This window comes from Arvicola amphibius, chromosome 5, assembly GCF_903992535.2.
Source record: "Arvicola amphibius chromosome 5, mArvAmp1.2, whole genome shotgun sequence".
NCBI classification, from domain to species: domain Eukaryota; kingdom Metazoa; phylum Chordata; class Mammalia; order Rodentia; family Cricetidae; genus Arvicola; species Arvicola amphibius.
The window spans coordinates 46,093,417-46,164,423 of record NC_052051.1 but is presented as its reverse complement, the minus strand read 5'-3'; the positions used below and the strand labels follow the sequence as shown (position 1 = coordinate 46,164,423).

Sequence of the window (71,007 nt, the reverse complement as noted above, 5' to 3'; positions counted from 1 at the left end):
GGTCTCTAAGAACCACACAGTTAGGGGAGAAGTGCCCACTTTCTGGGTGATTGATACCATACCTACCAGATACAGGTTCAGGGCCTTAAAGATACACTATTTCAGTTGGAGTTTGGCACTGTGGAATCCCAGGACAGTCACTTCCAGAGAGTCAATTTCACCCCCACATACATAGAAACCTTTCGGAGCTCCCCATGATGTGTTTCCATACATACCTACTGATAGGAAATTTTGGAGTAGAGGCTCAGTGGGACACAAGGACGAAGTGTCAGGATGCCCATTTGAAATGCATTTGACCCCAGACCCAAACTGGATCCCCACTCGGAGGTTTCCTAGAGGCAGGGATCTCCTACCTCTGCCTCTGAGCAGTGGAATCAAAATCGGATGTAATTATGTGGCAATTAAACATGCCAATGGCTGTGCTCAGTGAACCTCAACCCCATGGACCCGGGTGCTTCCTCTCTGTCTCTGTGTGAGATCTGGGTCACTCCTTACCCATCTTTGTGTGGCAGTGCGCCTCTGACCCCTCCCTCACTTCCCAGCCCCAGCCATCCTGCAGAAGGGATGGGGGAGGGGTGAGGAAGATGAGGAGGTGGAGGTGAGAGAAAGGAGGGGCCCAACCCCTGCTGGAACCTCGAGGAAGAGCAGGAGAACCTGGGACTAGTTTGCAATATCAGTTGTTGAGCTAGCCTAGCAACAGAAGGTATTACTACCAGATAGCAGGTAAAGTGCTTTGTTATTTCATTAACTGTGTCAAAGACAGCCTCTGACAGTGGCCCAGGGCTTTCAGAAGCTCACATCCTTCATAGGAGCTGATAATAGCAAGAGTAGCTGCCATGGGACAGAGAGGGGTGACGCTGATGTGGGGCTCCATCCTAGACTCTCAGGCCCAGCCCGAGGACAGGGACCCAAGATGTATATTCAGGGATCACACGTGCTAGTGCCAGCATGTCCCCCAGTGAAGATGTCTAAAATTAATTATTAGATTTTAATATATATATATATATATATATTACAATTATATACCTATGTGTAATGAGTCACGATCACATTCACCTTCACTACCCCGCCTGCTCCCGCTGACCCTTTCTCTTCCTAACTGGTTCCCTCCTACTCTCCTGTCTTTCTTGTTGTGTGCAGGTTTTGTGGTGGTGACCAGAGCTGCTGTGTGTTCCGGACTGCAATGGCTCTGTTATACCCAGAAGATAGCACTCCACTGAATACTTGCCATTCTCCGGGTTTTATAATCCTCCTGCTCCCGCTTCCATGATGTTACCTCGGCTTGGGTGGGGGTGATACGAAGAGATGAATCACGGTTCGGGCACTGAGCCACACAGACAAGGACTGGAGATGACATCATTCTTTTTGAGGTGGTAAGTTACACTTCGCTTTGCCAGACTTTCTGTAAATTGGGATAATCCCATATCATCTATTCCTAGGCCACATTCACAGTCCTTTAACAAACTCCATACGCTCACTGCAATGTGCCAGGCACTTTCTAGGTCCTGAGGATCCAACAGCAAACATTGTGACCTGAAGTTCCAATCTAAGTGATGTTTACATGGGGTTGGCACATACATAAACAAACAAACAAACAAACAGAAAGAAAATTATCAGAAGGTGACAGGAGCTATAAAATTTGGAGCCAGAAAAGAAGCTGGATTCCAGGAAGGGGTGTTTTACAGAATCAGGATGGACTTTGGAACAGAGGCTCAAGGAACCTGCAGTAGTCACCGAAAGGCCCTAGGTTGGCCTCCACAGGCTCATTTGAGGAGGGAAGACCAATGTGGCTGAAGCAAATTGGGAATGGAAGATTATACAATCCAGTTGAGGATGGAGGAGGGGGGCCTTTGAAGCACTGTTGGCTGTGGAATCTGGACTTAATTATAAATGGTTCAAAGCAGGGGAAGGACAAGATATGATCACTTGTTCTAAGCCCTCCTGGCTGCTGGTGAAGGATGGGCTGGAGGGGTCAGGATAGAGGCAGAAGAGCTGGGAAGAAGCCAGTGGTGGTTGAGGAAGGTGGCTTAGGGGGAGGTGTGAATGGTGCCTGGTGCCGGAGCAGGGCAGCATCCTAAAGGCACCACCCACATCTGGGAATGGCGCCAGAATGAGAGAAAAGGAGGGGCTAGGATGGCCGAGAGTTTAGGAGATATGTGTGTGTTCCCTTGCTTACCTAGCTTGCACCTTATGTATTGAAAGTGTTTGGTAAGTATCACCCATCCCTGGTGTTTACAGGCACCACCCTGTAAAGACACCAACCCTGCAGCTCGCCAAAAGTGCATTTCTGCACCCTACCAAGATACAGGTTCTGAAATCTGTTGGACCAGTTGACCTATAAATGGGGAACAGAAGCAAACAGAGGAGTTTGTCGGAGAGGGCTGGTCCGCGAGGCTGCCTGATGCCCAGAAGCAGCCTGAGGGCCAGGGAGTTTCCCCAGACTAGTGGGCTCCTGCAGAGAGAGCAAGAAGCAGGAACTGAGCCTGTGAAGTTCTCCCTGGGATAAGGGGAGCTGTGTTCCCAGGGGTGAATTCCAACAGCACCTCCTTCCATATCCGCTGAGAAGTCTGTTTCCTGACCCTGTGGACCCCTGGGGGACAATAGCAGAGACTGATGTTCTTACTTCCTGAACCTTCCCAACACGACACAGGTCATCTGGACCCTCTCCATCTTGACCTAACAAATTCTGCAGAGTTTAGACTGCTGAGCTGACTCCAGCATTCCCAAGCCTCGTGGGTGTGGGTGTTGTGGTGGGGGGGGGGGGGGGGGAAGGGTGGCTTGGTCATCAAAGAGCATTACCGCGGCCTTTGTCCTTCTGTGGAAGAATCCACAGCTCTATGCCAGGGTAAGCTGGCATGGCAACCTGAACCCAACTCCTCCATGGCATTGATGGATCCACACAAACAAGTTCTGGCTACTGGTGGCCAAGCCACACAGGACAGAACCACCTTTCCTGTTGGGAAATAGCCCAGGCGGGATCCCCCTTACCCCCTTATCCACTTAGGATATGAGTCAGGGAAGGTCCCATTAGCGCTTTTCCTCTTTTCTCCTCCCTGCCCAAATGAACCTGTGGCACAAGCGGAGAGGCGGGGCCATCTGGAGCTGCCCCCCCCCACCAGCCTGTAAAGTCACCCAGGACCATTGAGCCCATAGGCAATCCTCTACCAGCACCTAATGGTCTAGGCCTATGCTGGCGCCAGACATAGGATACTGACTTTATGCTTAATCTCAAAGCAGTTCAGGCCTTACTTAAAGCCAAGTTCAGATAAAAGGTAATCAGGTTCTTAAATGGCTTCCAGCGAAGGCCAGCTGTCTGCTTATTAAATATTAAGCAGTGAGAACCTGGGAACATGCAATTGCAAGTTAGACTCTGAAGCAGATGTTGCCAAATGGGTTGGCCTGGCACTCACAGTTGAGACCAACAGGGGACTACAAGTCACCATGCTGAGCTGCTGGCAATTGCCTGCATTTCCTCGGTGCCAGACTCTGGGTGACCTTACCAGATAAAGAAATGAGGGGCAGCCCTAACTGGATGCCACAGGTAGGAAGATTGATCTGTCCAGGGTCAGCCACATGGTCTTCATGCCTGCCAAGATTCCCACCCACAGATGCTCCTAGGGACAGGGTGACCTGGGAAAACACCTGCAAGGGCTTATGGGACTGAGATTGCAAAGGAAAAATGAAGAGAATCTAATGGACACAATCAATCAGTCATTCAACAAACATTTATTCAATGCCTCCTGTGTAGCAAATGTTGAAAACTCTGGGAAATTACAAATTAAATACGTTGAACTCTTTGTCTCGTGGTACTTAGAATTAACTGGGAGCTTTCATCCCCGCTAATGAATAAGGGTTTGCAGCATGAAAAGACAACAGGCAAAGGAAGGACTGGACACGGTGGTGGAAGCTAGCAGCCAGAGTCCAATGGGCCACTGAACTAAAGGACATGGGTAAGTCCTGGGGATTTCAGAGGCTGGAGCAGTGACTGGTCTCAGGGATGATTCCCAGGATCCCAGGGGAAGGACACAGTCTGGTTCTGTAAGCTGTCGTCTGCCATCAGGAGAAACAGTAAGGAAGGAAGATCTTGGGATGCGGCTCAGTTGGTGGAATATTTACCTATCATGCAAAAGGCCCTGGGGTCTATCTTTAGCAACACATAAAACCTGGTGTCGTGATGCACACCTGTAATCCCAGTTCCTGGGAGGTGGCGGCAGGAGAATTAAAGTGCAAGATCATTCTTGGTTCTGTGATGAGTTTGAAGTTAGCCTAAGCTACATGAGACTGTTTTTCAATAAAAGGAGAAGGAGGGAGGGACAGAGGGATGGAGGGAGAGATGGAGGGAAAGAGAGAGAGAGAGAAAGAGAGAGAGAGAGAGAGAGAGAGAGAGAGAGAGAGAGAGAGAGAGAGCCTCCCCTACTGGATATTCTGGTGAATGTGTCTGCCTGCTTAGCTGGCCCTCGGCCCTCAGGTTGGGTTACTCAGCCTCAGCCTCCATTATGGATGGATCTCTCCTCCTCTATTGTCTATACACCTGCAGCGGCTAAGCCACTGCAAACATATTCTGGAAACGCAAGCACCCTCATGCTGGCTGGAAGCACAGTCTGTGACTATGAGTCGGCAGACCATCCAGGTGAGAAGCCGAATTCAGTGCAGAAGGACTCCAGTCTGCCAGCCGCAAAAATGTGCCAGCCAGCTGAACTTCTCCAAAGCCTTGTGTGAGCCAGGAGCCGAGCCTCGTGAACCCCCGAGGTCACTCCCTGACCACTTGCATTCAAAGAAAGACTGAACCAAGAAGGAAGGGAAGAATGCAGCCGAAGATGCCACCAATTGCGTAAGAGTTCCATCCTTGTATGTGGTTCTGGAAATCTAGAATCACACTGGCCCAAGCTGCTACAATTCCACAGGCCTAAAATGCCTTACCAGTCTATAACCCTGTGGTGCCAAAACGTCATATAATTAGGGAAAGGAAAATACCATAGCTATTCCTTCACCTTGGTAAAAGCCACCTTTCAGGAAAAAAAACCCTGTACCCACAGTACCCAAAAGCAAGCAGGCCTATTCTACTTCTAAATTTACTTTCTCCCCCCACCTCCCTCTCTCTCTCTCTCTCTCTCTCTCTCTCTCTCTCTCTCTCTCTCTCTCTCTCTCTCTCTCTCTCTCTCTTCCTGCCTCTTCTCTCTCTCTCCCTCCCTTCCTCTCTTTCTCCCTTCCTCTGCTCCCCTCTCTCCCTACTCCCTCCCTCTCCCTCCCCTTCCTCTCTAGCTTTGTGTCTTTGTGTATATGTGTTTGCTCATCTGCACACCCCCTCCACCATCCCTCCTCTAGGCCTGGCAGCCACACATTTGCCATCTGTATATAACCCAGTGATTAGCACCTCTAGCTGGAGGGGAGGGGTGTGGAACCCTTCTTCCTGCCTGCCAGGTAACCCTAAATCAGAATATGCTAAAAGGATACTCCAGCTCCCCCAGGAGAGGCCAGGATGGGGAAGAAGGCAGAAGCACACATAGCAAGATACATCAAAGAATACCCCAGACATGCAGATACTCAGACACAGAAAGGCATGCATGCGGCACACAGATGTCACAGACAGCATAAATGTATATGTGCACAGTCCTCACACATCCGCAAACAATCACATACGACACACAACCCACAGTGACATGCAAAGACAGAGACAAGCGCAGCATATTTGGATATTTGCAAATAGATATATGTGTCCACACCCATGGGCAAACACATAACTGCACACTCAGAATCACACACACACACACACACACACACACACACACACTGTCCACAAGTCCTCTAGATGGTGGCAGATGGCAAAAGAGCCACTCTTTTCATCCGCAAGCCCCACTTATTCACAAGACATTATTTTACAACCACCATGCGCACCGCCTGACACCGGACCCTCGGGAGACTACAGGGTGGTGACATAGTGGTGGAGAGGTGGGGAGCAGTCTCAGGTCTCAGTCAGGCCCTGGGAACGCAGAAGTAGCTGGAACACAGGCAGGCCTAGGATTTCTTAGAGCTATGAAAATGGATTGCCCCATGCTAGGTGGTAGCATACACCTTTAATCCCAGCACTCAGAGGCAGAGGCAGGCAGATCTCTGTGAGTTCGAGTCCAGGCTCATCTACAGAGCTAGTTCTAGGACAGCCAAGGCAGACTTTGGGGGTGAGGGAAGGACCGCCCTTGAACAGGTAGTGAGGTCTTTATCGGAGCAGCTCAGCCTCCCCCACTGTCCTGGTAAGGACAGCCCCTACTTTCTTTGTGGTGAGCACAGCAAAGGGGTTGGAGGTGGTGTGGTGGAATCTCAGGTGTGATGGCCAGCTGGGGGTGGGAGGTTAAGAGTGGAGAGTCTAGTAGGAATGAGAGGCAGAGACCATGCCCAAAAGATCATGGTCTGGTTTTAATGCCAGCCCAGTGGGATGTCCGGGGCAGCCTGGCTCCTCACGCAGCCTGTTACTCAGTGAGCAGTGAAGGTTCCAGTTAATATACATATTTGGAGAGACTTTCGGCTCCCAGAGCAATGGCACTATACAGGCCTGGTGTGGCTCTTGTTCCTCAAAAGCCATCAGAAACTAAGCAGAGGAAGTGGTGTTTTGTCAGGCTTTCCTTCACACTCCAGCAGGCCCCGTAGAAGGGATGATACTCTATCCATAAAACAGGAATGATGCCAGAGGGAGGGGGACTCCCTGTCTGGGGAGGCAGCAGGAGCCGGGCAAAAACACCTGTTCCTTGAGACAAGCCAGGCCAAACCAGGCCCTCCACATAGAGCAACCTCAGCCCCTCTGAGAAGCTGCCAGCGCCCTTACAGGCAGAGCTTCCTGCTTCCTGTCCTCAGTTACTTCTTGAGGCCTTACTGTGTACAGGCTCAGCTCAGGCACTTGGGAATAAAGTCTCCATGGAGCCCCCAAATGAGTGGAGAGTCGACCCAGCCCATAATATGGAACATTTACAAGCCATCAGGAAACATCAGTGTACTCAAGAAAAAAAAAAAAGAAAAGAAAAGAGGAAGGAGGTGGTGGAAAGCAAGAGCCCAGTTATAGACAGTGTGGTGAGGCAGCTTTCCTTCCTGAGGGGACCGCATTCGAATAGAGCAGGGAGAATTGGAACAAACAAGGCAGGTAACTGGGGAAGGAGGGTTGCCATCGTAGCCAACAGCTTGTGCAAAGGCCCCGAGGCAGGGACTCACCGAGCGTGTTCAAGGGACACTAAGAAGACGAGCATGGTTGGAATGGGGTGAATCATGCAGAAGCATGACTGGCCCTGTGAGGCCTTTGGAGCTACTTGAGAATTTTTGATCTCATTTCAAAACCAATGGGGAAGGCTTCTGGGGAGGTTTGAATGAATGAAGAACAGGGTGGAAAAGTCCAAGGAGAAAGGAGCCAGAGAGAATGTGAGAAGAGCAGGGGCCAGAGCAGGGCCGGATGCAGGTAGCGTGGTCTTTGGTTTATTAGAAAGAGAGAGCCAAGAAGATTGGCTAATGGGGCTATGTGTAGGGAGGAAGAAAAAGAGATGTGTAAAGGGAACCCCCAAGACACTATGCCGGAGGTATCCCACCAGCAGAATCAAAATGGAGAAGGGGCCTATTCACACTTTAGGGAGTTCAGTCATCTACCTCCTTCCCTCCCTCCCTTCCTTATTCCCTCCTTCCCTCCCCCCTCCCCACACCCAATAATCCCGATATCAATGTGGTTTACAGACACACAGCAAGGGCTGGCAGACCCTGGAAAAAACCAGGTCTCTCAGCCCCTGAGCTATGCGAGCCATCAATGGAGTTAAAGCTCTGTGACTGTCAATTCACTGGTCAGAGCCCATGTGTCCTGACCTATCAGTTATTGTCTCAGTGGTGAGCGGACCCAGAGAGGGTCCCATGGAGTGTCCCAAGCTCTGGACAAGGCAAAAGCCAGTGTGTGAAGAGGAGGGGCAGTCTCACTATTCACTGTCATTTTAAAGCCTGCTTCTGGAGCCTTCAACTTTTGTGCCTTGGACAAGAACCTTACATTCTGCCTCAGTTTTCCTCACCTTTGGAGTGGGGATAAGATTGTATCCAGGGATCCAGGGAAGAGAGTCACAGTGAGGATTCAGAGACAGTGGACTCTTTCAGGACTGGGGCTTACAAGGGCTTACCCGTTGGCATTGGCGCTGATTAGCAGTTTTACCAGACACTCAGTCCTAGAACCCAGGTCTTTTGATATTCATAGATGTAATCAACATTCTGCCTGGGCACGCAGTGGGGAAGGCTCAGCTCAGCACAGCTGGGCTGGCTCTGGGTAGAAGCAGATCCCCAGAGCTGGAGAACAGTGTTGAGGGCCTGACAGTGCACCCCACCCCCTATGAGCTTAGTCTGGAGAATAGCAAGCTGGCTGGCTAGCTAGCTGTCTGCTCATTGCCTGCTTGCTTGCCTGCTGAGTGGTTCAGTCTCTTATTTTCCTGGGAAAGCACTAATTACCACAAGGCTCGGGGCGGGGGGGGGGGGGGGGTTGTGAAAGATCTGTCTTAGGCCCTCCCCACTTGGGAGCACTGTTGCCATCTCAGAGAAGGTGCTGTCCCGACCTCTGCCTCCCCCACCGCCCCCCCCCCAAGAATTCAGAGGGCTAGAGCAAACTGACCATCAACAGGGAAGCTGGGGCTGGGCTCACAAACCATTCTCTGTCTTAGCTCACAGTGTGGTCCCCAGACCAGTGGCATCAGCTTCCTGGGGCCTTTGCTAAACATGCAGATTCTCAGACTTTACCTGACACCTACTGAATTTGGGATGGGGTTTTGGAACCTTTGTTTAACCATCTTTCCAGGGGATCTGAAGTCACCCACACTGGTAAAATCACAGCTGTGGGGGGATGTGGTTGAAGAGGGGTTGACAAGTGTGGTTGCAGCACAGGCTGGTAGAGAGAGACCTGCCTTCAGATGTGGGCTCTTGTGACTCCTCACTCGGCCAGCTGGGATAGATCACGTCATACACTTAATAGATACTAATTTACATCCCACTGTTCAGTGTTCAAAGTCCTGAGGCTGTAGTTCCAGGGGAAACAATTGTAATATGAACTTATTTAACCCTTACAAGAAACATTTTGGGTAGGGCCCCTTCACTGCCCTTATCGGCACAGGCGAGACCATGAAGGTAACTTGCTCCGTGGCTAAACTTTGAGCCATTGGGTCGGTCCCCAGATACAACCACTGAACCTTTAGGCTGAGTCACCTGTAGGGAGGCAGATGAAATGCAAAAAGGGTCACCATAATGGCACACATCAACACATGCTGATAAATACATGAATAAGTAGGGAAGAGGATAGGGCATAGTGTGGTGGGGGAGGGGCATGACCAACAGCGATCCCTGGCAAGACCATGCTGAGAGAGGACTAGTAGGAGGGGTGCTTTCAACTTTTGCCTTTCTTTGCTGTAAAATGAAGTAGTGACCAGCACCCCTACCAGGTGTGGCATGACTATGTCACAAGTACAAGGCTGCAAAGCATAGTAGATGCTGAAAAAAAAATATAAGTATTATTATTGTTATGTTGAGAGCTGAATTCAAATCTCGACTACTTGAGAGCCTAACGGCTGTGTGTCCTAGGTAAGTCACGACACCACTCAGAGCCTCCGTTTCTATAGCCACAAAATGGGAATGACAGCAGCTACCCCCAGAAAGGGCGGCTGCCAGGCTCCAAGTGGCCCACCTGAGGGTCAGGAAACACATGGGAGCTAGTCGATCACCTCACTCCGCGCTTCCAGCCCGTTCAGCAGCTTCCTTCCAGTACAGCTGGCCCGTGCTCCCAGCTGCCCAGGGGTGTGTGATACTTATTTTTAATTGTTGTGGCTTCAGAGTTGAGGCCTCTAACTCTAAATGGCTCCTGTTGCCCTGCAAAAATAGGTCGTTGGCAGCTTGAGCCTCCTGACAGGTCCCACACAAAGGCAGCCAGGCCTGCCTGCTGATGCCAGCCCAGGGCTACAGGAATCAAGAGCAAGCATGAGCAAGGCTGTGTCAGCAGTGCTGAGTCTCTGCAGGCCCCAGCATGCCTGGCAGAATGGCCCTGGTCAAGTCAATGTCTGTCTGGCCTTGCTCCTTTCATCTAGAGATACAAAGAGGTGGCGGGGGCCTCAATGAGAGAACACGGATCTTTGGGCCTGGCGCACAAGGGGATGCTTTTGTTGCTCTTACAGAGGCCAGAACCTCCTGAGATTGTATTCACATCCTGGCCACTCGTAGCCGTTCATATTAAAGTTGTCTTTCTTAGTCCTTTTGCATGGACTGGGGGAAAAAAGCCCTTGTTACTTAAGTGAAATCCCTTGTGTCTTAGCTTTGAAGTCCCCAGATTCTTCCCCTCCTCCTGCTCATTCAAGTCTCCTCTCTGGTACTCCCGCAACACCTACACCACAACACACACACACACACACACACACACACACACACACACGGGAAGGGATGAAATTAAACCTTTACTGTACAGCCTCATAGAAAAGGATTGTTTGGCTGCCAGGAATGGACAGGAGAGAGGGAAGAAATGGGCACGGGTGAGAGGAGACACAGCCTCCCCATCTTGCCTTTGGGAACTGCACTGCCCCTCTTCATGGGTACCCTTGCCCCTTCTCTGTGTATTCCTCCGTGGACTATGGATGCTGACCTGACATGGGAAGCAGTACAGGTTAATCCATCAGCTCCCTGAGCACACGGTCTTGTGCCTGGTCTGTTCCTCCCAACCGCCACATCTCTATCCCCCAGCGCACCATCAAGCACATAGTAGACAATGCACCCGGCAAGCGCATGAATGAATAACATCTGAATTACAGCACCCAGTCTGCTGCTATGATAACTGGCCCGTATCAATTATCTGTCATAATCTCTGTGACCCCAGGAAGGTTGTACCGAAGCCCACTTAACTTACACGTTTGTCCACGAACCTCAGTGGATGCACAGTACATGACGGGTGAGCACAAGTGACTTTTATGTGGACAAATGTCAACTCCCCCACACTTGGATGTGAGAGTGAAGGGGGTAGCTGGGAAGCTCTGCTGAGCGCCTTTGCCAGAGATGCTATATATAAATAGCAGGTGGTACAACGCTGCTTATTCTTCCTAATCCCCCGGTTGATAATCCCAGGCAGCTCTGTGTCTAGGAGTGTGTGCCTGCCCCAGAACTATGTTTCAGCAGCATAGGGCCGGAGGCCACATCATCTCTGACTCCAGCCCCCTGCTACCCCAGGCAGATTTTGGAGAGTCTACTGGACACCTCCATGGTCCTGCCTGACATCATCCAAAGAACTGGAGACTCCCTGCAGCCTACTTTGGATGCTAGAACCAGGTTCTTTCTTGCCTAGTCCCCTGACTCCACACTCTCCTCCCCCCAGCCCTCTCTATTCCAAGTATAGTGGCCTCCTGAGCATATAAATCAAACATGGTAGTCCCTACTTGATCCTGCCTGAGCGGTTCCCATGCACAGAGTCAATTCTCTTAGTCTTCTGGACTACTCTCCAGACATGCTGGCTACACACCGGTGTCCTTAGCTAAATAAGTGAACGCACACGTGCACACATACACTCCTTACCAGACCTTCTCTGTTCATTCTCTCAGCTTGCATGTACCTGCATCTTCTACTAGACTGTGGGCGGGTTCTTGTTGTAATCCCCTAGGCCCAAAGATAGACAACTGATCTTCCTGCTAGGGTTGCCCTGTGGTCCCGCCAGGACTGCTGCCAAACACTTCTCAAACACTGTCCTTGCCCTTGGTACATGGTAAGCTCTTCTTAAAATGCAGTGCAAATATCAACTCATGTAACCCTCCCAGTGGCAGTTCTGGGTCGCTGCTCACACGGGCCAGGCTGCTTAAAGGAAGCCAAGACACAGAAACAAGGTCTTTCTCCAAGTCTGCAGCTTATGAGCTGGGGAGAAAGGATCTAAATCTTGGATGCTGGTCCCTCTGCCCAACAGCTGCACCTTGCTTGCCTCTCTGGAAGCAAAAACATAGAACCAGGCTTTTGGCCAGAGGTGCAGAGGACAGAGGGGTGCCAATGCATAAGGGGCTTTCTGCCAGAGGGCTGGCCTTAGGCAATCACCCTCCCTGTTTGAGCCTCAACATCTTCTTTATTAAGAGACCCAGCCAGCAGGGCCCGCTTTGCTTCATTATGTCCCTCAACTGCCATCATAGGAAGCAAAATTGGCTATCTCTGAACTTCCTTCAACTTGGAAATTCTCCAATCAGTAGAGGGTCTAGATGCCTCTTCCACCTTGGTGCCCAGCCTTCTGCAGATGACCAACCACTCGAGTTCTTCTGGTGTTCCCCCAAGAAAAGGCGGAGCTAGGGTGCATTTTGCATCCAGAGGCTCCTTTGGGATTATTAGTTCTCCTTTCTCCCATCTTCCTCATTAGGGTCACTGTTTTGCAGCCCAGACCTCTCCCAGCACAGTTCTGTCTGTGCTCTCTTCAACCTCTATCTATTCTCCCTGATGAGAAGGCCTCTGGTCAGTCTCCTCCCTAAGGCCCAGCCCTACCCTTCTCCTTTCGCTGCCACCCCTTTCTTCCTGCTCCTCTCCCCCAGTGCGTCTTTACCAAGAGGCACTGAAGTCCTTCCTACACACACGCTATTTTTGTACCATCACTCTCTCCTTCCTCTCCCCCTTCCCCCTGCATTTACTTCCTGCTTTTGCTTTACCTCGGGCCAGCTTGGAAAGATTTGGGCTCCTAGGACCCACACCCTCCGGGAGGCCGACCTTCTGCTTTGGGACACATAGACAGGGCCTCTTGGGGAGGGGCAGAAAGCAAGCCTCCCCGCCTCCTCCGTTCTCTACCCTTGGCCAACGCGTCGCGGGCAGCCTCTTGCCCACCGGAGGAGAGAACTGGCCAGGGTGAGAGGCCGAGGCCAGTGGCAATCGGCCGCCACTTCCCCAGTCCACCTTAAGAGGACGGAGTAGCCAGCCCGCGGCGCCGACCTCAGAAAAACAAGTTTGCGCAAAGTGCTGCGCGGCCAGCCTCTGGGCAGCGGGAGCGGTGCTTCCACCGCCTGGCAGCCCTGCGCGCGGCGGCGCAGGTCCGAGCGGCTGGCGGGGACCCGCACGGGCAGAGCGGGCTCGCGCAGAGCCGAGGCGGGCGGCGCAGCTCGCGGGGCGCACTGGGGCGCGGGCGGGAAGGTGCGGGCGCCGGGCGGGGGCGCTCGGCCGGGCCGCCCTCGCGCTGGCCTCGCGACGGCTCCGCGCAGCCCGCACTCGCTCTGCGAGCTGTCTCTGCTCGCGCTCGCTCTCGGTGCTCGGTCCCCGCTCCCTCTCCCTCTTCCTCTCCCCCTCTCTCCCTCTCCCTCGCTATCCGCTCCCCCGCCCCCGTGCCTCTGGCTCTGCGCCTGGCTCCCTCGGGTCCGCTCCCCTTTCCCGCCGGCCTGGCCCGGCGTCACGCTCCCGGAGTCTCCCCGCTCGGCGTCTCATTGTAGGAGGGGGTCAGATCACCCCGCCGGGCGGTGGCGCTGGGGGGCAGCGGAGGGGGAGGGGCCTTAGTCGTTCGCCCGCGCCGCCCGCCCGCCTGCCGAGCGCGCTCACCGCCGCTCTCCCTCCTTGCTCTGCAGCCGCGGCCCATGGAGCCCGCCGGCCCGGCCCCTGGCCGCCTAGGGCCGCTGCTGCTCTGCCTGCTGCTCTTCGTGTCCTGTTCCTGTTCAGGTAAGCACCCTCAGCTCCCCACTGCCACCCTCCCCAAGCTGCGGCTCAGGCCCCGCACACTGCCGCTCAGCTCATGTCGACGGATGCCTGTAACCGGGGTTACAGATGCAAAATTGAGGCCCAGAGAGGGTCAGCCACTTGCCCAAGGTCACATAGCCAAGGCTAGAAGCCAGAATAGAACTCTTCTTTTACTGATCTGCCCTGTGGACTGTGACTGGGTAGCCCTGCGCTGAGCAGCAAGGTATAGGAATGAGTTGGTTTTTACCGTACCCCTTGCCCAACCCGAATGAGGAGGCAGGCTGGCAATTGCTTTCGGCAGTAGGGCGTCAGGCTTCCCCAGTAGCTCCCTTGCTAGACTTGATTGGAGAGAGGGTGGGGGGCAGAGGTCCTCCCGCGCTGCTGGACTGTTGGGATGAGGGAAGAGTGAGCTCTCTCCCTAGTACCAGAGCAAGCCTGTTATTGTATGGAGGTGTGTGTGTGAGGGGAGAGAGGCCTGGGTAATCAGCAGACCCTTGGGAGACACAGTGGGTTTACCTGTGGTGTCACAGCCTCTCCCTGGATGATCTCCTCCCGCTACCCTCCTGCCTTCCTTAGGCAGGCTTCCAGAAGCTCCTGCAGTTCCCGCATGTACCTGTGGCTCTGAGCTTGTCTTCTTTGTTGGTCTACATCAAACACCTGGCTGTCTCCAGCAGGAGGGCTCTGAAGGCCGGTTGGCTAAGGAGTGAGGTCACCATTCAGGAGTCCTGCATCTTAAAAGGGTTTTGCAAAAATCCTGGGTCTCTCCAGGAAGGATAGGAAGGTCAGAGACATAGCTGGGGAGGAAGGGAAGGGGGCCTTGTTTAGTGTCTTCTTGGATCGGTGTTATGAGCATAGGTGTTATGAGCATCTGTACCACCACCCTGCTTTTGCAGGGAGGTAAAGATGTTCTCGGCGTTCCCTCCTCACCAACGTTTGCCTAGAGCCTGGCATCAGATAGCAGCAGCGTAGAAAGAGGGGCGAGAGAGCCAGCCCCAAGGAAGAGAGAACTGGCAAGCTGGAAGAAGTAAGGGAGGCAGCCAGGAGGTTTCCCCTGATCCCCGGGAACCCACCAAGTGCCCCTCCCCATTCATAGTTTTCAGTCACTGTTGGGTCCTTTCAGGGCCAACTAATGCATTTCGCCTCTCTCCTCTGAGTAGTGCTGGGGTCTGATCTGCTTACTCCTGCCTTGCCAATGTCCTAGCCTTGCCCTGCCATCCTCCAGGATTCGGGAGCCCACAGGCATCTCTCTGAAGTCCAAAAAGCTGGGCCCAGATTAATATCTAAATGCTTACCCTAAACCTCTTTCTGACCAGGCCCCTATGGTTCAGTCCCTGGCAAATGGGTAGTGACTGACAAGTGTTCAACCCAGCAGCCTGTCCTTTCTGGGCTCTGGCTGGGGAATGACAGCACCTTTCTTAGGAGCATATCTATCCCCTCTTCCCACCCTGACTTTTAAAAACTATCTATAAAATAGTAAAGCTGGACCTCTAGTTCCAACCCATTCAGCATCAGTAACCTGAAAAAGTGGGAGCGGTGGAGGGCCATAGGTTAACTTCATAGTGTTAAGTCTTGGGAGGTGAGAATGAGATTCTCAGTGAGGAAGGGACCGGGTGTATGGCCATTGAGCTGCAGCCTCCCAGCAACCTGCACCCTTAGTCCACTGGGGCGTCAAGCTCACATCTTTCCTATGGGAGGGGACTTCAGCCACTACTGGACTCAGTTTCCCTTATTCAGGGTGTGGTATTTACAGCAAAGGAGAAGTCAGCTAGAAGGACAGGCAGGTAGAAGGCAGTTGTCCAGTTTTCTAGGAACATGGATTTGTTTGAGCAAGGAACCCAGATGTCAGCTTAGAGAAGACAGCTTTGGAAGAATGACTGCTGTCTCTCTCCGGCAGAACTGCCATCCTGGGAGGTGTCATGTGATTGCTGGGCTTCACAAGATCACTGCTTGGGTGAAGGGAGCTGGTCATGTGAATTATTGCCTCTGGGAGGCAGGAGAGGAAGTTTCTAAAGATTGCGCTTGACACAGATGATGCCAAAGGAAAATTCTAAAAAGACTCCGGTGAAGTCACCACCGTGGGTTCTTGCAGCCGGTGTAGGGACCAAGTCTGCCATTGCCAATGAGATGGGGACAGGCTTTACAGTCGACTACAGGATACTTACCTGGCCCTGGCTGGGACTCTTCTGCTCCAGTAGGAGGTGGCCGAGGGAAGTCGAGGTTCCAGCTTTGAGGGCCAGTGGCCCCTCCAATGAACTTGTGACCCTTGGGTAGATGATAACATGCTGGTGGCTCCTCTGTGCTTTCCTAAGCCCTGTAGCTGTTCTCACTTCCTCTTTCATAGGAAAAAAAGGGGGCGCAGTGGGGGCTAGCTGCGGATTTTGGAAGGTTCATTGAAGGCTTGGTGTTCTCTGGCTACTTTGTGGCCATTAATTTTCCCTGCCCCTATGTCATAGGGACACATGGGCTGATTTTTTTTTTTTTTTTTTTTTTTGCTTGCACTCAGTCTGTAAGAAGTCCTGATTCAAACTGTGTGTTGCGGGAGGGAAGAGAACCCATGTTTATTACGTAGCTCACTGCGTTCCAGGCCTGGTACTTTGTCTACACAGCCCCATTTACCAGCAGTGTGCCATTTGGCTCTTCTTACCAGTGATATACAGATGAGGAAAACTGAGTCCAAAACTTGTCTCAGGAGTAAGTGGTAAAGGAGCCAGAATTCCGGATTCAGCTTCTGGTGAGAGGAATAAATAAATGGCTTGGGAGTATGCAGTCCACATTGTTGGGGTAAGAAGAGCCACCTGAGGCTTAGCTGGAGGGTTATGGGGAGGCTCCTGTGAGCAAAGGCTTTTGGTTGAGTCTCACTGCAGCCCACTGAGCCGGGAGTGATGTGGCCCGAACAGAGGCCCCATCTGGGCTGGTGAGCTCTGGATTACCCAGCACTGGAATGCTCCTCCCTGCGTCTTGCCCTTTGCAACAGATGGCGCGCAGTGGGCGAAGGGAAGGGAGTCTAAAAGTGCTGAGTGGCTCCCACATGCACCCCCTCGCTGCTTGCAGTGCTTGCGTGTGACAGGTTATTTCTTATTTGTCATCATGGGCTCCTTAACTGTGCTCAGACTCCTGTGCACAGCTGTGCAGACTGCTCTGACCATGTCGTCATGTCAAGCCCCAGCTCCACCACTCCCGAACTAAATCCACCACATCTTTGAACTAAATTTTCTGGAAGAAAATAAAAAAGTAACATCAGGGCCTGGTGTCCCCCCACCAGCCCTCAGTTCCAACATGTTTTCCAACAGGCATACGTGTTCATATGCTATGAGCTCACAGGGCTTCTCCACTGCAGACTGAAGTCTGAATGACCACTCACACACCTCCCAAAGGCCAGAGGAATGCCACATGGGAGACCCCACCACCACCGCATGGACAAGAGGCATTTGATTTGTACTATCTCTGTTAATGTGTAACCTAATCCAGTTTCGCTCTTGGACAATTCCGTGTGCCTGGCTAGCTTCTTATCTCTCTACTTTTGCTTCTGCTGTTCCATCAGAAATGACCTTTCCTGCACATCCTTGCCTCCCTTTGTCTTAACCCTCATCCTCCCAGGTTCACTCTACATGCCTCCCGCTCCAAGGAGCTGATTCCTCTGACCCTCTCCCATGACTTTATCTGTTAGTCTCTGGGGCTACTTACTGTATCTTCTTTGTTTGGTGCCTGTGTATTGCGTGTTTAACTCTCAGATCTGCTTCTGCAGCCTCACTGCCTATTAGCCCCACCGTGTACACACAACAGTGCCAGGACCCCCCGGGGAGTCAGGTCTGGTCCTGCCACCTACTTGAACAATTTGCTGAACTTCTCTCTGGGTCTCCTTTTTTTCTCTAGAAATGAGGGATGCCATTAACAGCTCTTTCTCAGGGAATAAGTCAATTAATGCAAATTCAGAGGGTGCTTGAAGCATGCTTGGTGTCTGTAAGCTATCATGCAATCGCTGCTTTATGCTTTTTGACTTGCCCATCCTGGTACCTGTTAGCTCTAATGCAGCCAATGTTTCTTCCTGTTTGACTTGCTCATATATAACACTGGGATGAATTTTTATAAAGCAATCCATTTAGCATGGCTCCTGCACATAGTGGGCACTCAAAAGACAAGGACCACAAGTAAGTAAATGTCAGTATGGCTCAGTGATCTCTTTTCCCCTGAAGCTTTCTCCCGGGGGATGGACAGGTTGTGAGGAAACCAGCACTGTGATCTAATTGCCTTGTTAGTGCCAATGAACTCTGGACCCAACCTGACTCTAGGTGTCTCCCTCTGGACTCAGTGTCTGGAATTGTGGCTTCCCAACCCTGGAAAGCTGGAGGGGCTGGGAGCTGCTCCCCGTGCAGTGGGATAGAGGGCCGACTGAGCTTAGCACGGGTCTCCAGATACAGTCAGTTCAGGCCAGGCCCAGGAGGGAGATGCCAGGCCTCCTACGACACAAGCCAACACTTTTTAAAACGGGGCTGGGCATTTCCACTGTGAAAGCCAGAGTCCTGGCAAGATCCTGGATTCTGTGAGAAAATGCTAAAAATAATCATCATAATCCTGGCCTCCGTGCTACTGTGTGTGATGCTAGTGGGTCTCAGAGCTACCCCGGGGGAGGCACCATTGATGATTGATCATCTAGCCCACTTGACCAGCGAGGGGATGATGGCTCGGCAAGGTGTCTGCATCGGATGGCCACCCAGATCAATCAGCCTGGGCTTCAAAGCCTGGGCTCCACCAGGCTTTAGACATCTCCTTGCTTTGTTTGACAAGTAGGGAGGCCAATGACCAGGGCTTCCGGCACCCTGCTCTCTTGAGAGAGCTCATACAGTTTTATCGATCAGTGTATCCTCCAGGAGATGAGGACAGCAGATGTTTTCAAAATGTGCTCCCACCCACATGCTGGAGACGGAGGTCTATTATGATGGCCGATGCCGTTTTCCTGTTCATACGGGGTTCCTGGAACCCTGGCAGGATGGGTCTTCCCTGTCAAGTGCCTTGCCAAGCTTTTGGTCCAGGAAGATGTGGAACAGCAGAGGCAGAAGTAGATCCTCAGTGCCAGAAGGATTTCCTGGCACATCCATTTGGGGCTCTGAAGCTTCAGCTCAGTTTAGTAGCCGAGGACATGCGGTGCTGGGGTCGGAGGAGATGGGACACTGGAGTGAGCAGCTGCTGGGGAAAGTGGCTAGAATAGATGATGGCCATACCAGCCCATACAGACATTGCCCCATTCTCCAAGCCAGCCAGCCATACCTTCCAGAAACAGAAGCATAAGGTGGCAGAGAATACTCAGTGTACCTGTCCCTGGCACAAAACACATGTTGTCTTCCCATATTCTTCCATTTTGGGGGGAAACTTCAGACATGTGCAGAATAAGAAGAAATGATAAAATGGCCCAGCTTCAATACCAAACGACTTTCTGTCTTTCTGGTTTCTCCTTGCTTTCCTGGGTCATGTGAACAGGCACAAGGAGTCTTGCACAGCACATCGGACACAGCCATTCCTCATGGATGCTCAGATTACATGTCTTCCTTTGCGCTGTTTTCCGATCTTCACAGAGAACGAAAAGTATGGATTTTACCCACTTAATAGATAAAGAGACCGAGGCTCCCAGAAGCCAACCAAGACTCCTTTCAAGCCACTCAGCCAGCTAGAACCCAAGCTTACTTTTGGGTTCTGCTTACTCTTGATTGCTGTGCTGTCCACATCAGGGTAATTTCAGTTATAGTTGTGTAGTGTTTTTGAGCATGTGCTAGGTGCCACTGGACTGAGCAGCTGCTTCAGGTTCAGGTCCCTGGAGCTTTGGCTGTGAATAAGGTAGACACATCCCCTCCTCTCATGAGCTGGCATTCTAATGAGAGAGCAAAAACAAACCCGAGTAAACAAATGATAGGTTGTCGCCAGCCGTTTCTATCTATGCTTGCTTGTTTCTTGTTTGTTTCTTTCAGCCCAGTCTCCCCAGCTAGGATACAGGCTATGTGAGGGGAGAGACGGTGACGCCGGGCCTACGGGGACCTTAGCCCAGGTCCTGGCCCACAGTGGGTGGGTCAGCCTACGTTAGTGGACTAGAGGAACAACATGCATATGAAAACCCCCTTTTTAAAGAGAAGGCCTGCGAGCCATGAGGTTGCATGGGCAGAGACTGCTTCCCCAGATGCCACAAAGTCCTCCTCCAGGGCGCAGGCCATGACTATGCTACAAATCTCTCCCAATGCGCTGCAATCCCAGGAAGCACACGCCAGTGCCTGATACGGAGGCAGCGGAGCAGCCCCAGCATGGGTGTGTAAATCCCACTGTACACGCCCTCCCGCTTCAGACTCCATGGTGATAGTCACCTCATAGGTGCTGATGCTGGCGTGGGAAGTGCTGTGTGGTCTGGGCCAGGCGTTGTGAGGAGGACCCCACCTCTGTGACTCCGCCTAGGCATCCACTTAGGCAGTGTGGTGAGAGACGGTGAAGACATCCAGGGAGGTGTGAGTGAGGCCCCCCCAACCACCCTGTGGCCTTGACCCCATGGTACTCCAGAGTCAGACGGTGGTGGTCCTGTCCTGTCAGGTCCCTGCAGAGGCTTCATACATGAGGCCTGCTCTGTTCTGTTCGGCGTTGGTGGTCTTTAGGAGTCTTTATGGTCCTGTATGTCCTAGCCTTACCCTATGTGGACTCCAGAGGGCAGATAGAGTCCCCAACCTCACTGAATTTTCCTTCTAAAAGGGAGGCTTCAACAGGTCTCTCCAGCTGTGGTACCCTGGCCGGCTTCTTTGGCACAAGAGACCATACGGCAGGCATCCTCTGTGCGCTCACATTCCTGGCTGGCACTGGGATACCCGTCTTCTTTCTGCTCTGTGCACCCTGGCTCCCCCATCTGCAATCTGGAACCCATTCTCACCGTTCTTGCCTGCACAGAGGCCGTGAAGGGTTAAGGGAACTAATAGCTGAGCTGGAAAAGCTCTACGAAAGGAATCAGTGAATCACGTCAGCTTAGCTGGGGAGAGAGCCCACCCGGAGACTGTCTTCCGCTGGCTTGGGGCACGGTAACCGTGGTGGATGATGTTTAATAGGTGTTGTTGCCTTTAGTAAAGCCTTATGCCTGACCAGGAGAATGCATACAGACCCGTAACAGCCTAAGGATGTAGAACCCTGAGCGGGAGGCCCCATCTTGAGAGAAGCACCCTCATAGGGTGGTGCCAGGTCTCGGGCTTGAGGGCTCCAGGCCTCATTTGGAGGAAGGGCTGGTAGCAGCAGCTGTCGCCTTAATGGGGCTGTCTGGTCTGTCCATTGCCCTAGGAGGCAATGGACATTGCTGGGCAGCATGGTGCTTCTTCCAGAGTAAGTCAGGACTGGAAGTTGGGAGGCAGCCAACGGGTTCCTAACCTCCACCCTCACTTCCGGGAGGGAAGAAGGCTCTTAGGTTTCTGAGACACCACTCCAGTGACTGTGACAGTAATGACTTCAACCTCTCTCAGCAACTTCTGGTCCCCAGAGGTCCATTACAGTTCAAAGGGCATTCGCAGTACACATATGTTTGCAGTTTTTGTGGTTTTTTTTTTCTTTTCTTTTTTCCCAGCCATTGGGCAAACGTGGCCAGGCCACAAGCATGGCTTTGTCACCTTCAGGGTCTGTCTGACCCGGCTGCTGCTCATCAAGCCACTGGCCCGTGTCAGTCTGCGCAGGGTGGTTTTGTGTATTTTAGGACAGAGAGACCCCGAAGCCCCTCCAGCTGAAGGACACAGCCGTCTGCTTTCTCCTCCTTTAAACACACACACACACACACACACACACACACACACACGGGAGTCGCTGCCTGCACTGAGCACTTGCCCACCTGGGTCCGGCGCTGAGCTCCTTAAGTGTGCTGGCCCCTTCCACCTGTGGCGTAAACCTAATAGCAACACCGTCCTCCTTTGACAGCGAAGCCAGAGGTCCACAGTGCTTAGGATGCTAACTGGACTCTCACTGGGAGGAGGATGAGAATCCAAACCAAAACATAACTTTTAGCAAACGCCGGCTGCTGCTCTCAACCCGAGGAGTGAAACCGGGGCCCTGTTCTCAGAGTGCTTACGAGTCAGTCCAAGGTGCAGTGTGTTACGCAGTAGGTGATACATGGAAAACTCAAACAGAGCAAAGCGTGGGGCGTACCGTTTCATGCAGGTGGCAGGGAATGTTCTATCTGGAACATAGACTTGCGTGAGGGGACATGCCATGTATGTGAACATCTAAGGAATGGATCAATGGGCAGATGGGATGGCACATGCCGAGGCTCTGGCGTGGTCAGGGAATCTGATATGATTGTAAGAAAGCAAGGACACAGGATCCTGTTGGGGGGGCACTGTAAGGATCCTGGGTCTCGGTGTAGTTGGGGGCCTCAGCAAAGAACAGAGGGGAGATGCCCCTGGTTCAAGCCTTGACTACGAGGGAGCATGGCTTGTGGAGAGATGAGGTGGAGTCAGGGAGGCCACTGGGGCGGAGTGCAGTGGAGGGGGGAGCCGGATAGGGAGATGGAGTTCATCCATAGCTTGGGATTCAAGCCAGTAGGATTCTCTAATGGGTGGAGTGTGCAGCCTGGGAGAGAGGAATGAGAGGCCACGTGGCTCTCCACGGAGCTCTCCACCGCTGAACATATGTTTTCAAGTAGGGGCAGGGCTGGATCCCTGCTTACAGATGAGGGAGCTGCTTTGCCAAGTCACCCCTCTGGGGATAAGACATGCAGGCCTCTAACCCCAAGCCAGAGCTCGGCACTGTCTGGGTACCTTAGGAGTTTACTGCCTCACAGAGAAGCCACCAGGGACATGGCACCATGCCCAGCCCTCGGAGTTGCCTGCAGTGGAGATAAAGTGGAGGCTCTTCCTGTTGACCAGGCCTCCTGTCTCTGACTCGGATGCTTTAGGGTGGGTGGTAGCGCCTACTGCACCATCTGGACGTGTCTACTTGGTGGTCTGTCCAGCGGTGTCAGCAGAAGGTCCAGGGATGGTCTGCCCCCCAAATGTGCATTGGAAGCTAGTCTCCCAAATACTAGGTTGGCCCAGCTCTAGGCCAGCCCCATCCCAGTTTGTTGCTGAATTTCCACAGACTCTGCTCTGGTCCCTGCCTGCGAGGCCCTTGCCTCACCTCACCTCTTTGTCTTTACTCATGGTTTCTCCTGCTTTCGCCTGGTCTCTGCCAGCTTCAAGACCTGGCTCAGGGACCACCACCGTCAGGAGGTCTTCCTGGAGTCAGCCCCTTGCCAAGACCTGCCCCGCCCCCGCCAAGGTTCCTTTCATGATACTTAGTAACTGATATGTAGCTATGACTTGTTTTATGGGTGCCCCCAAAGTAAGCTATTGAAGGATAAGGCCCAACTTGCTCATTTTCCTGTGGCGTCTAGGACAGGCCCTGCCAGTGGAGGAAGCTTTGTAGGCGGGAATAGATGAATCATTCGGAGGAAAACCACTGACCAGCCACAGATGTCAGAGCCCTAAGCTCCCAACTTGGGAACCACAGAGTCCATGCAACTGTACACTGGGGCATCCCCCTCTAGAATCCAGTGTCAGGGATCTCTTGCCTCTATTCTGGGGCCAGCACAGAGCGCAAGCGGTCTTGGGAAGTTAGTACCGCCTCGCCAGGGCAGGAACACAGGGTTAGCACCGTGCAGGCTTTGCCCGCTGGGAGTTGATGGTGATGATGACAGTCCCCCTCCTGTCCCTCCCTCCTCTGACTGTGCTCTGTGCAGAATCTTATTTCACAACTTCTGAGTCAGGCATGTTCCCATCTGGCCACACTGGTAAACATGAGTACATGGGTACACAGCATGTTCATAAACAGCGACCCTATGTGCCTCCCTGCTTATGTATAGTGCACACACACTCTAACCTGCACACGTGCCCACCTCTGCATACACATGAATACACACACACACACCTCTGTGTACACACCATACATACATGTTCTTGAGGTTACCTTCCCCATGTACATACTCATTCACCCGCATACATTCCCCCACAGGCAGCACAGTCCAGACAGTCGCCCCATTATCGACTCGCTCACCCCACTCCTTCTGAACACCCTCCAGTGGTGCACTCCCCAAAGTCTCTGCACACATAATCAAATTTTCGCATATGGCACCCTGCTGTGTTTCTCCCCAGAACCCTATATACCCACCCAGTAAATATGTAGATGTTTGTGCTCTGCACACTTATGTGTGTTCACACATGCATCTGCCCTCAGCCTATACGTACTCTTATAGACACTCAGCATGCTTGTGTTCACATGTTGTGTGTCTGTGTGTGGTGTTGGGCGTTAAATTCAGGACTTTACATGCTGTGAAGCATTCCTCTCCCCCCTTCATATCTCATTGTACAAGTACTGGCACAATGGGCTTTTCTACCCAGCCACCAAGTCACAACCGGAAGGTATGGGCAATAGCACCGATGATGTGTGTGCTGATTGAGTTTGCACTGCAGAATATCCGAGAACAACATAAAGGAGGAAGAGTTATTTTAACCAATGGTGCCAAAGAATTGGGTCCATGGTCACGTGGCCCCGTGCGCTTGGCAGAGCTTTTCGGCAGCCGGTGTGTGTGACGGAGGAACTGGTGTGTTGGTAGACAGAAGCAAAGGGATGCTGGCTCCTGCCTGGGTCTGTCCCCACCCCACCCCCACTCCCACTTCATTCCTTTGGAGTTTCTACCCCGTGACGTAGTCCACCCACACCCTGGGTTAGTCTTGCTGCTCAGTGAATCCTGCCTGGAAATGTCCTCACAAACGCATCTGGCGGTCTGCCTTCCGACTCTCCTAATCCATTCTGAATCTAGCCGAGTAAATAGTGAAGGTGGACCAGCGTGAAGTCCTAGTGTGCTGGTGACGGGGTGTCCTGCTGTGTGCTGAGGGTTAGGGGTGCTGGGCTTCTTGGCACCTGGAGCTCTGGGCTGTGGCTGTGGAGCCTTCCAGGGATGAGGCTTTGGGGAACTTGCATCCCAGGGTGGCTAGGCCCCTCCCTCCAACTTAGCTTCACTTCTACATTGGTGTGGTTTCCTCGTTAGAAAGAGCACAGTTTCTTTTATTCACTTCTTACGAAGCCATTTTTCTTCATCTTCAAAGCTGCGTGCGAATATTACTGTGTTTTAAAGTGGAGTATGTGTTTCTAAGCCCACCAGTCTGTTCTCAGCCCTGCCTTACTGCAGAACACTCAGCATACTGGTTAAGCATTTGCCATTTTGGCCAATAGAAGAAAAAAAAAGATTCCAGGTGATGGGGCAGTGATCACTGGGGGTGAGGTGGGGTAGACGGTGTAATCAGAGTAGCCATCGGGAGCTGTTTTTCCTATGGATCGGAGTTCTTCTGAACGTAGAAGTCACTTACATGACTTCCTCAAAATCTGACTTCATAATTAGTGTGCCAGAGACAGCACGCAGCCCTCAGTCCATGAGGATCCCATGATTCATCACTGCCTTCCACGGCAACAAGCTCACAGGGCAGTTACCCCTCCCTAGAAACACACTCGTGTGTTTTTGTATCTTTTCCCAGAGCATTAAACATTAGCTACAGAAAGAAAAACTAATGTATCGAATGTAGAACTTACTGTTAAGCGGTAGGAAAGCGGTATTCCCCACCCTCCCCCACTCCCACATGGAACTAGCCCTAGCACACAGAGGTGCTGATTTTACTGATCCAGGCCTCTTCCTCCAGACAATGTGGCTTCTCAGTCCACCACAGATGTGTGCTGAGCATGTGCTCTGTCACAGGTACAAGTGTCAGGAGTCGGAGACACAGCAGTAAGCAAAATGGACCCAATTGTGAAATAGAAGCTCATTCAAACAGCAGACACGTGTGGAACATGCATGTTAAAAGTATAGCTTTCTTCAAACACAGGGAGACCCTGTATGCATTCCTGTGGTATTGTGGGGCCAGTGCTGGGCCTCATGCATGTAGGCAAGTGCCCTTCCACAGAGTTATACCTCACACAGCTGTATGCGTTCCTAAATGTTCATCCAGAAAAATATCCCAGGTAGAAATTTAAACCCCAGAGGCAGCTTTATCAGTTTTAGGTCCACAGTCCAAAGACAATTCTAAATTTCGATAGCTCCTTGGGTTTCCTCATGAATGGTGACACTCCACAGAACCACGGCCACACCGAAAATACAGGTTTCCTTAGACTATTTCACATAGGAGCACAAAAAGGCCCAAAACAGAAGCAAACCCCATGGAAACTGCCACTCAGAAGGAATCTCTGACAGCCCTTCACTCTTTTAATAACCTGTTTTCCCTTGAAACTCAAGATTTAGGATCAAGCCAAATGTCACTCGATAGCCCTGACAGTCAGCATATTTTGTTGTGCTCGTATACAGCCTTTCATGGCCGTGGATTTAGCCATCAGATGGCTCCACAGTGGGATCAGAGGTCTCCTTTCCTTGGATACAATATCCTCCGGTTCCCATTGCCCTCATGATGCCTAAGCGAGCTCAGTGTTTGCCCAGCTCTTGGTTTTCGGAAGGTAGGATTTCATGGCGCTTTTATTTGCTGATTTTCACTACAGCTCGTCAAACTGTTGGCAGCAATGATTGTTGATGGTATTATGTGAGACTTTTCAAACGATTTATTTCATTTTAAGCGATGTGTGTGTGAGGGGAGGGTATGTGAATGTGATTGCAAGTCCCAGAAGGAGGCATCGGATCCCTCTGGAGTTACAGGGGATTGTGAGCCTCCGTGTGGGTGCTGGGAACCAAATCCAGGTCCTCTGAAACATCAGAACCTGCTCAACCTCCGATCTGTCTCTCTAGCCCCGATATTGTTTGGTTTTTAGACTTTTTGTTTCTTTTAAATACTTTGCAAAAGTTTGGCGGTTTGTTTTTGCTGTTTTTTTTTTTTTTTTGGTTTTTTTTTGTTTGTTTGTTTGTTTTTTTTTTGCTTTTTTCGAGACAGGGTTTCCCTGAAGTTTTGGAGCCTGTCCTGGAACTAGCTCTTGTAGACCAGGCTGGCCTCGATGTTGTTTGTTTGTTTTTGCGTAGCCACCCTGTTATTTTAAACTGTGTCACGGAAAATGTTACATTATCACAGTTTGCTATGACTGCCTATAATTCACGTGTGGGTAAGCTGCATCCACTTTCTCGTTCCTGTCCCTTATCCTTTGGGTTGTTTCCCCATATCTTCATGGTCTTTATGGGGAGGCCTACAGGTGTCTGTGATTGGGTCCTCAAGGAAGTGCCTAGCACACACTGATGAGCACGGTCACGCTGCTGGTCCACCCTGCTGTCCACCCTGCTGTCCACCCTGCGGTCCACCCTGCGGTCTACCCTGCGGTCCACCCTGTAGTCCACCCTGCCGTCCACCCTGCTGGTCCACCCTGCTGGTCCACCCTGCTGCCCACCCTGCGGTCCACCCTGCTGTCCACCCTGCCAACTGCTCCCCACCGCCACCAGCAGTGTGTGACACCGACAGGGATGATGTCTGGTTTAGGCCCCAGCATGGTGGTGCTGCTCTCTGCCCAGGCCAGAGAGAGCAGGAAATGGTTTCATTGGCAATGTCAGCCTGATGACCCCAGGCCCAGCCCTCAGGAGTGTGTTTTAACAAACGCAGTTATCAGAACAGAACCTGCAGAGTGAAAGAAAAGCAAGCAAGCAAAAATAAAATAAAATTTAAAAAAAACAACAGAAAAAACCCTGTTGGAAAATACACAGAGAGATTAAAATAATGTTTGGCACTTACATCACACTTTTAAAATTCTTCAAATGCTTTAGAAACACTAGCTAATTAATTAAGCTGCGGAAATCTGCTTGCAGTTGGTCGAGAGCTCCAGAGGAGCTAAAGAAAGAGGGGGCTGAGGGGAGGAGCCAGCTCTCCCCAGCCCCAGATTTTATTGTCACCTGCCTGGGGTGTGATTACAGGCCTCTGGCTGCACCACAAGAATAGCCCTGCTCCAACTTGTCGTTCGCCCTGAGCATAGCTCCCTCACCAACCGCTTACTCAGTTCTGTGCTCTGTTGGGGATGAGGATAATGATAACGGAGCATCCGCATCCACGGAACAGATGAAGGAAGAGGCTCGGGGCTTTGCCAGGGTCACAGAGCAAATAAAACCTCTACTTTCTCAGTTCATCAGTGTGTTCCTTCAGCAGATATGTGTTTGGGGGGACCGGGTCTCCCTGGCTGGGCTGGAAATCACAGAGATCCATTTGTCTCCTGGTCCTTTTGCTATTGAGGACACAGTATATACCAGGCAGGAGGCTAGACAGTACTTCCCCGTAGATCTGCCATCCTAGTGGTGGGGAAACAGTCAACAGCCGTTTAGATATATAAAGAATACAGCAGTGTGATGATAGGCTCAGAACTAGGATTTAACCAGCACGTGTACGGCCGGAGTTTATCTATAACTCTGGAATAATGACGAAGCAGAGGGCAGGTACAGTTCCCTGCTTATGTCTGATTGAATGGGAGTCCACTCATGAATACTGAGCTGGCAAAGAGGGCCTGTTCTTGCCCAGGCCTGTCTTCATGCACGTGGTGGTTCCAGTTCGACCAGTCTCCCCTAGTTAACTGTAGACCCACTGGAACGTTCATGGCTCCCTGCTATTGGCAGTAGCTGCTGATGTCATTGACGTCTTTCCTGTCTCTTCAAGCTTGTTTCCGCCTTGTGTCTGTCACTTGCCTGGCCACCAGCCCTACCGCTCCTAGGCTCGCTGATGCTGCCTGAGTCCCTGCTTTCTACAGTTCTCTCTTCCCCTGTGGTGTGAGAATCAGTCTGTGCCCAGGCTGGTACTTGTGGATTCTATTTATACCTGCCATGAAAAGTGAACCTCAAGGGGAGCCCGGGCTGGGGAAGAGGACGAAGCAGGACACTGAGCAACTGATGACGGACCTATCCCAGGGCCCTGAGTGCCTGCAGTGAGAGCAGAACTGATCCATGAACCTCTCTTTTCTTGGGCTCTCTCCCCTTGTCAGTGCAGTAATATCAGGCCACGGACTGGTGGGCAAACACACAGTGTCTCTTACCCAGCCAGTAAGAGAGGCTGCCCAAGGATTCCGCTGCAGTGCTGTCTGATAGACAGGATCACAATAGAAGCCAGTAGAGAGTCCAGCTGGGTACCAAGATCACCTGACTCAGTTCCTGTCCTGCCACTCCTGCTGTTGTCATCCTCTCTCTCCTGTCCTCATCCTGTCTTCCTCTCCGGGTCACTGAGTCTCTGACGTCTGTGTGTCCAAATGCTCGTGTCCCATAGGTTCAGCAAACCATGGTTCAGGGAGGTAGTTGGCCACTGTGCTTGGATGGCAAGGACTTTATCCACTGAGCTGACCCCGCAGCCCCCACATGCTGTCTTTAACATGCTCACTGGCCTCAGATTGTTCCTATCAGAAGTGCATCAAGATGGGCTCATGGTAACATTTTACAGATGAAGAAGTGAAGGCTAGGGACCATAAAAAGCCCAAGCTGAAGCCACACTCACGTCCCTGGAGCTCTTGGCAGTGAGTGAGCGCCTGGCCTTCTCTTAGGATGCACTGATGGCCCCCAGTGATGTAGCCCCATGCTACAGAGCCACGCCAAGGGCCCGGGTTCTCAGCTCTCCTATCACTGCTGAGAGCAACTTCTCTACCAGAACTTGTTTTCCTGCGTAGACTCTACCTCTTTGAAAAGTACCACATATATTGAGGTCTCTTATTTCTGCATTTCTGCTGAGTTTTGTTTCCTCGGTGGGGAATCTAGGTTCCCGTTCTAACTGGCAAACTCAGATTTAAATTCCAGAGTCCAGCTCAGACATGACACCTCCACAAAGGGCTTGGGACCTCTACTACTCTAAGCTAGATGACTTAGCACTCTGTGCCTTGTTTTCCTGCTTATTAACCTTGAGTTCCAGGCCCACATGTGGATTAAACATGTTACCATATGCAGTGTGCTGAACTCAATACCATTGTGTGGGCTCAGTGGAAATCACTGATGAACTTGAACTTGCAGGATCCTTTAAGGTGAATCATAGCTGCCATCTGTCTTTTCAGGAGCTGCAGGGGAAAACCTGAAGGTGATTCAGCCTGAGAAGTCAGTGTCTGTTGCTGCTGGGGATGCGACCATTCTGAACTGCACTGTGACCTCCCTGAAACCCTTGGGACCCATTTTGTGGTTCAGAGGAACAGGACAAAGCCGACAACTAATCTACAATTTCAGAGGAGAAAAGTTTCCTCGAGTTACAAATGTTACAGATGCAACCAAGAGAGACAACTTTGACTTTTCCATCCGCATCAGTAACGTCACCCCAGCAGACGCCGGCACCTACTACTGTGTGAAGTTCCAGAAGGAGGCAGAGTCTGACAAGGAATTTCTCTCTGGAGGGGGAACAGTGGTATATGTGCTTGGTAAGTAAGCCTGTGCCTTCTTCATCCCCTGATGTGTAGCAACAGGTCAGAGAACAGCATCCCCCGTCCGTCCTGTGAGTGTGGCTCACAGCAGGTGCTATGGGAGAGCGTGGTCACGATCTGACCTCAGCCTTGAGCAGATCAGGGAAGCCAAGGCCAGTTGTTTGCTCAAGGCTCAGTGCCAGCAAGTAAGAGGACATCTGCACCCCTCGTCTGCCTGTCTCACACCCCTCATTTTCCCTTCCACATGGGTTATGCTACCAGTGAGTGCCAGAGGCAGACCAGAATACAGATCCCGGCCAGGCTCCTTGCTGCCCAGGCGCTAAGCATCTCCACAGGTGAGCCAGGTACACAGCGGGTACCAAGGAAGTGCTGAGCTTTAGGAAAGCCGGTCTTTGCGTGTGTCACTTTCACAAAGATCCAGGATGCCCCTTCCGTTCAGAACCTGAGGCCTGTTAGTGACAGCAAAGCCTCTCCCAAATGTCAGTCAGGTTCTTATTCTACATCAGGACACAAAAGGCATTTGTGTAAAAGGCTGTCTTTTACTCCAGCATCCAGAAATTCCACAATTTATTGTAGTCTTCTGTTGGTAGATAGTTCACTTCTTCCTAACTGTGGGCTTTGAAAACAGTGCTGGATGGCTCATCCCACCTGTCTAGGACAGAGATACCCATTACAAGAGGCCTACTACGACACAGAGTGTGTTCATTTTAACCTGTGTGGATGTTACCAGTTTCCCCTCTAGGTAGCAGCCAACTCTCCTTGCCATCCACCCCTGCACAGAAGCAGGCCAGGTAGCTTGTCCTGACTTTGCAAGTATGACAGACACTGAAGTTCTCAGGTAGTGTGTCACTTTCTAGGCAACAGCTAACAAGTGGCTTCCTGCCTCATTCCACATCTTTATCATAGCATTTTCTCCTTAAACCAGAGCTGTGGGTGTCCAGGGTGTGTTAGGACACTGGCCCTTTAGGAAGCCATGGGGAATTGCCCAAGACCTTGAAGTTTGGAGCAAGGTTTGGCTTCTGTCAAGTCCTCAGTTTCTCTTTCTGTAAATAACAACAATAATGGTCCCCATTCTTGGTTCTATGAGCATCAAGATGTTAACAAAGCCCTAGATGGGATGGGTGTCGGGGTCATTACTGCATATCAGAAGTGCAGTGACTAGAAGAACAGAGTTTATCTGGAACCATATCCCAGATGAGTCACTCCCTTGCCTGTGTCCTGGACAAACCCCTCCACATAGCACCTTAGTGGCCTCACCTGCCCATGACACTCCCACAGAGTATGTGGTCAGGACTGAAGCAGTGACATCATGTCAAACACTGTAGAATAGTGCCTGGCCTGTAGGAACTATAACTGTCCCATCAGTGTTGAGCTGTGTCCATGTGGCCTTGGATGGCCACTTTCCCTTCCCAGGTCTCAAGTGTTAGTGGGGTTGGGATGAGTTGGTGGCTTTCCATATGTCTGCTTGTGTGACTCATCTAAGAAACTGAAAAACATCATACATCCCGTACCTACTGAAGAAATTCTTCTGTAATTGACTAGACATGGACCTGAAGTGCCTGTGCGTGTATGCTTGTGTGTGTGTGTGTGTGTGCGTGCGTGCATGTGTGTTGTCATATCTTCATGTGCGTGAGAAGAGGACCAAGAAGAACAAGAAGAATGTTTAGTGTCCTGTTATATTTACTTCCTGCCTTGTTCCCTTGAAATGGGGTCTCTCACAGATCCTGGCCCTAGACTGGTGGCCAGCAGAGCCCCGGGATCCTTCTGTGTCCGCGCCACTCCCACAGCACTGGGGTTATAGGCACATGCCATGGTGTCCAGCCTTTTTAAACATGGATTCTAACTCAGGTCCTCATGCTTGCTCAGCAGGTTCTCTTACCTTGAGATCCATCTCTACAGCTTGTAGCTGAAGTTTCTCACCACAGCCAGGCTGAGATACGTGTCCTGAAACCACAGAAGAAAAACTGTGGCTTTTATTTTTTTCCCCTGGCAAAGTTGGTTCCCATGAAGCTGGTGATCAAAAACCTTTTATGCCTTAGAACAGCATGGGCTCTGGGTCCCAGTGATGAGCAGAATCATGTCCAGGAGCTGGCCCCAGAGGACTGGAGATGCAGCCCACAAAGCCCTGCCAGCCATGCTCAGATCCCTAGGAGAGGGACCTGCCTGACTTACACACATCTGTGTCTGAACAGAACCAAACAAATCTCCCATCTTCAGCTCAGACCCTCTCTGCCTCGATGACCCCCCAATACACAGACTCTTTGTCAGTGCTCCGTGCTTCCTAAATGACTTATCTGAATGAAACACCTGGGACCCCACTGGGGTTCTGAGGCTGCTGGCCTAACTCAGGTCCTGAGGGGGATTACTACAAAAGAGGAAAGAGCCACAATGTGGTGGCTTTCTTGTGCCTTCTGACTGCCAAAGAATAAATGTGTAGTTTCAGAACTAAAGGTAGCAGTCATAGCTGCTACTTATTAAGCACCTATTATATGCCAGAAGTCATGTTTACATCACCTTCCCAGGGTGATGTTTTTGTCCACTTTGTGCAGAGGAAACACAGATGCTCAGAGGATTTGTTAAAAAAAAAAAAAACTAAACTAAACTAATCATCTGAATGGAAGAGTTGAGTCTCACTCATGTCTTTGGCTAGTCTCATTATTCAGAGCCTTGCCCTACAGAAGGAGTTCATCCTAGACACACCTTTATGGGCTGGAGAGCGCAGAGGGAGCAACCAGTGTCAGGCTCCCAAGAACTCAATAGATGGCAGCTTCTCTCAGTACTCATGGGGTACCCAAATTAAAAAATGTTCAAGGCCCTCGTCCAAGATGGGGGAGACTTGCGTGTAGCCTACACACATCCTGCTGTCTATTTTAAGTCATCTCTGCATTTCTTATAATACCCGATATGATGCAAATGCTATGTAAATAGTTGTTTAGGGAATAGTGACAAGAAAAAAAAATCTGTCACTAGTATAGATGCAGCTTTTTCGACAATATTTTACATTGTGGTTCGTTAGCTTTAAGCACAGGGAGCCCCTGGAGTTGGGAGGATGGCGCTGCAGCCCTTCACCTCTCAAGGATCTTAAAGCTGCTGCTGTCTTGATGATATGACTTCTTCAAGTGACACCTTCCTTTCTGTGCCCTCAACATAGTAGGTGGATATTAGGGAGCAAGTTATGTGTTCACACATGGAACAGTGGCATTTGCTGTCTGGAAATGGTGCTGAGGGATAATGAGCAATTTGGATTAGTACCCAAAGGACACCACCTCCCTCCTAGTCACTCATGTGGGCTTTCAGGACCAAAGTCCTTCTGCTTGCTTGGTGGGGCTGCTCGCTGTCTGTCTGGTAGCTGTCTGTCTCTTTAATAATTAGTTAGAAATCAAGGAACCACCTTTGACTTTTTTAACACACAGGTGATCTTTTTTTCCAACCATAAACAAAAGCCCTCCAGATTTAAAAAAAAAAAACCAACAAAATCTTTAGCCTCTCTCCCTTTCAAACGTGAGACTTGGCATGGGTGAGACCTACTAGGATGTGTAGAGAGAAAAAAAAAAACGCCATTGCGTGAACCCCTAAGTTCTTACGGGGGAGCATAAGAATGAAGTCTAGGGCTGGAGAGATACTTGGTAGTTAAAGAGTCTGTACCACTCTTACCAAGGCCCTCGTTCAGTTGCTGGCAACCACACAGTGACTCACAACCAACTGTGACGCCAGCTCCAGGGATTCCAGTGTCCTCCTCTGGCCTCTGCAGGAACCCGCTCACATACACACCCATTGAAAACAATTTTAACTTTTTAATAAAAATTTGGGTCAAGGACAGATCCATGTGTCGTGTTTGAGAAGCATCTCTGTGTGTCTGTCACCCAAAGCAGAAAGCTCCCAGGTCCTCGCTTCATCCTCACTGCATCCAGAAAGGAGAAACTTTGCCACCCGTTTCTCAGGTGTGGCTCTGGGAGGGGCTCGCATCTCAGAGCAGCCACTGGGTTCCACCTACGTGGCCATCCTACGGTGCCATTTGTTTCCTGTGCTTCCGTCTGCAAACACTTTCTCTGGATTGGCCAAGTTTCTAGGAATGCAGTTAGGAGTAGTTAAAGCAAAGGATGAGGTAGGTCAGCCATCCCGTGTGTGTCCAGATCGTGGTAACCCTCAATGCAGAGAAGACTTAGCTCTCGGGCCTGGACTCCTGGCCTTGTCTTACTGTCTGCCTTGCTCATTTCATGGAACCTTTGCTAAGGACAGGGCCATTCCAGCTTTACTGGGGTGAAGATTAATGACTAGTGTCACCAGGCTGGAGGTACAGTTTAATGTTAGAACATGTACTTAGTGTACAAAAGCCTGCGGCCCATCCCTAGTGATCCAGTAGTGATGCTACTGTCTAGGCAGGTTGCTTACCCCGTCTCTCCCTTCGCTTGGCCTTCACCATCGTATCTCTTGTCTATAAATGCTCCTCTAGCCAAACCTTCTGTACCGGTGGTATCCGGCCCAGCAAGCAGGGTCACACTTGGGCAGACAGCGAACTTCACCTGCAAGTCTTACGGCTTCTCTCCCCGGAATATCACCCTGAAGTGGCTCAAAGATGATAAAGAACTCCCCCACTTCCAGACCACCGTGGACCCTAAGGGAGAGAGTATCTCCTACAACATCTCCAGCACAGCCCAGGTGGTCCTGAGATCCGGAGATGTTCGTTCTCAGGTCATCTGCGAAGTAGTTCATGACACCTTGAAAAGCAGCCTTCGTGGGATTGCTAACTTGTCTGACATCATCCAAGGTAGATGTCCTTGACTTCTAGCCCAAACACACAGCAACCATTAGTTACCCTATGACTAGCACTGTGCTGGCAGTTGCATTTACTTTACCAACAGCAACTCCAATTGCTGGGCGCCCAGTGTGAGCCACACCCCCCTTCCCTGGTAGTTTCGTTTATTTTGCTCTTGTGCCTGAATTCCCACTCCATGCCAGAAGCTGCATGCATGGACTTCATTCATTATCACCCTAACGGTAGCTACCAGTGCCCAGACACCCAGCTTACTGACTCCATTCCCATTCACATCCACAGTGTTTGGGTGCCTGATGCATGCCTGGCAGTCCTGTGTCCGCTATGGCGGGAGCTGCTCAACTCTGCAGCCCCTCCTCTGCGGCTTAAGGTTAGAGCTTCTGCCTGTACTGTTTCAGTTTCTCCCACCCTGGATGTCACCGAACAGTCCACAAGGGCAGGGAACCAGGTGAACGTCACCTGCCAGGTGCAGAAGTTCTACCCCAACAAACTCCGGCTGACCTGGCTGGAGAATGGAAACATATCACGGACAGACGAGGCCTCGAATGCCACAGTGAACGGGGATGGGACCTATAACTGGACAAGCTGTCTCCTGGTGAACACATCTGCCCATAGAGAGAACGTGGTGGTCACATGCCAGGTGGAACATGATGGCAAGCCAGCGATCGCCAAAAACCATACCGTGAGGGTCCTGCACCAGAAGGAGCAGGGCATGGACGCTACCCTTGGTGAGGCTTCCACTCCCATTGACTGGCTTTTTTTTAATTTTTTTTTTACTTTATCTTGATGTTATCTGTTTTTAAATGTTAAAGTCATATGTAATGCTTATCGTAGGATAGTCTAGAAGTCTATTGTAGGCTCCTTTTCTCTCATACCCTTAGAGTCAGCACTGTTCAGAGTTTGGTTCCTATCTTGTTGTGTCTTTCGACACAGTATACCAAAGAAGAGGGAAGGAAAGAGGGCCCGTCTTTGCTTGCATCTTGCCTCCTGTCTTCTTCACCTAACAACTGTCCCCGTGGTTTCTCCCTACCCCTTGCTCTTTCTGGCCTCTGCTCCTTGCCCTGTACTTGCTTGTGCCCCCTCCACCTCCCATAGATGCTGGTGGTTTGGCTCAAGGACGCCAGTACTGCAAAGGGCATCCTCGTTCACACTGTCACCCAACGGCTATTTCCATGACTGTTTCTAGGCCAAGGTGTGTGTCTAGGACAGTGCCGTGCTCCACCGTTCTGTGACAGCATGCCAGCAGTGTCACTTCAGCCCCTCCGCGTGCTGTCAATTAAGAGCTCTTCTTTTTGAAAGCGGCCACATGCACTAGCTTTGTGGCTGTGTCCCATGGTCTTTTCACCACCACAATTGATGCTTTGTACATAGCAGAGGCTCCGAAGGGAACAGAGCAGGGGTCATTTTCTCGCCCCATCCTTCAGAGATGACTCAGGAAACCCTCAGACCGGGTTGTGCTCCTTTGAGACCTTTGAGATTCTTATAGGATGCATAGAACTTGCAAGTAGGAAATGTTGATGTCTACACTGGTTCTGTTACCAACTTGCTGTGTGATCTTGGACAAGTCGGTGTCTCTCTCTGAGCCTCTGCTGTTGTGGACATGCTGAAAGGGATTTTGTCCCTCTGTTGGTAAGGGCCATGACTGTCTTCCTTAACCCTGTAGCTTCGGAGCACACAAAGCATAGCAGGGAATCAATAAAAACCTTGAGAGAGGATGAAAGGTCGGGCAGGTGCTTTGCCAGGTCATTCTTGGTGCTGTGGAATGAGGTAGATATTAGTACTGGCCTCAGTAATCGAGGAAAGCAGGGGAACACAGTTCCACCAATGCAGGTGAAGACTAGTTGGGGCCCTTATTTGAGTTCACACCTCTGTGTCATGGAGCCCTGCTCTTGACAGTACCGTTCTATGGGCCTAGGACTTGCCTGGCCGGTGCTGTAAGTTCCTGCCACAGACACACATACTGTGGGTTAGGTCCTGGGCATAGAGAGTGTGGAGCCCTGAACTCTCTGCAGAGCCGTGCCCGCAGCCTGTCCTCCACTCTCAGACAGTCGCTGGCTTGGGTTCCAGGGCATCTGTCCTGCTGCCACGGCAGATGAGAAGGGATGGGTTTGCATCCCTCAGGGTTGGGAGTGTGGTTTCCGCTGGTGAGCTGTAGCTGCTTTCTCAGTGACTGCCAGCAGCGTGTGTTCTGCAGTGCTCGTGAGAGACCTGCATGGGTGGGTAGGGAAGCCTAGACATCTGAGGAGAGCCAGCCAGATGCCCACAGCTACGGAGGGCAGGTGAGAAGGAGGCGGGCTTTCCTGTTTTCTGTTTCTGAGTTGCATACGTGAAGTCCCTCTTGCTTGTCCTCAGGTAGTGACTCTCCCAGACAGAACATCTTCATCGCGGTGGGCGTGGTGTGCGCCTTGCTAGTAGTCCTGCTGATGGCAGCCCTCTACCTCCTCCGGATCAAACAGAAGAAAGGTGGGTGGGATCTCTTCTTTCTCTCTGGGTGGTCCTTCTCACAGGATGGCCACTGGCATCTTAAGCGTATGTAGTTTCCATTGACAAGAAGACCAGAGGGTGGTCCTGGGGTTGATGGAACAGCGTCACCACGCTGGAGTCTAGGAGAGTCACTCCTCAGCCTTCTTCCCTCACTGCCTGGGGTCTCATGTTTTCATGGGGTTGCTACTAAGGTGGTAGGAAACAGGGAACAGCCAGGGTGGCAAGGGAGACCACAGGGACTCTTCTTGCCAGCCTCAGAGAGGAAATGCCTGAGCAGCCTGCAGCCTTCCGTGTCTCTTACATGTGTGCAGGTTCCATGTTACCAGATTCCCCAGTTAGTTCTCCCAACTATCGCCAAGGGAGTGAAAGTAGGAGAGACAGCAGAATTTCCATGTAAGATATTAAGCAGGTGCCCGGATACACAATGTATAATAAAGGCAGCTCCTACAGCCAGCGTCATATGTAAGCCCCTCCCAGGAGAGGTCCCTCACAGCAGCAAGGTACATGACCTTAAACTCCGCAGGGGAAGGTGCGAGTTCCAGGCCAGGGTATGCACGTGTGTGTGTGTGTGTGTGTGTGTGTGTGTGTGTGGTTATGGCCGTGCAAGGCCTCTAGCCCTGAAGCCAGCTAACAGGCTCCAGACCCTTGTTTCAGACTCATCATCCCCAGCCCCTATCAGACTCCCTCCCTGCATCTGAGATTGCTTCAATGTTGCATTTGGGCCACAGTCACAGTAGAGGAAACTGGCAGGGGGCATGCAGTTCTGACTTGTTCGAGGTCACACGGCTAATCAGGGGCACAGATTTGGAGGGTAGCTATGAGGCCCAAGTGTGAACTGTGTAAGAGAAGGTCTGCTACGTTCTGAGAACCACCGGTACACATGTTCTTCATTCGGCTGGAGGAAACTGTTTTGTGCTGGTTTTCCATAATGTTTATAGATGTGGCATTTTATCTCTACTCAGCACACCCCTTTATATCCATTTGAAACTCAGAGGTTTTCTCTTTTATATCCTGTTCACTTTGCTGTTAAAAAATGCCTCATGAACCACAGCCTGAACACAAGCGCCATCCAGAGCTACCATTCTGCAGCCGTGTGTCTGCTTAGGAGAGACAGCGTGGCCCACCTGTCTCCCATCCCTTCGGCACCCCTCAGGCTGTGTCCCACAGTTTCTGTCCCATCTGGACCAACTGGAAGGACTCATCTCTGAAACAGCAGCCAAGCCTCAAGTCCTGACTGAGGACTTGAACTCTCGGTTATTTTTGCTGGGCTGTTCCCAGAGTGCCTTGAGAGAGTCACACAGGAGGAGCCCCTGCTCCACTCGAGGTAGACATTGGTGAAGTCCCAGTCATCCTTTCAGAGGCCCGGCACCAAGTGTGTGCAAGGTGCTTGGGAACTCACTGTTGCGTGGCTCAGCATCAATGCCTAAGAGATCAGGAGAGACATAGCAGCCCGGAGGACTGTGAACACAGGCGCTGAGAGGGGAGTATGTGCAGAGTCAAACACAGACTCAAGCAACAGGGACAGCCGAAATGTGATCGGCCCGGGCCCACAGTACCCCTGATGCTTTGCGTGTAATAATGCAATCGGTTCTCACCACAGACCTTGGGACTCTCACTGACACAGTTTACAGATGGGGAGATTGAGACATGGCAGCATTATAAAACCTCTTCAGAACGTCACGGCGGGTGGGCCAGAATTCGGAGCCAGAGGACACATTAGGGTCTCCTCCACACCACACCCCACCCTACTCCCCTCCTACCCTGAAGAGCAGCCACCCTTCTCCCCTGTCATGGCTGCATTCATGGTGAAGGACCCCATTTAACCTACCAGCTCTGTGTTTCTGGGAAGATACCATTGTCCAGTTTAAAATGAAGACAGTCTCTGTCCTTAGACTTCCAAAGGAGGCTTTGCTCAGAACTTTGGTCCAGAGCCCTATTTAGCTGCAGCCCCCCCCCCCTCTTCCCTGCTCTCCTGAAGATTCAGGTCCTGGGATGCCCCAGCCTGCCCCGCCCAGCAGCCGGAACTCATCATCCTTGGGTGGCCTGTACAGAGTGCTGTACTGAGCCTGTCTCAGCACATATGTTATTTTTCAGTTGCATTTTTTTTTAACAAAATGGGAATCAAACTGTTGCAGATATAATCCCCCAGAAGTAATATGTGGGGTGCCCTTCCTAGACCACAGACCTAAAAACCGCTGACCCAGACAGCTGCTTTCTTGGAAAGTGAGGATGGGTTAATAATGAATGCCATGGCTAGCTAGCCCTGTGAGCTAAAGATGCTCAGAGACAGAAAGTGACCCACCCAGGATCACACAGCAGGTTAGTGGGGGAGCAGGCTCAGGGTCCACACCCACCCCCCAACTCAAATTCCTGTTTGAATCTACTCTCCAACAGTGTCGGACCTAAGTGGGGTCTGCCAGAGTTATGTGCTTGAATGGAGAGGGGGCCCAGAAGAGAATAGGAGGCCACCTGGGCCCTCGAGGGCTGATGGCTGGGCATGACTGTTGGCATCCGATAAAAGCAGAATGCAGTAGCCTAGCTTAGCCCTGGAAGGTGGTGGATGATAGTAGACCATCTACTGCCTTGACAGTAGGCCTTCCCTGAGCTAATTCTCCCCACATCCCTGAGGCAAATCTTGGCTCAAGGAAAGTTACACAGTTTCTGGTTAAATAACCACTTTTCCCTTTTCTCTTTCAGCCAAAGGGTCAACTTCTTCCACAAGGTAAGCGCTTCTGTGGACCAGGATACTATCGTAGTCACATTTTTTTTCTAACCTGTGTGTACACGTTTGTGTATGTGAGCGTGGACATGTGTGCGCAGCGGTGTGTGTTTAAAGGTTGGCGAATACCTTGGTCATTGCCTCCACTTTGTTTGAGGGGGCCTCTGGTTCCATTGTGCATGCCGGGTTAGCTGGCGGATGAACTGGGAACTCTCCCGTCTTTGTTAGCCACCTCCCCTTAGATGCGCTGGGGTTACAGCCAGACTTAAGATGCTTCCTCTGCCTTATGTGGGTTCTGGAGAGCTGAACTTGGTCTTCGTGTGTAGCAGGCACTTCCCCATGGAGCCATCTACTCGGACTACCCACCCCTTTTCTTAGTTGTCTGACAGACCCCAAAATACTGTAAATCACCGACCCTTGCTCTTACCTGTCCATAGTGCTTTCTCTCTTGTACCCTGCTTGTCGTGACTATTTAACCTTAAAGTATAATTATTTTAATTGGTTAATTTTTTTATTATTGCCTAAAAGAAATAGGTTTCAGGGCATATTGGCATTGGTAGCTCGAGGCCTTTGCCTAATACCCAGTGATAATGATGGGGCTATCCTCCTTCCTTATTATACTTCCCACTATACTCATGAAGCCCTGTGCACTCCACGGGACTCTCCAGGCCTTAGTCATGGTCCCCTCCTTCCTTCTGCCAAGCGTCTCACTAGGATGCAGCTTAAGGACCTGCTAGGGTGGTAGGGGAAGTCCTTCTGAGGTCACAGCCTGCTCAGGAGCTCAGATGGTGACATCACAGGACGCCTTAGTGCAGAAGTTGTGTTCAAGGGGGTTCCAGAGCTCTGTTCTAGGGGCTGGGGTACAACCCAGGCTCAGACTTGGGGAGGAAGTGAGTGTGGGAACAGCCATCCAGGGTATGGTGGCTCCAGCACAGCGGGGGGAGGGGGGAAGGTGGTGGCCGTGTATGGCTTAGGCATAGGAAGCCACAGTCTCTGAAGAGACCTGTGAGCAGGGACCTGAAGTCAGGGGCTCTGGGGCAGGCTTAGCATGCCCAGACAAGAGAACAGGTAGAGCCAAGCCTGGAGTGGGGAGGCCCAGCTGACTGGGCCACAGGAAGGCGAGAGATGAGGAAATGCACAGCCAAGTGAGAGTCACCCCTTTTGGAGAAAGGCTTTTCTGGCTTGTAAGATGGACCCTGGTGCTCCCCTAGAGTAGGACAGCACCCCACAGTCTGTTGTGTAAGTGTGCCAGCGTGCTGTGTAAAACCTTAAATGACTCCGTGTTGGTTTGGGTGAGCGTGGAGCATCACATGAGCTGTGCAGGTGTCTCCTTCCTTCCCTCATCACTCCCTCTCTCCTTCCCTTCCTTCTGGAGCCCAGGATTGAACTGAGGGTCCAGAGGGGAAGCAGTACTACAGAGCTCGACTGTAGGACTCTGGGTGGTTCCACGGGGAGATGTGGTCTAACTTGTGTTTTACAAGTATCACCTAGGCAACCAGTGGGGTGGAAGCAAAACGGCTAATGAGGAAATGGCTGCACTGGTTTAAGCAGGTGCTGAAAGGTTGGGCCAGGTGCTGTGTGTGCTAGGATGCGGTCAGGTTCTGGTTGTACTCTAAGGACAGAGTCAAGAGGACTTGCTGGAAAGGGAATGCAGAGTCAAAGACAGCTCACGTTTGGGCAGTGAGGAGCCTGTCCTCGCTGGAGGGCGTCAGTCATGGGAATTGTGGCTTCACGTAGCAGAAGCACCTCACCTACCTCCAGGGGCTCCGGGGAGCTTCATCCACCTCTGTCTGCCCTGCCCACCGAGAGAGTACACAGTGCTCTTGGGATAAGCCTTACCTCCTGTTTGGTCTCCCCAGGTAGGCTCTGACCCTGTCCAACCCTCCAGCCTCTGCCCCTGAACATGGGCATTGCTGTACCAACCCCCACCACCCTCAGGAATCCTGTCCACGCACCCACACTCTGCCTGTCTCGTTCTTCCCCCCGTTACAGCCTTGTCCAAGGTCAAGGCTTGTCTCTCTTCTCCCCCTCCTCTGCTTAGATACCTTCAGTTGCCCTCTGTGGGCCTTCAAGGTTAAATCCAAAGGCCTATGGCCAGGCCCCTGTGCCTACACAGTGTTGGTTCTGGACAACCTTGAGGCTTCCCACTGGGCTGGGCCTCTTTTCTCTCCTGCTACCTGTGGGACCCTGGATTTCCTGCTAACCCATACACTCCTGCCTCTTCCACACAAGTACCTCCAGGGGTTCTAAAGGATATGGAGACACTGTGGGTCCTGCAAATGATACCTCTGGAATTGTGCACCAAAGTAGCTAGTGTTGACATCTTTCTTTGATCTGGCCCCTCATGGTCTTCCTCAATGAGGCCAGTACTTCCTCATGGGTCAGGAGGCTTTCTGTGGGCCTCTGGTGTCCTGCATGAACATTCTGGTATATATGAAGTAGCTCTAGCCTGACGACATTTTCCTGACCTCATCTCTTGGACACAGGGACTATGTCCCTCCTGTTCACAGCCAGCAGTTCCTGCACCCCTTGGTGCCATCCCTGCGATGGGATAAGTTTTTCATAAAGGCTTGTTGAATGAAAGAATGGCGGAATAATTGTCACCCCTCTACACAAACACACCTCCCTGCAGAGCCTGTGAGCTCCGAGCCCCTGAAACTCCTTCCTATGGGTTTTCCACTTGTTTTTCTTTTCTATTCCTATCCTTGTTGAAGGACAGTGGTTCTCAGACTCAAGTGTGGCCGAAGCCTCAAGGGCTGTTCAAACACAGACCAAAGCTGAGCCTCTGATTCCGACTCCACGCCACCCTTTGGGGGCCCCTGTCCCAGGAGGCTATTATAGTCCCCCTTCTGTGGTTGAGGCAGCCAAGATCTGAGAACTGATGTAATGCCGGGCTGCCCCAGGCCTGTGCAGGATTTCTGGTACTGACACCTGCATGTCCCCATTGATGCTTTGCTGCCTCCCGTCCTCTGTTCCTTCCTCCACTGAAGCAGGACATTTTCTGGCCTTTCATATCATTCCAGTGTGAGCCTACCCAGGGAGCGAAATCACTAGCTTCTTTCATGTCTCTAGACCAAAGTGATGGTGGGTAGCAAGCCTTAATGGCGGTTTCCCGGGCAGCAGTGGCTCTGGCCCAGCATGGCATCAAATACTTTCTGAAAGACACTGGTGCTGGTGTAGGAGACAGCCTAGCACCTCAGGGAGGGTGACGGGAATCCTGCGTCTTTGGACTCAAAGGACCCTGCAGGATGCTGGCTGGCCACAGGCCCAGCTTTCTGACACCCAGGCAGAACACTCTTAGGCCCGCCCACATCGGAGTGTTGTCTGCTCTTCGATTGGACCCTGGGGTTTGTTTGAATGGCCCCTGATGAAATGTGACACTTTCGCTGCATTCGTTCTCAGAATATACCAGAACTACCTCGATTGTTCATTTATTTGTTTGGATTGAGCTCAGTTTGGAGCCAGACTTGGGGAAATCCAGTGAGAAAGCCATTCATTCAGCAAGTATTTACGGAGGAGTATGAACCCCGAGTAGCCCAGGACCAGGTGCTAGGGTTTCATTGCCCCTTGGGCGGCAGCTTACCGTACCAACTAGAAGCGTCATAATCGACATGCAGCAAGAACTAGAAAAGGTGGAAGGAGGCTCAGAGCAAAGGGGTGATCAGGGAGGACGTCCCTCCGGAGGCAGCTTTTAGAAGCCAGCTAGTGAACGAGACGCTTTAGGGTGGGGCCATTGGGGCCAAAGTACACTAGACAAGGAGTAGCTAATGCCAAGGCCCTGCGGCAGGGGTGTGGATGAGGCTTGACTAGCTAGAGCACACGGATGAGGGTACGGTAAGGGTTCGGTACAGAAAGTAATTTCTTCCCCCTCCTCCTTCCCCTTCTCCTCCTCCTTCTTCCTGGTTTTCTTTCTCTTCCTTTTTTGTTTTGTTTCGTGATGGGAGTCTCAATATATAACCCAGGCAGGCCTTGAACTTGAATCCCTGTCTCAGCCTCCTGAGAACTGAAATTATAGGGATGAACCAATATGCCTGACTTTCACTTATGCATTATAAAAGCAAGAAATGGAGGCAGGGAAGCCTGGGGAGCTGGGACCAGCAACATAAGATGACCAAGTAGCCGAATTTGACGTCACTTTTGGAGATGGCCAATTCACCTTGTAATGAAAAGGGGAAGAATCCAAGATGCTCCCCACTCTAATCGGAGCCCAGGATGAGTAACGTTGCTTCCATATTTTAAAACAGAGCGGGCAGATGCTTACAGTGTTGACTTCTGCTCTGCAAGACAGGGATGGTCTCCTGAGAACAGAGTTTGGAAGTTCTGTGAAGGTTCAGATAAGGCTGTTTAAAATAGGATTTCAGCCGGGCACAGTGGTACATGCTTTTAATCCCAGCACTCAGGAAGCAGAGGCGAGTGGATTTCTGTGAGTTCAAGGCCAGCTCAGGCTACACAGTGAGACCCTGTCTCCAAAGAAAAGTGTTAAAATAGGATTTCAAAGACCCGAAGAGAGAGTTGTCTGTGCAGAGGCCTTGGGGCCGTTTGATAGGCACTGGCTTCAAGGTTGGGTGCCTATGCCTATGTGGTAAGGCAGCATTGCAAGGAGGAACAGAAAACATAAATGAAGATGTGCAGGAGGATGTGAGGTTGTCAGAGAGAAGCAGCCGGGTTAACTCAGCACTGTTGGTGAAGCCTTCCAGGGAGGAAACACAAGGCTAAGTCTTAAAGGATACAAGTTAACCAAGAGAAAAAGTAGTTAGAAACCTGTTGCTGGCTAGGGTTTTTGTTTTTTTTTTTTTTATGTCAACTTGACAACTAAAAGTCACCTGAGAGGAAGGAACCACAATAAAGAAAATGCTTCCTTAAGATCAAGGAAGGCAAGCCTGTAAGGCATTTCTTTAATCAGTGATGGACAGGAGAGGGTCCAGCCCATTGGTGGTGCCGCACACCTGGTGGTCCTGGATTCTATGAGAAAGCAGGATAAGCAAGCCATGAGGAGCAAGCCAAGAAGCAGCACCCCTCCACCGGCTCTGCAGGATCCTGCCCTGCTTGAGTTCCTACCCTGACCTCCTTCAGCAAGAACGGCGATGAGGAAGCATCCACCTAAGAGACCATTTCCTCTCCAAGTTGCTTTGGTCACGGTGTTTCATCACAGCGGTAGAACAGAGTCACCCAAGGCTATTGCTGAAGCAGAAAATGCAAAGCAGCAGTAACCCCTGTGCAGAGTCAGTGTGCAGACGCGGGACCGAGTAAGGGCGATGAAGTGAGCAGACACAGCAGACCACGGCGGGGGCAGGGGTGTCAGGGGGACGCGGTGGTGATTGGCTATGAACCAGACAAGCAATGGGCACTGCAGAGGGTGAGAGCTCGTGACTGGGGAGAGAGTGGCATGACCTCCTATCGGTTGTGTCCTGAAGCCTAGAGGGCTATTTGGCCACCTGGGACACTTTAGGATCCAAGCACTCGTGACAGCGCTATCAAAAACCCTGCTGCCAAGCCCCGTTGCTTGCTCATTCTGACATTATTCATGCTCACGTGCCCCAAGTCCCTGGCTTGGAAATTTATGTAACCCCTGCAGAACCAGTGGCTCCAGCTTGCCCTTTACCTTCGCCGTGACCCTCCAGGGAGCCAAGCCTTGGGCTCTGCCTGCAGAATCAGGGGCATGCACGGTTGTTGTTGATGAAGCAAAGTATTTTGGTCTTTCTTCTTCCTTTTAACAGCGCTGCATGGGTATATTTATAATATAGAACATTTGGGAGATATGGGAAACTAAAACAAAGGAAGATGCTCGGAAGACCACTGCTATTAGCATTTTCTTTCCAGTTTCCCACATATTTTTAGCGGGGGTACTTCATAGAGATTTGATTTTTTTCACTCATTTTAGTGAAAGCATTTGTAACTTAAGGGAAAAAAAAAACCTCTTAGGACTGGAGACATGACTCAAATCTGCCGCTTTATTAGCATGAGCAGGGCGGTGGGTCCTTTCCCCAGCCCCACGAAAGCACCGCTTCTCTCATTTACCTTTTGAACACGAAATGGTTTGTTTTATGCTAATTCCCCCCAAACCACTGCCCATTGGCAAAGTACCAGGCTGTGAATTTATTTCCATTTCTTGTACAGGGCACATGCCTTTGTGTGTTGAATCCCCAAGAAAGGCACAAGCATGGGTCAAAAGATGGGATCATTATCCGTGCTCATGATTTGCCCACTACTTCTCAGAGGCTAGCCCTGGCTTGCTCCCCCCCCACCCTCCCCCCCGCCTCGGCAGTACGCGGAAGTGCCTCTCCATCCCACCTCCCTCGCTGTGCACCTTCTCCAGCATCATTTTAAAAGATCCTCCCAACAGAGTGTGCCATTGTTTAGAGTTCCCTCAGTGAGACTGGCTCCTGGGTCCAGACATTTGATAAGCAGTCATGGTCCCTCCCCCCACCCATGTAGGAAGTAGGGCCTGAATGTTATTCTGATTGATTTGCATAAGCTCTTGAGATAGATATTTTTATCTGTGTCTCTTTCCGTTTTAGGTTGCACGAGCCCGAGAAGAATGCCAGGGAAATAACCCAGGTACAGTCTTTGGTGAGCTGCCCTTCCTGGGAAACTCGGGGTGTGATTTCCTTGCTTCAGCCGGAGTTGCAGATCTAGTTCTAAATTAAGACTCCGAGGGTAGGGAGGATCTGTGCGTTTCCTGAGTCACCCACGAGTCCTCTGTACCCTTCTCTCTGCTCCAGCCACAGTCTGGGGACGGCTTGGTTCTCTGTTAGCCACGGCACAATTTCCAAAGAGCAAAGTGTCCCACGTGAATGATGCCCCAGAGTCAGACTGCAGCTTCCTTTGTGTTGCTCATCCCTGCAACTCACTGCCACCTCCTTGTAGCCTGATTCTTCCTGCCAGCCACGGCCTCTCTCGCCTTTGTGGAGGAGGAAAAGCCCCGTGTCACTGACTACCTGGGCTCCAAGGGCACCTTCCTTGACCTGGTGGCTTCTCCCCCCACTGATAAGGAGATTTTTATAGGCAGCATTGTTAATGTATATCCCAGACCCTTGAGCCCCACTGTCTCTGTCCAACATGCCAGCTCTGGGCACACTGGGGCCCTCCGAGCCTGGTAACAAGACAAGCCCTATCCTGGATCCAGAACGAAAGCGCCAGCTTTCCTGCCATTCCCAAGGCAGCTGAAACCACTTTAGAAGGAATCTGCTGACAGAGCCAGGCTGGATGAGATGGTGTTTGGAGGTCAGACACCGTGGTTGGCTGTCCCAACCCCTACCAGCCCTAGGCATGCGCTGAGTGGTTATCAGCAAACGTAGAACAATTCTAGTCATGGCAGTGAGAACCCTTTCCCCCTGTTATTTTGTCTTCACGCTTCCTTCTGGAATCTTCTGGGTAAAAGATGATGGTGAGAATTGGTTACTGAAGCCTGTAGAAAGTCACATCCCAAGACTTATTGAGTATGCAACTAAGTGCCCGGTCCTGGAGCAAGGTGGCCAGTTTTCTCCCTTGCAGCCAGCAGACTTTGGGCTCCCAGTGTCAGCCACCATACCTTGCCAGGGAGGGACACACCAGTTCAGTCACCATGATTTCCCAGAGAACAGTGAGTACCTGCAGGGCTCAGGGTATCACCCCTTTAGGATCCAACAGGCTTGCTTTCTTTTTTGAGTGACTTAGCCCAAATTATTGATTTTTTTTTTTTTTTTTTTTTTTTTTTTTTTTTTTGGTTTTTCGAGACAGGGTTTCTCTGTAGCTTTGGAGCCTGTCCTGGAGCTAGCTCTTGTAGACCAGGCTGGCCTCGAGCTCAGAGATCCGCCTGCCTCTGCCTCCCGAGTGCTGGGATTAAAGGCATGCACCACCGCCGCCCGGCTTGAATTTTCATCTCCTCCCTAGGTCACATTCTTCCCGGGCAGAGTTGTAGTCAAGCCCAAGGGAAATGACCCTGACTGTATAGTTCCGTCCATCTAGCCCTCCATCCTCCATCCATTTATCTTACCGTCCATCCATCCTGTCACTGCGGCTTGGGCTTCTGTTGCTGCCCTTGTCTGCAGTTTAATAGATACCCAGTAAAGAGTCGTGGAATGGACATGTAGATGAAGACGGTTTCCCGATCTCCCGGAGATCACATTTACTAAGGTTGTAAAACATAGTCTTCAGTGGTAGATGCGATGATAGGAAGATGTGAACTGAAGAGCTCAGAGGGGCTCTGGGCCCAGCCAGAGGAGGCGTTGAGAGCAGGCTAGAGCAGAATTATCCGTGGTGCCCTGGGTTTCTTATAAGAAGTGGGTACTCCAGGCCAAGGAGAAGACATGGAAAATGGGAGAAGAGAGCTCCAGGTGGTTCCACCTAGACGAAGGAGGTGACATGAAGCGAGGATATGAGACAACCACTGTAGTGTTTCAGAAGACCCTTCAGGCTCCATGGGGAAGAAGGTGGATTGGGAGGAGAAAGACTGGAAATAAAATCGCTTTGGCAGGAGATGGGCCTGAATTAAGACTGAGTCCGTTGGCAAAGTAGCAGGCAGACAGACTTTAGCCAGTTGATGGGTGAGCAGGCGAGGGCTCCAGAATGACTTTCTCTCTATGTCTTTTAGATCCAGGACACAAATGACATCAATGACATCACATACGCAGACCTAAATCTGCCCAAAGAGAAGAAGCCTGCCCCTCGCGTCCCCGAGCCCAACAACCACACAGAATACGCGAGCATTGAGACAGGCAAAGCGCCTAGGCCAGAGGATACCCTCACCTATGCCGACCTGGACATGGTCCACCTTAACCGGGCACAGCCAGGCCACAAGCCTGAGCCATCTTTCTCAGAGTATGCCAGTGTCCAGGTCCAGAGGAAGTGAATGGGACCGTGGTCGGCTCTAGGGCCCATAGCCACAAGTTTTCTTGTCCCACATGGAGTGGCCATGATGAGGACAGCCCTAGAAGGCCAGATGGCACAGGTCCTAGGACCAGGAGTAAGGGTGGCCTTTGTCTTCCCTCCTTGGCTCTCCAACACTTCCAGGGCAGCCATGTCCCCTTCTTCTGGAGGCTGGTGTTGCAGAACCAGAGGGGGGACTGGAGAAAGCTGCCTGGAACCCAAGAAGTGTGCCTCGGCCTTCCACACATGGGTCTGGATCCTGGTCTTGGCAACTCTAGGTTGCTTCCTTGATGATCCAGAGCCTGGTCTCCTGTGTGGAGAAGAGCCCCCCCCCACCTCCACCCAACTTGGGCTTTGGGGGCAAGAACCCCTTTAGATCAAACTGCCCCATCCGCGGAAGAACCACACACCAGGAGACAGCAAGTTTCCAGCCAACAGTGCTGGCTTCCCACCCGCCAGGCTGACTAGCCCTGGGGGAGAAGGAACCCTCTCTCCTAGACCAGCAGAGACTCCCTGGGCATGCTCAGTGTGGCCCCACCTCCTTTCCAGTCCCAGCTTGCTTCCTCCAGCTAGTACTAACTCAGCAGCAGCACTCTGTGGACGCCTGTAAATTATTGAGAAATGTGAACTGTGCAGTCTTGAAGCTAAGGTGTTAGGAAATTTGATTTGTGCTGTTTGGTTGTTGTTAGGTCTATTTTTTTCTTTCTTTTTTTTTTTTTTCTTAAAACAACAGCAGCAGCATCTTGACTCTTCGTCACGTGTTGAATGGTTGGGTCTTGTGAAGTCTGAGGTCTAACAGTTTCTTGCTCTGGAAGGATTTTCTTACAGCAGAAACCGATTTTTTTTTTCCAATTCCCAGAACTCTGAGGACCAAAAAGGATCTCTCAGCTGCTACTTTGAGGCACTCAGCCTCACTGGGATGAACTGGGCCCTGTTCTTACCTGGCTGACCCTTTGCCTCCATGGCTGCTGTGGTAAGTGCAGCCTTGTCTGACCCGATGCCGACCTAATGTTGGCCAGTCCACGTTGAGGGGAGAAGGTCAGTGACAGCCTCCTTCGCTCACAAGCACCTCAGAGGCACTCAGAGGGAAGGGACGCCCAGTCAGCAGCCAGCGCTCCAGCACTCTGACGTAATCAGGCAGGAGTCCATTATTGCCGTCAAACCTCAGCAGGATCCCACTGAGACAGACCCTGGTCGTACCTGTGATGACACAGCTGTAAGCCAGGGCAGACCCCTCTGTCACTGGCTAGGGAATCTTGGCAGAGGCTCTGTCTGACCCACACCCTTCAAACTGGATGCCGGGGCCTGGCTGGGCCCATGGCCAAACATGTGACAACCCTGGCTATCTAGTCTTAACATGTAGCTCAGCAAGTTGAGGCGCTAATTAATGTCCCTGATCCCTGGGTATCCCTGGCTCAGGCTATTCAAGTACGAAGCTGAGGCAACCTGCTTGTTTTTATAGGTGCAGGGGAGGGGGAGAGTTACCAGGAACTCAGCAAGGACCCAGCTCTCTAGGGTTGGTGACCTGTTACTTCCAATGATGGCATCCAGGAGTTAGCTGAGCCGGTAGGCTGTGTTGACAGCACTGGGCCAGTAAACCAGAACTTGTCTTTGGTATCTGGGACCTATGGTGTCCCTGGCATCTTCTTGGACTGTCTTCTGTTTCCAAAGGGTTGTTTTGTAAGCTTCCACCCACTTCTCCTCTGCCTAGAGACAGCACACGCACACGTGAGTACACACACACACACACACACACACACACACACACAGGTGCAAAGACCAGTTCAAAGAATAGCCTCTGGCTGACATCCTAATTTTGTCTTAGGTTTTGTTTGGAGGGAGAAAGGGAATGAGGCAGGGAAAGCATATAGCTATAGCTTTAGCCAGACAGCCTGGAGGCCCCCACACTTCCATATGGAACTCTGGTACAAGGAAGGGGGGAGCATCCTGTGAGAGGAATGGGATCCGGGTTATCTGTAGACCAGATGAGAAGGAAACAGGCCCCATTTTGTACATAGTTGCAACTTAAAATTTTTGGCTTGCAAAATATTTTTGTAATAAAGATTTCTGGGTAACAACAATGCTTTTGGGTGTTGCAATTCTTGTCTTTTGAGACCCTGTCCTTGGAGTCTGCCAGTTACCCTTCCTCTAGAGCTGGGGATGAGGTGGGACTGCCAAGGCTTCAGAAAATTCCGTGTAACTTGGTCTCCTCCAGGCCACGCAGGTGTAAAGGTTCTGTCCCCTTGGCACAGAGGGAGTCACGGCTATAACTGAAAACCCAGACAGAGTTTTATCCTTTCTGCACTACTTCAGTTCTGTGGGGATTTGTACACTTTACTCACCCACCTGATAACCTCGGGGATGTTGGCTGTACAATGGGGTTTGATTGTGCCCCTCACGGGGTTCCTTGGAGATTGAAGGAAGGAACCCCCTGTGCTCTATGGCAGGTCTGCACTGGGTGTTGGGCTGGCCCTGTCTGCCTGCACAACCCTGTCTTAGGCTTTCTATTTCTGTGATAACGCACTATGATCCAAAGGGACTTGGGGAAGAAAGAGCTTATTTGCTTACCCTTACACAATGCAGTCTGTCATCAAAGGAAGTCCGGCCAGGAACTAATGCTGAGGCCATAGAGGAGTTCCCCCTGTGGCTTGGTCTCCTCTCGACCAGACCATGAGCTCCCCACCCCAGAAATTCATATGCTGTCTTTAGTGCCCAGCCCCTAGAACAAGGGAGGTGTTGGCCGGCCTTGTGTGCCAGTCCGCCTTTTATCACTGTGACAAGACACTTGAGAAATAACTTAATGTTCCAGGTGCCAGAGATTTCTGTCTGGTTAGCTGGCCCCATTGCTATGGGCCTGCGGTGAGACAACATTAGAGCAGCGGAGGAGGAACGTGTCAGCAGAGGTTCCTTACCTCATGGCAGCCAGGAAGAAGGGTCTGAGGACAAGGCATAGCCTTCAAAGACATGCCTCCAGGGGCATGCCTCTTCCACCCAGATACCATCTCTTAGTGCCCACCACCTCCCAGTCATGATATCAAATTATGACTCAGTGGAAGAGCCTATTAATTAAGCCACAGTTCTCGTTGGTCCATCACCTGCCATTGGTTCCATCTATTGGCCAGAGACGAAGCCTTCAACACAAAGGCCTTTGGGGAGACAGAGCTAAGCCACACAGTGTGCCCAAGACTCTTGTGGTCTCTCGCATTCTTCAGTTCACAGAATCTTGGAAGATGCGTGTTGTGATGCCCATTTCACAGAAAGGAAAATGTGGTTCAGAGAGGCAAAGGAACAAACTCCAGATCACTCACTGAGGTAATAACTACTTCTCAAGATCCTGCTGGGAACCAGGCCTTTCGCAAAATTCTGAGAATGCAGTGTTGACGAAAGTGAGCCACACCCAGATGAGCTCATGGGGCAGGAGGAAGTGAGAGCAGTGGGCAGTCCTCACGGCACAGCTGGGACTGCCCATGGCCCACATACAGAGGGAGAACATCAGCCAGGGAGCAAGGGTTCCCCTGCGGGAGGGCAGCCCGGCTGCCAAGAGGAAATGGGGCCCACAGGCTTTTATAAAGGGAATGTCAAGTTAGAGATACAGCTGGTTTACAGTCCCCAAGGTGATTGCCAGACTTCGAGAGTTATCTTTCCTGCTAAACAAGCTGTTTGTCCCTCACTCAGGCAGAATCTACAGCTGGGCATATATCATAACTTTATACAATCTGAGCCCTAATTAAACAGCAGAAACAAGCTCAAGTGTCTTCCCTGTCGGGATTAGCTAATCTTTCAGTAGTGTGTTTAAACCGTGCTGTGCTGCACCCTCTCCTTTTGCCTTCTAAGTTTGGGATACTTTTTTCTTATTAGATGAAAATACATGGGATTCGTTTGCTAAGCCTGCACGAGGCAAACCAGCTTCCCAGAGAGGAAATCCCTAAGCTGAGATCTAAATGTTGACTAAGGATGAGTCGTGTTGTCCAGGGCAGCCAGATCCAGGCAGAGCCCAGCCTTCCTTGCGGGTGCTGGTCCAGGCTTCCCTGTAGTGCTGTTCCAACCTTCCCTGAGGGTGCTGGTCCTTCCTTGCGGGTGCTGGTCCAGGCTTCCCTGTAGTGCTGTTCCAACCTTCCCTGAGGGTGCTGGTCCTTCCCTGCGGGTGCTGGTCCTTCCTTGCGGGTGCTGGTCCAGGCTTCCCTGTAGTGCTGTTCCAACCTTCCCTGAGGGTGCTGGTCCTTCCCTGCGGGTGCTGGTCCTTCCTTGCGGGTGCTGGTCCAGGCTTCCCTGTAGTGCTGTTCCAACCTTCCCTGAGGGTGCTGGTCCTTCCCTGCGGGTGCTGGTCCTTCCCTGCTGGTGCTGGCCCTTCCCTGCGGGTGCTGGTCCTTCCCTGCGGGTACTGGTCCTTCCCTGAGGGTGCTGGCCCTTCCCTGCGGGTGCTGGTCCTTCCCTGAGGTTGCTGGTCCTTCCCTGAGGTTGCTGGTCCTTCCCTACGGGTGCTGGTCCCTACCAAAGCTGCACCTGCTTTCACATTTCTCTCTCCATCACCCCTGCAATAGCAGTCAGCCTCCTGACAGCTTTAAAAATGGACCCCAGGATCTTTGTACAGGCTTGCTCAGTCCAGAACACCCACTTTCTACTTGCCCTCCAATCTGGCAAGTGGACCTCGTTCATTTATGACATGTCATAACTGCCCAGCAATTCCTTGGAACCCATGTCACAGTTTGTAATTACACATGGATCTTGTGTTGGTTGACAAGCTTGCCTCTTCTGTAGTGCCCTGGGGCTGTCTGATTGTAAGGGGGGTATTGGAATATGTTCCTTAATATAATTCCCATAACCAGCCCCCAGGTAGTACCCAACAAATAATTGTTTGAGGAATGAGAGAATGGATAAAATGGTAGAAGGATGAAGGATGAGTAGTGGATAGATTACTAGATGTAAGGATGGATGAGTAAGTGGATGGATGGATGGATGGATGGATGGATGGGTGGGTGGGTGGGTGGGTGGGGTGGATGGATGGGTGGATGGATGGATGGGTGGGTGGATGGATGGATGGGTGGGTGGATGGATGGGTGGATGGATGGATGGGTGGGTGGACAGGTAGGAAGAAAGGAAAGAAAGGAAAAGGGAAGAGAAAGGATGTAGTTTGGAGCCTACTTGGCATCTTAGGAACACTAAGACCCCCCCCCCCCAGCTTCCAGGTTAAGAATTAGATTCAAACCCTAGTCCCTGGACCTTTCCAACTGAGCTTCTCTGTCATTTGTCATGGTCCTGGGTACATTTTCCCAGCTGGCAAGGAGCCAGTGACACTTGTTTAGGCCTTTGGTGCCTCTTCTTGGGGAGCTGGGGCTATACATAGAAAACAGGATGGACGAATACAACCATAGTCAAATAAACTCAGGAAATATTTTAAAGGGCATAAAAATAAATATTTGAATTTGTATTTTAAACATGATACTAAATAAAAGACATATTGTTGAGACTGGGAGACAGCCTGACAGTTTAGGGCACTTGTTCATGCAAAGGACCCAGTTTCAATTCCCAACCCTCAGTAGCTTCAGTTCCAGGAGATTTGAAGCCCTGTTCTGACTTCCGTGGGCACTAACCATGAATGTAGTGCACATACTCACATACAGACAAGATATTCATATACATAAAATAAATCATAGAGTTTAGAGAAATAAATGATTAAAATAAGACTTTTACTTTGCTAATACCATATACAAAAATCCAAATGGACAAAAACTTAGATATAAGAGCTGACACTATAAAACTCATCTAAGAAGATACAGGAGGAAGAGGCTTAATGACTCTGAATATAACAGCGACATTTTTGGGTATAATACCAAAACTCCAGACCAAAAAGGAAAGCCCACAAGTTGGGTTACATCAACATTAATAACTTACTAGGCATCATGGCACAAGCCTTAATCCTAACATTGGGAGGCGAAGGCAAGCAGATCTCTGCGTTTGAGGCCATTGTGGTCTACATAGCGAGTTACAGGACAACCAGGACTAGATAGGAAGATCCTATGTCAAAAAATCAAACACTTATGTTCTTCAAAGGACACCATTACCAGAATGAAAAGTCTACCTATTCACTACAAGAAAACAGTTATGTATTGACTAAGAGATTAATATATAGAATATATAAAGATCTCCTAAAACTCAGTAATAAAAATTTCCATATCTACCCCCATGGTCTAGCCCAAGAAGTCTCATTGACTTCCCTTTCCTATCCATGTATCCTCCCAAACCTGCCAGATCTGTCCTGGGCCTCACATCTAATGCCCTGACCTAGTCTAACCATGCCTGCCTGCACTGCAGTCAAGCTAGGCTTCCACCAGGACCCTCCCTACCTGTAACACCCACAGATATCTAATGGATCTCTTACAACCATCCTACTGAGTCAGACACCCCTCTTCTTTCTCCAGGGTCTAGCCAGGTGAGTTTCCTTACCCCCCCCCCCACCATTCATACCTTTACCACCACCATCTCTACCCCTGCCTCTCTACAGATAATCTCTAGGCTTTGGACAAGACCTGCCCTACCTATTCTCCAACCCACAGGACCCACCCATGCATCCAGTCATATCTATCCCCAGAGTCTAGGCTTAGAGCAGAAAGTACATACTGCCCATTCCCTGTCTATGCACCTGACTTCATTCCGCCCAAGCCATTTCCAGCCTCTAGGCCCAACATCTCCACCCACTCAACATAGTCTCTTCATTTCCAACCTGTTCTGTACGTATCAGACTAAGAAATGATCTTACTCTATCTTACCTCAAAAATGCCAATAATACAAAAGAGCCAGCCAGTATCTTCTCTTCAAAACCTACTCGTGCTATAGAAACATCTGCCAATGAGAATTTTCTAGATGAACCCAGGACACAGAATTTAAAAGAAGAGTTGTAAACTTCATAAAGAATTCGAGGAGTTTAAACACACATACACATAAACTAAACAAACAAACCAGCCTAATGGAATTAAGGAGAAAGAACTGAATTGCCAAAGCCTTTCATTCTGACAACTGGTCAGTTGTAGGTCTCTATGCTAGTTCTCATCTGCTACAAGAGGAAGCTTCTCCAACAATGGCTGAAAATGGCAGAATAACCTTAGGAGTAATTTTATTGCTGATTTTTAGCATAACACCAGTATTTGGTTTTCCTGTAGACCTGCGGCCTATCCTGTCTCAATGTCTTGGGCACCCAAGCAGTATCAGTATCTCCTGGAGTAGGACTTAAATCTAGCCAGAGAGGGGCTGGTTACCCCTACAACATTTGTATCACTATTGTACCTAGCATTGGTCTGGAATAAGTAGAGGACAGCCACGATTACAATAAATTATGTGAAAAAAGCTTTGAATGAATAAAAAAGGAAATTAAGGAGGAAGAACTTAGTGAAATATATATAAATGAATTATGGGAAAAAATTAAAACCCATAATCATAAGGCAGTTGAAAATGATAATGATAATTGAGAATTTGGTAGTGACCTTGAAAAGGACAAGCTGAAATGAAGGTAAAATTGAAAAACCTAATGATGGAACTGGAAAACTCAAAGGAAAACTGCACAAGTAGAAGAACCAAGTGGGGCTGGGTGATGGAAATGCACACCTTTAATCCCAGCACTCGGGAGGCAGAGGCAGGTGGATCCCTGATTTTGAGGCAACCTGGTCTACAGAGCAAGTTACAGGACAGTGAAGGCTACACATAGAAACCTTCTCTCTAATAATAATAATAATAATAATAATAATAATAATAATAATAATAATAATAATAATAATAAAGATATTATAAGCTGTAGCACTCTGGAAAGCAGGCCCTATGCCTCATCTGGATAGCACAATGGAGCTGACCCTGTTGACAGAGGCGTAGGTGAGAGATCTGGCCCTGCGTCTCATCTGCATATGGTGGCATGGGGAATGATGCCCCCTCTTACCTCTTGTCTCTCATCACCTGGTGGCAGATGAGGAAGCTGACCCTCCTCCTTACCAGCTGTGACATTAGAGAAAGTGGGCCCTGTACCTCGCCTGGACAGCACTGTAGAGCTGACCCTATTGACTGGGATGCTGGTGAACCAGACCTAAGAACGTGAACTTGGGAAATCTGACCCTTTCTCTCTTCAGTCATATGGTGGCATGGACCGAGAAGAGATTTCCCCATCCTCCACCATCACCCCTTGCTGTCTGTGGCAGGTGGAAGATGTCATTAGAGAGGCAGGGCACTGTCCCTGACCTTGCCAGTTGCAGCACCCAGGACAGTAGCCCCTGTACCTCGCCTGGGCAACACATAGAACTGGTCCTGATACTGCAGGTATGGGCGAGCTGATCCTGAAGATGTAAAAGCAGGAGAACCAGTCTCACCCCTGCTCATCACAACAAAAGGTGAACTAGCTGGGATAATGTTGGAAAGCTCACCCTGGTGGTGAGGAGGATGGGGGAGAGCTGATGGGCTGATCAACCCTGCAACTACCCAGGCTGAGAACCAGGGTTATGAATTGGCCCACACCAACATCCATCTATGATACGCTGGAGCAAGGGAAGGGGCATGTCCTGCAAATCCAAAGCTGCAGAATCTCCACAACACAGGGAAACAACAGGATATCCAAGAGGAGCCCCAGTCAGGGCCCATTATTCATGGTATAGCAGAAACCAGAGGCCTTGAGCCAGACCAATGACTTTTTGCAATGAACACTTGCAAGTAAAGATCTACGGATAAAAAGGGTTACTGTGTGAATCACGACACCTTCCATGATGAGATTTTTTTTCTTTCTCTTAAATTTTATTTTATTTTGTGGAGAGGGCATGGAGGTTTGCAAGAGCAGAGGGTGGATATGAAGGGATGGGAGATGAATGGGATTGAGATGCACAATGTGAAAGACACATGGGATAAATAAAAAGAAAGTAAAAGAAAGAGACTCAAACAGAAGGTAGACTATCAGGACTCAAAGATAAGTCCAGGATCTAGACAAAGTAAGTGAGGAATATGAAAAATTCAAATCACAGGAAAGGAACACACAGGAAATGAGAGACACCATGAAAAATATCAACTTCCAAATACTAGGTATAGATGAAAGAGAAGGATCCAAATTCAATGTTATAGACCAGATCTTCAACAAGATCATTGACAAATACTTCCCCAAACTCAGGGAAGGCACACCCACCATTGCAGATATAAGAAGCACAAAGAACACCAAATAGACAAGTCCAGAAAAGAAAATCCTCACAGCAGATCACAGTTAAAACACTAAGTAGGAAACACACAAGTCACATGAAAAGGAAAACCTATAAGAACAACTTCTCAATGGAAACTTTGAAAGTCAAAGAGTCTAGAGCAATGACTTCCAAGTACTAAAATATTATTATGGCTAACATAGAATAAAATATTAAGAAAAACTATCTGTCATAATTGAAGGAGAAAGAAAAATTTCTACAACATAAACAACCTAAAAAATTATGGCCAACAAACCAAACCTAAAGAAAACACAGGAAAATTTCCTTTAGGCTGAAAAGATGAGTGAGTCCAGCAGAGAAACCATGGAAGAAAATATAAATACATAATTATTAAAACACAAGATGTCACTGAGAACACAACACCAAAAGTCAACAACACCTTGATCATAACAACACACACATTTCAATAATAACTTTAAATACAACTGGCCTGGATTCTCCAATCAAAAGACCAAGGCTGACTGAATGGATCAAGAAAGAAAAACTATCTATTGTCAAAAAGAAACACATCTTTGTTTTAAAGTTAGCCACTGCCTTAGAGTAAAAGGATGGATCTCTGTGAGTTCAAGGCCAGCCTGGTCTACAGAGTGAGGTCCAGGACAGCTAGGATTGTTTCACAGAGAAACCCTGTCTCGGAGAAAGAAAGAAGAGGGGGGGGGGGGGCGGGGAAAGAAGGGAAAAACATCCATGCTCATGGATTGATAGGAATAACATAAAAACATGCAACTTAGCAAAAGTTAGTTAAGGATTCAGTGCGATCTCAATCAAAATCCATAGCTTATCCCTCACAGAACTATCCTAAAGTTTATTTGGAACCACAGATAACTAAAACTATCCTGAGGACAAGAACAATGCTGGAGGTGTTACCATTCCAGACCTGAAGGTGCATTAACGAGCCTCAGTAAGAAAAGCAATATGGTAGTGGTGAAAGACAGCTGTGTAGACCAATGGGGCAGCCTCAAAGAACCAGACAGAAATCCATGTAACTTCAGCCACTTAATGTTTGATCAGGATGTCAAAAACACAAGCTTGTGAAAATAAACACCATCAACAAATGGTGCAGGGAAAACTGGATGTCCACAAACAGGAGAGTGAAATTAGACTCGTATCTATTACCCTGTATGAAAACCAACACCAAATGGATCAAAGACAGAAACTTAAAACCTGAAACCCTGAAACTGCTAGAAGAAAACATAGACGGAGCCATACAGGATAAAGGTGTGGGAAAAGGATTTCTGAACAGAACTCCGTTTGCCCAAGGATTAAGGTCAACAATTTATAAGGGATACTTCATAAAACTAAAAAGCTTCCTCAAAGCTAAAGAAGCAATCAGCTGGGTGGAGAGGAAACCCACAGAATGAGAGAGAATCATTGCCAGCTATACTTCTGACAGAGGATTAATATCCAGAACAAAGAACTCAGAAAATTCCAAAGAATTAGAAAAAATATAACTCATTCAAAAAATGGGTACGAGATCTAAACAAGAGTTCTCAAAAAAATAGCTAAGGAATATCTCCAAAAAATGTTCATCATTTCTAGCAATAGGGCAATGCAAATCAAAACCAGTTCAAGATTTTACCTTAACCCAGTAAGAATGGCAAAGATCAACAAAACAACCAGCAACAAACGATGGAAGGCATGGGGCGGGGGGCATGTGTTCACTGCTGGTGGGGTTGCTAACTGGAACTGCCACTGGAGAGAAGTGGGAAGAATTCTCAGAGAGCTAAAAATAAACCTGCCATATGACACAGCTATGCCCTCCTTGGCATACGCCCAAAGTACTTCACACCCTATTGCACCCACACTTGCTCAGCTGTGTCCGCTGTTGCTCTGCTCACAACCGCTAAGAAATGGAGGCAAACAAAATGCCCCATGGCCTCCAGATTGATAAGGAAATGTGGTACGTAATTCCTGTGGAGTATTATTCAGCTGGAAAGAAAACTAAAACTATGAACTTGGCAGATGAATGGATGGATCTAAAAAAGGTCATACTGAGTGAGGTAACCCAGACCCAGACAGACAAACATCACGTGTTCTCTTTCATTGGAGGCTCCTCGCTCCAAATCCTCAAGTACATATCTCTGAGTAACCACAGAAAGCAGGTAAAATAAAAAAGGTCACTCCTTTAGTAAAGGAGGCCATTCCAGGAGTAGAGGGGTTGGGAAGCAATATAGAGGGAACTAGCAGGGCACAGGGATCTGTTCAGATTGACAGGGAAAGGGGGCTCTTTAGCGAGAGGGAAGGGGATAAATACAGCAGAAAGCAGGAGGAGGGTAAAGGGGAATAACAAGATACAGATCTGATAGTGAAAAAGGGGAAAGGGTGGACCCTTTAGTGAGGGAGGAGGGTAAATTAACAATAAGGATGTCAGAAAAGATCATAAGAAATAGTATTACTAGATATTATCTCAACAAGACACTGTAAGATGCATGATTCTGTATATAAATATAAATATATAGTTCAAATAAGCTTTTCTCATCTGGCCTGGCAATGCTCCCTCCAAGAATCAAAGACTTTGTCTAAGTAAATCCCCAGTAGCAGACAGAAATCCTTATCCAAGTTTTCCAGAGGATTCCCAAAACATACAGCCTATTGCTAGTGCCCTTTCGTCCTCCAGAGGCAGAAGGTAAGCCTCTATTGCTGAAGCCACCTTGCACTTCAGAAACAGGATCTAGAGGCCTCTGAGCAGGAACTGACCCAGATGTTTCCTCCCTGAAGACTAGTTTTCATGGTATAAGAAGACACCAGGCAAGCTTTCGAAGGAGAGAAGCAACCAACAGCCCTACCCAGCCATGATAGCTGTGAACCACAACAATGACCAGCATGGCAGAATAACCCTAGCGGTGCAATAGTGGCATGAATACCTTGGTGGTAACTAACAATCCTCTCAATGGACTTAAGAAGTGCTCAGCAATAGTGAAGCCATTCATGGTACTGGGAACCTAGCCAACTACTTAGGGTTAATGAAGTCATGGATCTTGGAAGAGAGCCTACTTTTTTAAGCCAGCATAATCCACAAAGACAATCTAAACATTTGCCTTATAACCACAGATAAGTATAGTCCTCAGCTCTCTTCAAGGAAAATTATCTTTGCCCCAGATGGAGGATATGATAGACATCCACAACCAATCAAAATGTAACGTTGTGGAACCCAATCCCAACAGATACATCTACAAAACACTCGTGCATCTAAGGCTCAGGGAATATTACAGAAAGATGGTAAGAGCCAGAGGATCAGGGGGTTTGCTGTGAGATTGTGTCTCCTAGGAATATCAGAAGTTACAACCATAAAAATATCTCACCAATGTGACTGCCTGAACATGAGCTGAACAAGAATGACACCAACAGACACACCAAAGTGGATGAGGGAAGGCCCTGAGGCCTCAACCTTACACTAAGAACTGCACGTTATTAAACAATAACAGAAATAGTCTTCCTCAGGAAAGAGCACATCTAGTTCCAAATGGTCAGCCCTGAAAACATCCATACAAGCAGCACTGCACAGACTACACAGGTTATGTTTAGGAATGTATCTATGCATACATACACAAATATACATACAAGAATTAACGGGAAAAAAGAGGCCGCGATTTTGAAGGGGAGTGGGGAGGGATCTCTGGGAGGGTTTAGAGGGAAGAGAGAAGTGACATAATTTTGCTAAAATCTCAAAAATAAAAGAAAGAACTCAAAAATAATAAAATTGCCCTGCTGTGTCGGCAGCTGGAGAGAAGGCTAAGCAGTGGCAGAGAAAGCAGCTTTGGGGCAGGGGTGACTGCGGACTGTGGCCTCAGCATTGGGCTGGGCAAACAGCATAGATAGCAGTGGAGACCAGAGCCCTGGAGCAGACTGATTCAGCTGAGGGAGCCCCTGGACCTCACCTCAGTACTGGAGCTATGGTTCAACAAAGCCACAGACCCACGCACGGTAGAGCAGGAATGTTCAGCTATCCAGAATTTCCACGAGTGTTTTAACAATAACCTCAATGGCCCAACACACCCTGGCTACTGATCCAAAGATCCAGTCTCCACAAGAGATGGAAGCCCCTTACACCCTGACCATACTGGAAATGTGCAGGCACTACTTCCTGGGTGGGGGAAGTGGAGGAGGAAAGATCCACATTGAGGTGGCCAAGTTCCACTTCCTGAACAAGCTGATCAAAGTATCCCCAAAGTACCTAGGGGCATGGGTAATGGAGAAGGCTACTGGATTCCTCTTCAGCTGGATAATCTGGTTTCCAGACATCAAGATCCGAGATGCTCATCAAACGCTGAAGAAGCAGGGACTAACACAGCAAGATCCTAAGCCACCGATGGATAAAATCTTGCCCCCACCTTCTTCCTGGCCAGAGAGCTCCATCTTTGATGCTGATGAGGAAATGTCAAATCCTCTGCCAAGACTTCTCAAGAGCAAACACCCTGAGGACCTTCCGACTGCAAACCAGCTGATGGAGAATTTGGTCAAGGAGGAACAAGGAATGTCTGAGACAGTTTTCAAGTGAGTCAGTGCGGTGGGGGAAATACAGAACCACATGAAGATGCTGTGGGAGATGCTGAGCTTGTACCACAGGCCAGGCCCAGCCCTGCCTGACCACGAGGTCCTGCATGCAAGTCGTTTATGAAAGATGCGAGAAGCTGTAGTGGACCCTGTTCCAGCTAGCAAGTGACACAGCCGATGGTAAGGGCGCACTGGTGGAGATTCTTCAAGCTAATGGGCTGTTCATCCAGGGGTTTCTGGCTGTACAAACAGGTGGCAGAGGGATAAGTCAATGTGGTTGAAGGGTGAGTCAACACAGTGACCCACTGCGGAGGGAGACATTCCTGTCCCCAGAGTCTCTCTGAATCAAATAGCCTGCAGGAAGTTCTGCCCCCTCATTGACCTGGAAGCTCCAGTTTTGCTTCATCAGGACCCGGCACCCATAGAGATCAGTGATACAGTGGTACCGCTGGGAACAAGGTTGTGACTCCAAGCTGCTGTAAAGGCAAGCATGTGGCTGCCCTCACATTCCTGGGGGTTGGAGTCCAGAGCCTTTCTGCCTGCAGGAGCTTGCTGGATCTCCTCTCGCCACAGCCATCTCCAGGACCACTGAATTATGTTCTGCAAAAAGAGCATCCTCAAAGAAGTGCCACCAGATACCAAGTCCTCTCCAGGTTGGTCCTGGGAGGCTGGACCACTGGCTTCTTCCCCAGCCTCACAGAATACACCTCTGGCTCAAGTGTTCATTCCACTGGAGTCTGAGAAGCCCAGCAGCCTGCCACCCAGCATCGTGTGTGACCGGAATGGCTTCAGAATTCTGCTGCACGTCCCCCAGACCAGAGTTCCTGGCCACCCAGATGTGCAGGTGCTGCTGTTGACCATGATGAGCACTGCCACTCAGCCTGTCTGGGACAACATGATTCAGGTGACTGTCACCAAGTCAATGCGAGTGAAGCTGCAGCCAGCATCCAGCTTTAAGCTCCCAGCATTTAGTCCTTTGATGCCCCCAGTCAAGGTATCTCAGATGCCGCTGTTTGACAACCCACACCAAGACCCTATCCGGTTGCAGTATAAGCTGACTTTCAACCAGGGTGGGCAGCCATTCAAAGCAGGAGAAGCGAAAGACTTTCTAGCCTGGCTGGCTATCTTGAGCACTGCCAAGACTTCTCAGCCAAGACGCTTCAGTCAAACTTAGGCCAGTGTTCCTTTCACTGATTGGTAGGACTTGTTGTAATATAGTTCAAACTGCCAAGTGTTCTTTCCTGACATCATGCCTTGATTGCTGATCTATGTCTGTAGATCATTGGGATTTGGGCAGTGTGGGGGATGCTGACAACTTCTGAGATCATCTCTGTTGCATTCATATCTGCTTCTGAATGTTGGCTTTTACTGTTGTCCCTGCCTGGGGTTAGAGTTTTATAAGCCAAAAAATTTCCCATGTATTGCTATCTTTTCCTTTTTCCACTCTGTGCCTTGTCAGCCTTGGAAAGTCTTTATTGCTCCCAGGCTGCTATTCTGAGGGACCTTAGAAAGGGACCTGGTTGGTCTCGTGACAGAGAGTGTCTTCTGGGGCACACTCTTCCAAGAATGGCCTTGTCTCATTTTCATTAGCAAATGCTGCTTGCAGATGCTCTGTCAGATCTTCTAAATGGAATGCTTATGGTGCTGGATCCAAGCAATGGGCAGCCATGAGAACCATATTTGGTGGGCCAATCATATCCTTCACTATGGTGCCTTAGATTCTCCCTTAGATGGACCCTCTGAGGCCTTCCTTAGGCCTCGGGTTATATTGACTGTGCAACCTGTCTGGGCCCTAACTCGGAACCCACAACGTCATCCTCATTTTTTCTGTTTATAAACATCTGAAAGATAAAAAACCTTGAAATAAGGAGCAGGCCTGAGCCAGCAACCTCTACTGGAGCATGCCTAAGCCAGTGATCTCAGCTGGAGAAAGCACGAGGCAGCGAACAGGTACAAAGCAGCCACCACTGAGGAAGCAGGCCTGAGCCAGCAACCTCTGCCAGAACAGGTCCAAGGCAATAACCTCAGTGGAAGCAGCCCCAAACAAGCCTCCTTAGGAGCAGGGCTGAACAAACCTCAAGTGACCTCCAGGGAGATTGGAACCGTGGCCCTGACTGCACCACAAGGAGTAACCATTTGAGCCTTGGATTCTCTGGCACCTGAAAAATTGACCAACAGAGACACAGCCCCAACTACACCAATCAGGAAAATATGGGTAACAATGTAAGAAAAAACTCAACACCACAAAGAGCAACATGACACCAACAAAAACTAGTGGACCTACAACAGCAAGAAGTAAACACCCAAATATAAATGAAGCAGAAGAAATTACCTAAAAATTAACTTTAGGAGAATGTTTGAGGCTCTTAAAGAGGAAATGAAAAATTCCCTCAAAGAAATGGAGGAAAAGACAAACAAAAAATTAGAAGACATCAATAAATCCCTTAAAGAAAACCAAGAAAAAAAGCAATCAAACAGATGAAAGAAACTATTCAAGACTTGAAAACCAAAATAGAGACAATAAAGAAAGCACAAACTGAGGGAATTATAGAAAAGGAAATTTTGAGAAAATAATCAGGAACCACAAATGCAAGCATAAAAAGAAGAATACAAGATATGGAAGAGAGAATCTCAAATGCTGAAGATACAATAGAGGAAACAGACTCATCAGTCAAAGAAAACATTAAATCTAACAAAAGCTTGACACAAAATATACAGGAAATGTGGGACATCATAAAAAAATAATAGGGATAGAAGAAGGAGAAAAAATTCAACTCAAAAGCACAGAAAATGTATCCAACACAATCATAGAAGAAAACTGTCCCAACCTAAAGAAAGATATGCATATGAAGATACAAGAAGTTTACAGAACACCAAGTAGACTGGATAAAAAAAATCCCCTTACCACATAATAGTCAAAACACTAAACATACAGAATAAAGAAAGAATATTAAGAACAACAAAGGAAAAAGGCCAAGTAACATATAAAGACAGACCTATTAGAATTACCCCTGACTTTTCAATTGAAGCAATAAAAGCCAGAAGGTCATAGTCAAGCGTTATGCAGACATTAAGAGACCATGGATGCCAGCACAGACTACTATACCCAGCAAAACGTCCAATTACCATAGAAGGACAAAACAAGATATTTCATGACAGAACCAGATTTAATCAATACCGAGCCACAAATCTAGCCCTATATAAAGTACTAGAAGGAAAACCCCAACCCAAGGAAGTTAGCTGCATCCACAAAAACACAGACAATAGATGATCTCATAGCAACAAATCCCAAAGAAGGGAAAAACAAACACAATAACATCACCAACAATAAAAACTAAAATAACAGGAGATAGCAATCACTGGTCATTAATATCCCTTAATATAAATGGGCTCAATTCACCTATAAAGAGACACAGGTTAACATATTAGATACAAAAACAGAATCCATCCTTCTGCTACATAAAAGAAACACACCTCAACCTCAAAGACAGACATTGCTTCAGAGTAAAGAGTTGGGGGAAAAATTTCCAATTAAATGGACCTAAGAAACAAGCTGGTATATCTATCCTGATATCAAACAAAATAGACTTCAAACTAAAATCAATCAAAAGAGACAAAAAAGGACATTTAATATTAGTCACAGGAAAAATCCATCAAGAGGAAATCTTAATACTGAACATCTATGCCCCAAATACAAGGGCACCTTCTTATGTAAAAAAAAAAAACACTACTAAAGCTTAAACATACATTAAACCCCACACACTAATAGTGGGAGACTTTAACACCCCACTCTCACCACTGGACATGTCTATCAGACAGAAAAGTAACAGAGAAATAAGGGAACTAACAGATGTTATGAATCAAATGGACTTAACAGACATCTATACAACATTCCATTCAAATATAAAAGAATATACTTTCTTCTCAGCACCTCATGGAACCTTCTCAAAAACTGACCACATACCAGGTAACAAAGCAAACCTACACAGATACAAAAAGTTTGGAATAACCACATGTATCTTATCAGATCACCTTGGCTTAAAATTAGAATTCAACAGCAACACTAATTTCAGAAAACCCACAAACTCATGGAAATTAAACAATTCTCACCTGAATCATCAATAGATTAAGGAAGAAATAAAGGAAGAAATCAAAGTCTTCCTAAAATTCAATGAAAACGACCACACAACATACCCAAATTTATGGAACACAATGAAAGTAGTGTTAAGAAGAAAATTCACAATACTAAATGCCTACATAAAGAAGATGAAAAAATCCTACATTAGTGAGTTAACAGAACACCTGAAAACTCTAGAACAAAAAGAAGCAAACTCACTCAGGAGGACTAGATGGCAAGAAATAATCAAATTGAGAGCTGAAATCAACAAAATAGAACCAAAGAAAACAATCAAGACTATCAATGAGACAAAGAATTGGTTCTTCGACAAAATCAATAAAATAGAAAAACTATTATCTAAACTATCCAAAGGCAGAGAAAGAATATTCCAATTAACAAAATCAGAAATGAAAAGAGGGATATAACAACAAACATGGAAGAAATCCAGAGAATCATTGATGTGGGATACTTCTCTGTATGGTGTGAATACCATTGGTTAATAAAGAAACTCCTCCATCAAAACTGCCTTGGCCTGTTGATAGGGCAGAACTTAGATAGGTGGGGAAAACTAAACTGAATGCTAGGAGAAAGGAGGAAGTCAGGGAGAAATCATGTAGCCCCACCTAAGACAGATGTTGAAACTTTGTCAGTAAGCCACTGCCACATGGTGATATACAGATTAATGGAGATGGGTTAAATTAAGATTGAAGAGTTAGCCAATAAGAAGCTAGAGCTAATGGGCCAAGCAGTGATTCAGTTAATATAGTATCTGTGTGGTTATTTTGAGTCTGAGCTGCTGGGCAGCTGGGAAACAAGCAGTCCCTTGCTACAAATCATTAGGTCGTATTTCAAAAACCTGTACTCCACAAAATTAGAAAACTTAAAGGAAATGGACAATTTTCTAGATAAATATTACTTACCAAAATTAAACCAAGACCAGATAAGCAAATTAAACAGACCTATAACTGCTAAAGAAATAGAAACAGTCATCAAAAGTCTCCCAACAAAAAAAGCCCAGGATCGGATGGTTTCAGCTCAGAATTCTATGAGATTTTCAAAGAAGAACTAATACCGATAGTCCTCAACTTGTTCCACAAAACAGAAACTGAAGGGTCATTGCTAAACACTTTTCATGAGTCTAAGTCTACAATTACCCTGATACCCAAACCACACAAAGACATTACTAAGAAAGAGAGTTACAGACCAATCTCACTCATGAAAATTGATTCAAAAATACTCATAAATCACAGGCAAACAGAATCCAAGAACACATCAGGAAAATCATCCAACATCATCAAGTCAGCTTCAATATACAAAAATCTGTCAATGTAATCCAACATATAAACAAACTGAAAAAAAAAACATGATTATCTCATTAGATGCCAAAAAAGCTTTTGACAAAATACAACATCCCTTCATGATAAAGGTCTTGGAGAGAGCAAAGATACAAGGAACATACCTAAACATAATAAAGGCAGTATACAGCAAGCCAACAGCCAAAATTAAACTAAATGAAAAGAAACTCAAAGTGATCCCACTGAAATCAGGAAGAAGACAAGGTTGTCCTCTCTCTCCATATCTATTCAATATAGTACTTGATATTCTAGCTAGGGCAATAAGACAACAAAAGGAGATCAAGTGGATACAAACCGGAAAAGAAGAAGTCAAACTCTTACTATTTGTTCATGATATTATAGTTTACATAAACAACCCCAAAAATTCTACCAAGGAACTTCTACAACTCATAAACACTTTCAGTAATGTAGCAGGATACAAGATTAACTCAAAAAATCCATAGTACTCCTTTACACCAGTGATAAATAGGCCGAGAAAAAAATCATAGAAACATCAGCCTTCACAATAGCCACAAAGCATAAAATGTCTCAGAATAACTCTAGTCTGTTAGACCTGTATGATCAGAACTTTAAATCTTTGAAGAAAGAAATTGAAGAAGACTGCAGAAAATGGAAAGATTTCCCATTCTCTTGGGTAGGTAGAATTAATATAATAAAAATGGCAATCTTACCAAAAGTAATCTACCCATTCAATTGCAATGGCCATCAAAATCCCTTAGTACCATGAGAATAGCATATAATTCTGCCTTTTGGACAGAATTATAAGGGCTTTGTTCTGCCTTACTTAATTCTTCTGATTTGTAACCTGCCTTTCCTGATTTATTTGCATCTGTATAAAATGTATGGGTTCCAGTTATTGGTACATCATGTACAATTCAGGGAAGATTCCAAGTAGTTCTCTTTATAAGGTTAATTCTATCACTTTTTGTATAATTGTTATTAATTTCTCCCCAAAAATTAACACAAGCTCTTTGCCAAAGTTTATTGTCTTCCCATAATTTCTTAATTTCATCAGCAGTAAAAACAAACAAACAAATAAAAACTATAATCTCTGCTGGGTCTATACCTGCTAGTTGACAAAGTCTCAATTTTCCTTTTATAATTAATTCAGAGACTTTTTCCACATAAGTTTTTAAATTTTTTTTACTTGTTTATTATGGTAAAAAGATCCATTCTAAGATAATATCTTCCCTATGCATTAAAATTCCTGTAGGGGATATTCTGGAAGTCATTATGACTAGAATACAATTAAGATTTGGATTCACTCTATCTACATGTGCCTCCTGTAATTTCTCTTCAACTCCATCAATTTTTTCCACTTCAGCTGTTAATTTTCTGTGACTATTTAAGTCTTTGTCACCATCTAAGGTTTTGCTTAAATGAACTATTAGGTCAGGTATTATCCCAACAGCCAGTCATAGACTGGAAATATCTCCTAATAATCTTTGAAAGTCATTAAGAGTTCACAATTGGTCTCTCCTAATTTGTGCTTTTTGTGTTCTAATTTTCTGTAAACCTATTTTGTAACCTAGGTAGTTGACAGAATCTCCTCTTCATATTTTTTAGGAGCAATTTGTAATCCCCATTAAGACAAAATTTTTTTTACTTCTTCAAACATTTTTTCTAAGGTATCTGCATTTGAGTCTGATAACAAAATGTCATCCGTGTGATGGTAAATTACAGACTTAGGAAACTGCTTGCATATTATTTCCAATGGCTGATTTACCAAGTATTGGCACAGGGTAGGACTACTGAGCATTCACTGTGGGGGGGATGGTCCACTGGTATCTCCTAGTAGGCTGAGAATTATTATAAGTAGGCACTGTGAAAGTGAATTTTTCTCAGTTCTTTTCTTGTTAAGATATAGTGAGGAAACAATCCTTTAAATCAATAACTATAAGAGGCCATCCTTTTGGTAATAGAAAAGGCAGAGGAATTCAAGACTGTAGAGGTTGGATAACCTTGTTGACAGCTCTTAGATCTGTCACCATTCTCCCTTTTCCAGATTTCTTTTTAACAACAAATGCAGAATTCCAAGGGCTGGTTGATTCTTCAATATGGTGAACATTTAATTGCACCTGTACCAGCTGTTCTAAAGTCTCCAGTTTGTCTTTTGTTAAAGGCCATTTTTAACCCATATGGGTTTCTCAGTTAACCATTTTAAAGGCAAGGCTGTTAGTACCTCTGAGGGTTTGCTAATTGCTTTGTGTTCTTGTACAGACTGAATGGCTGGTGACCTTTGTTTATAATATTTTATAATATCCTTCCCAGAAACATGAGTTTGGGGAATTGCAGTAATGTTAACCTGGGTATTCCATTGTTGCAATAGGTCATGGCCCCATAAATTCACTGCAATATTGGCTACATATGGCCTCAGCCTTCCTTTATGTCCTTCTGCCCCTATGCATTCAACCTACCTCATGTATTGTTTTACTTGAGATAAGGTTCTAATTCCTAGGAATTAAATATCTGCCTCTTGAAGAAGCCAACTGGATGCCAAGATTCTGGAGTAATGATAGTCACATTCATACCTGTGTCTAGTAATCCCTCAATTACAATATCATTTATATGCACTCTTAGCTTTGGTCTTTATCATTTATAAAAGTCTACCAAAATATACATTTCCCTATGGAAGTTTTTGACTCATCCTCCAGGTTTATTCCATCATCCACAACAGTATGGTTTTTATAGTAGGCACTGGATTGTTTAATTTTCCTGATGAGACATGTTCTCCACAGTGACTGGGAATGACTGGTCCTCGTTTGACAAGGAGTTTCCTGGTGGTATCAGGTTGCCTTGTCTGTCTCTTGTCGACCTACATTCATTAGGCCAATGTCAGCCTTTGCCACACCTCCTACATATACCAAAAGGCTGAGTCCTCCTATTCTTGCCATTCCTAGATGAGACATTATCCCTAGGAATTCCTTGTCTATAGTCCCTTCTTAGATGTCCTATTCTTTCACAATTAAAACATTTGGCATTTTGGTGTCTCCTCATATCATTGAAATTACTTCCCC

The 71,007-nt window shown here is 48.8% G+C and overlaps 1 protein-coding gene and 1 pseudogene across 4 annotated transcripts; both read left to right on the top strand.

Annotated features, from left to right (window-relative positions):
- Positions 1-12,710: 12,710 nt before the first annotated feature.
- Positions 12,711-50,887, top strand: Sirpa (signal regulatory protein alpha). Of its 4 annotated transcripts, none has more exons than XM_038329588.1 (9): positions 12,711-12,840; positions 13,548-13,638; positions 29,626-29,979; positions 34,436-34,750; positions 35,155-35,484; positions 37,109-37,219; positions 39,938-39,962; positions 46,478-46,529; positions 48,532-50,887. In XM_038329588.1, exons 2-9 carry the CDS (start codon positions 13,557-13,559, stop codon positions 48,787-48,789), a joined length of 1,527 nt encoding a protein of 508 aa, XP_038185516.1. In that variant the 5' UTR covers positions 12,711-12,840; positions 13,548-13,556; the 3' UTR covers positions 48,790-50,887. The 4 variants fall into 4 exon arrangements, with proteins under 4 accessions (XP_038185516.1, XP_038185517.1, XP_038185518.1 ...); XM_038329589.1 differs by lacking the exon at positions 12,711-12,840 and adding an exon at positions 12,896-13,022; XM_038329590.1 differs by lacking the exon at positions 12,711-12,840 and having other exon boundaries at positions 13,146-13,638; positions 46,478-46,517.
- A 9,993-nt stretch (positions 50,888-60,880) lies between these two features.
- LOC119815195 lies at positions 60,881-63,692 on the top strand (annotated as a pseudogene).
- Positions 63,693-71,007: the final 7,315 nt, after the last annotated feature.

Coding starts and splice junctions, on each gene's coding strand:
- Sirpa (XM_038329588.1), top strand. CDS start 13,557: ATGGAGCCCGCCGGCCCGGCCCCTGGCCGCCTAGGGCCGCTGCTGCTC. Junction 35,485..37,108: donor GGGCATGGACGCTACCCTTG/GTGAGGCTTCCA, acceptor GCTTGTCCTCAG/GTAGTGACTCTCCCAGACAG. Junction 39,963..46,477: donor GGGTCAACTTCTTCCACAAG/GTAAGCGCTTCT, acceptor TTTCCGTTTTAG/GTTGCACGAGCCCGAGAAGA.